We start from the raw sequence: 72,089 nt of genomic DNA, 5'->3' as shown, positions 1-72,089 counted from the left end.
ACTAAAACTAATTAAGTTTTAGAAAACGTATGAGTTGCATTATTTTTTTAAAAATTGCAATGATTTCAAGAAAGTATCTTTTTATAGCTTCTAGGCTCTTAAGGAGCATAAGTTTTCCATAAAATAATGTTTTATTTTTCAAAAAGAGTTGGTTTTACTCCAAATGCCAAAAGCTAAGACATTTGAGAATGTGAAAATTCTTTTCTATTTTCATTGGCAAATAAGTTCCATTTCTGATGATATATGATCTTACAGCTTTGTAAGGTGATATGAGCCTCTATTATTGCTAACATTTATTTTGTTTTAGAGGGAAAGCCAGCAGGGAAGACTATGGGGCTTTGCAAGAGAGTAGAGAGCATTATAACTACATTAATTATACTGGCACTTCTAATATTTCTTCAAATAAATTTGTCTTAGTGTTACAGCTCCATTACAGTTAGATGCCAGTCAACTTTTCAGTGTTCTAACATGGGTTTTAGGATTTAGAATGGCGTCATATGAAATTGTTTCTAAGCCCACTGTGTTTTTCTTCAGTGAAGCTCATTGTTTAGATAATTGTTTATTTGTCTACTTGTCTGTTCTTAATCATTTGCCTTCAATTTAAAAAAACATCCAGCCCATTAATTGAACTAACGATGTTTGCTCAACTGACATGTAACTTCAGTAGTTCTTTTTAGATGTACAGATCCTTGAGAATGACATAGTGGCAACATTTAGGTGCACTGTTGTTTCACACAGCCGAAGGTCACCCATGTGCAGTTCAATCCATTTGTGCAACACGTTGTTTCAGTGTGTGCTTCCTCCCTCCTCCCCTTGCCTATGCCCACAATAAATGGAGGGCTCTTGGTCATGCACTAACAGTGACTATGGAGGAGTTTTTTGCAGGTGCATTTGCCCTCTTTGACCACCTGACCTTTATGGTCATAGAGAGCAAATTCCACCTCGGAAAGCTAAGGATCTAGAAGAGCAAAGCTATGAATAAATTAGCAAGGCCACACACACAAAAAAAGGAGACAAAACCTAGAGCTCAGCTCTTTGAAATTTATTCCATAGATTCCAGCAAAATCAGTCTTTCATACTGATTCAAAAGGGACCAAGACAAAGCTCTGAGTTTGCAGAAGTCTGCATCCTTCTGAAGTAAACAATTCTGCCTGTCTCCAAATCTCTTCCCTATTGTCCTGCCCTATGACCAGTTGTCCCCTCGCTCCTCCTGCTCCCCCTCTATTCCTTCAGTAAGTCCTGTGATTTTGCACAGGTCCTTGTCTCTCCAGGCCTGTTCATGCCCTTCCCAGCAAGAGGGAAAGAGCATTTTGAGAGAGAAAAAAATGTGTACATGTGCTATAATAGGCAAGCCTGGTCATAAGGAAGCCATTCCGTAACTTGTTATGTACAGAATTTAATTGCAGATTCAAACCCTAGGTTAGAGGAGAACCCCAGTAGTTTGACAAAGCATGCATGACTTGAGGCACAAGTAAACAAATCCCACACTTGCTAGTTTTATTATCCTTCCTCTGTACACTGCTCTGTGAATCAGTGAATAAAGATGTGAAAGTCAGCTAAGTGACTCAGAAAATAAGCTTCCAGAGATATGAAGGCTTCAGAATTAGCCTGGATATATCCATGGCTTCAAAGAGTGCTCTCAAATTCACTTTTCACAGTTTGTCCACAAGCAGTCCAGAAGCCACTATGCAGTCAGACTTGGGTCTGGCACAGCCCAACTGACTTGCTTTGCACTGAGAAGTGAGATTTTATCCAGAACTCGTGAAACTCCATACCAGGAGTGTGCATGCCACATATACCAATCTAGCTACACTCTTAGCCTTCCCTGACACTTCTGTTTCAGGTGTGTCCACCCAGTGTGACTAGACTTAGATGATAATATATCTGGGCAAGCCCAGTGCCTCTTCTGGAAGGCAGTAAGTGAGAAATAGCCTGGTTCTTTTCTCTTTTCATCTGGGAGTCCACAGCCCATCACAATGCCCATCAGAGTGTTTCTAAATACTGCATAGCAGCACATCTGTTCCAAGGCTCAGTTCTGGGTAACAACTTTCAGCTTTTATATGTAATAAGCCAGGTTTTTATTATTTTTCTCAAGAGTTACATATTCTTCTAGGCTTGTCATAGTGTGTACCATAGTTTAAAGAATGCTTGGTTACCTTATAGGCATGCTGTCTTGCCTAATCCTTTGTGTTTACTCCCCCAAGACCAGCTGAGGTTCAAGGTTCTCAGTCCACCCAGGCTGGAAGAAGGACACCAGGACAGATTGGGATCCCAGTGGGAAGGTGCTACAGCAAGTACAAGAGGTTACCAAATTTAGGGGTGCCCAAGACAGGATTTGTCCAGAGTGACAAAACCAACCAAGAACAGCAGATGTAACACAGGACACATAAGCCTTGATGGAAAGCACAGAAGAGGCTGCAAAAGAACTGAACAGGCCTTTGGCTAATTGGTGCCTCCTGTGTCCATTCCTTATAGTCCATATGGTAGAGAACCAATACAGGCTTGCTAGCTGGCTAGTTAAAAAAACCCCAAAAACAACAAAACCACAACACAAAACAAACAAACAACAACCCCCCCAAAACACCAACAACACAAAAAGATGTAAATCCCAAACACCCATGTAGTTGACTGCTACATGTGCAGTAGCTTTGGCCAGTCAAGGATACAGTTGTAAAATATGTAATAAAATTATGTGCTTATAGAGAAATGATTAAGATTTCAGGTTATTTTAATTTTATTTCATTTCACTTCTTTTATGAAATTGTTTGAGTCACATGGCATGAACTATATTTAAATAATTTCTGGAAAGAAACCCATAAATACAGAAAACTGTGATGAAGCACTACATACTTCTTATCACACAATAAACCTGGGTTCTCACAAGAGTCTACTCATGCTTAAATAGTTACAGTCTTTAGTGCCACTGAAATCTCATAAATTCTTAATCAAACAATCTGAAAGCCTTTGATTGCAGTCAGGAGATATCAAAACCAGCACTTTCACTGTAGTTTACATACAGATTAAAGACAAACTTACAGTTCTTCATTGCATGTGACAGCTCATGACCTTCTGGGTTTCCTTTCATGCAGAGAAACATGGACAGCTTATAGTCGTCCTAACAATCCATTTCATTTAGGCCAAGGAAATCTTTTTATTCTGTGCAGAAAATACAAGCTTCAAACTTCAGATGTGTCCCATTTTTCCAGCTACACAGACATCTTGGGAGTGATCAGGATAGATCTGAACTAGGCTTCTATGCCATTTTATATGACCTAGGTTATCCAAGATACCTGCACTGGTGTGGCAGGTATGATAAGGACTTACAGGAGATCTAAGCCCTTTTCCAGTAGCAGCCAGAGACTGCTCAGGATCAAAGAAAACACTAGATGCTCTTAATTAGGCAAGAGAACCTCAGTGGTTCAGCAGCGGGTGTTCAGGAAGGAGTCTCTCTTTCCTTGAATTGGCCAGAATCTGAACTATTAAATCTGGAACATTACTCCTGAACTTTGAATACATCCTTCTCAATTCTAAGTTTTTGCCAGCTACAATCTTATTGGGTGGACAACTTGAAATAGAGGGCACAGAAGGTAAGATGCAGCCACAGTCAACCCTTTGTTATACTTCTTTATTATTTTTTTCACTCATGAACATTCATTTTGCCTGTACAGTCTACATACCTATTCTAAAGTGCTGAATTCCCTGAGTGCAAACACTTACCAAACAGTCTGGGTGTATGAGGGGTGGGGGGAATGCTGCAGACATCTGTTGTTGTGATGGAAGGATTTAAGTACTTTGCTCTGACTTCAGTTTCCTGATGACAGGACTGGAAAACAATTACCATTTTTCCAACTGAATTCTAAGTTTATTGTCTTGGGAACATTCCTTGCAGATGACAGAAAGAGAAGAAATTATTCTACCAGATGTACTTCTAGCTATTCCACTACTTATCTCTCCTGCCACTTGGAAGTCTGTTTATTTGGTTTATTTAATATTACAGCTTACTGTTTAAAATACCATACAGCAGGACTGGAAGAACTACTATGTTATCCTCTTTTGTTCAGCTCTTATCTAACAAGGTCATTATTTAATGAGTGTAGGCACATATAACCTTCAAGACACAATATGGCAATAAACTGTTCTCTTTTTACTATGAGCTTTAAAATCTGCAGGATGACTGACAATTATGAACATCTTAGGAAGTGGTGTATGAGATCCTTTTTAATACTAAATTCTGATATCTATATTCTGTGTTGGAGGTATGGTCTCTCTGCCAGGAGGTCAGTTAAGCAAATAAAAAGGAACGGATGAAATATTTCAATTTTAAGGCTCAGTTGCATCTTCTTGCTAAAGGATACTCACCATTAATAACTTCCCCCCTCCCCTTCTGTTTCTGCATCAGACAGAAGAAGCTAATTATTGTCTTTGAGATATCTGGGCAGCTAGAGGACTTCTTAAGCACTTTACAATAAAGTACAAACTCTCACCCCTGTGATTCCTAGACGGCACACACAATTGAGTGAGGAATGTATCTTTCACAGGACCTTACATTGTGTATTGGTCTGTACTTTAATAATATATGTGCTAAAAATATTTAAATAGGTTCACTGCGTTTGGTTTTTACTGTTGCTTTAATGAGACAAAACATTACATTGATTAAAGCCCTTGCCATGATCTGTGTATGACACAATTCAGAATACAAGTGCACACTTCTGAATTAGCTCAGATTGCCTTTGTCCTGACGAGAATGAGTGCAGTGATCCAGGACAGAAGTGAGAAATGCATGGAAGGAGGCATCACAGTCATTGTCTAGGATAGGTACTCACAAGTTGTGGTAGTCAGGCACAAGGGAGTTCCTGCCTCCACTGCAATTTGCACATCCAGAGGCAGCCAAGGAATGCAAACTCTAGGGCGGGGGGAGGGGAAGGTAGGCATATCATTAAATTGATAGGAAAGGTCATGCATATCTGTCATTCCATCTAAGCAAAGTAAATACAGGTTTTCCTGAATTTTGACATCATTAACAAGACTAGAAATATATAGCTGGAAGGGATTTCCTGGTATCATTTACTCCATTCCCCAGCAACAGCACAGAGTGACACCTGTCATGCTATTCCTGACAGATGCTTATTTTTTGACAGCTTCCAATTAGGGTGATTCCATGATGACCACAAGCAGCATCCCCTCATGCTACTTCATTGCCCTTCTAATTAGATTTTTTTTTTCTAATTGCTAATCCAAATCACTCTTGTTACAAACTATGGTAATTAATTCTCAACCTTGTAGCTGCACTGGACATAGCCAACTGTTGAATCAGCTTCACAACAACTGAAAACATACTCAGCAGACTGCTATATTTCCTCTTCCCTCAGTTTCCTTTTTTTCCCCAGCCTAAATTCCTTCTATCCTTTCTCACAGCTCAGGATTTCTGAAGTGTCTGTCAACTTTTCTCTCAGCTGTCTCTAGTTTTTCATTCTTTTAAAAACACAGTCTCCAAAATGGGACTGTCTATTCCAGCTGTGGAAGAAAAATAGGGTGCCAAACAGACCCCAAAAAAATATCTTCTTTGGCTTATGTGTGGTCCTGTTATTAAAACTTCCCAGAACATCGTTTGTCTGTTTTGCAATCCAATGTGACTCATGCTCAGCTTGTGACCTGTGTAACCCAGGGTGCTTCACTGCAGAGAGGACTGTGACAAGCCCGGCTAAAGGGTCTTGAGCTGACTCTGGGGGACAGATGGGAGTAGATCACAGGGTAGATCATGTCATGTTGTGACAGCTGTGAGGAAAGAGGGCCTCAGGGCCTGTATCCACAACCAGACTAGACACAGCTCAAGTATAATGATGTCAAATAGTTTGCACAGGGACCTGGGTGCAATCAGCCCCAGAGGAACACTTGTTTCTGCCGTTGGTTTTCTGAGTAGATCCTTGCATTGCACTGCATTTGTCAGATGATTTAATACGATAAAAATGGACTGAAACAAATGTAAATGGAGTCCACAGGCAGAGGGCAGTGGGGAACAGAGATGTTAAGCACATGCAGGTCAGTTTATATAATTACTGGCCATGAGTCTCAAGACTGTCATGCCTATTACTTTTGCCCTCAGTGTGCTGAAAGAAGACCAGAGAAGGGAGTTCACTTCACTAATGGTGTGCTTTTCTTCAGGTGTCTTCTTCTCACTTTGCTTCTACCTCCATCTTAGTCGAGGATTTGTCCCATCTAACTGATCTAAAACTGGTGTCATGTCTAAGCCCCTTTAAATCTCCTCTGGAGTCTAGGAAAAGAAACCTACCTTCTGAGCCCTGGATTCACCCCATTCCAAAACAAATGTTTTAGAGACAAAGTATGAATCGTCTTCTGAATGTGTTGCCTCTCTCCATTGACCAACAAGGGAGTAACTAGGTCAGCCTTAGGCCAGGTGTGAAATTAATTGATAGCCACAATTATTTCCTTAATGGTGGGCCAGACTCTAGTCCAGCTGATTACTTTTCCAGAAAAGCCCTCATAATCTGTTCCATGCATAACAAATTCACTGTATGTATGAGAATCCATAAAGTTTAGTTTAAATGCTGAATATCCTCTCTGTTCTCTGTCTTAGACACATCCTCTCCCTCTAGTTCTGGTTATCTATAGCAGATTGTCTTTTCCCAGCCATTCCTGGCAATACCTCAATAACCAGCAGCTGGGTCACATTCATGGAGTCACAAGAACAGGACAAAGCTATCAGTTAAAAATTGTATCTCCTCTCCCTGGCTTTCATTTGACTTGGCGTAAACTGACAAAGGGATGTCATTTTTTTTTGCCTGCTCACATTTCTCATAGCACGTAGAAGGAAGTGTATTTTGCTATCACAGCATTTTTTCACTTTCATACTTGGCTAGCCACACTATACATTTCACACAGATCTTTTCACTCAGTTGCTGCAAGTAATGGTCCCGAGGCACCAGAAATCAGAGACTATGCTGTCTCAGCTTTGTTAGAAGCCTTAGAATTATATGCCAGAACAATACACACCTTACTCTCGATGGAAGGGTATGGACAGATTGCTCCAGGATCAATATGATCAGGCAAATGTCGGATTTATTAGGAGAAAGACAGATTATATAGTGCTCATGACGCTCAGCTTCTTGTTCACACAACATTGGTTACATAAGGAAAACATGCTCTGCTGTTCCCTGCTAATTGGACCACAACAGGTGGTCATAGGAGATGAGAAAACTTTATTCACCTCCCAAAACTCCTCCTTGGCATCTTGGCACAAGGCCTGCAGCCATATTAGTGGCGCAGCATTTTTTACTATCAGCACCCAGCCATGCCAGGGGAGAAATCACAGAAATGCAACAGAAACTGTTCACACAATTTCTGTCCTGCGACACCTTACTGACCTTATTAAAACAAATATATTGGTAGCAAACTCATGAAATGCAAACTGTTGACAGAAAGGTTTTGCCGGTAGATTTTTGCCGAGTAGAACATGTAATAATACATGCATATAAAAGTGGGTTTGGTTCTGTTTCTGCCAAACTTCATGCAGTAACTGGAAGAGCAACATCAATCCATAGAAAGAGGGATAATCAGCAGCTAACTGTGGAATGCAAAGGGCTGCTCTTATGGCTAAGTGAGAAGCTGCCACTAATCTAGAACAGGAGCAGAAAATAACTTTCTCCATCCAGACTGTGCTTGAAGATTTATCTAGCATCATACTTGTTTCCATGAAAAGTACGGTGCATTTGCCACTAATGGACACACAGATGTCCATTTCTAACACTGAACTGATCTACTAGTTCCAGTGTAACATCATGGGAGAGACAAGGGATTGGAAATCACGAGAATAGAAAGTCTTTTCTATATCCTGGTCTGCTACATTTGTATTTTGTAACTGGAAAAACATAATTGTGTGAAATTAATTAGGTGATGGTTCAGTGCACCATTTGTTTATATTATGCCTGAAACATATTTGCAGTAATGTTCTGTACCCAGTGGTGTAGAGTTGGTCTACATTTTCGAACACTAGATGGTGCCAAGGGTCCACACATAGAGAAAAGCTGACAAAAAATATTCTATTTACTGGCAGTACTGGCATAGTTTGGTCTCTCTGTAGTTCTGTGAATTAGTTCAAAATCTATTGTTAAAATGTCTCATTACCTAGGAAGTGACAGGAAAAAAAATTGTACAAGATGATACTAACCCAAGTAACCCAAGTCACACGTGAATTAGTGTTGGAGTCCCCAAAGACAACAGCAAGTCAGAAATGAAGTTTCAATACAGGGATGTTATCAGCATGGTCAGGTCCAGATTCATCTAGTTCAAAACCTTTTCTCTTACAGTGACTGGTACAAAGTGCTTCAAAGAAACTTGGTTGTGATGCCTACACAGTGCTGTCTCTGTTTCTTTTGTGTCAGTATCACGTATATAAACAAATTAAGTTATTTCTAGATGACTGGCCTGCAAGACTACAGGTGCCTCATCCCAATAGGCTTACAGGTTCACAGAGTGAGGCCCAGTCCACAGGACTTAGAAACTAAGTGCTGTAGCACACCACAAAGCTGACTGAGCAAACAGAAGGCACCGTGTCTCTGTTATTTGTACATCTTGCATTTACCAGAACTATGCTGCCTCAACAAACTTGTGTGCAGAAGCCGTGGTGGGAGGGTGCATAGGACAGACAAACATACCCAGCGTAAACAACAGCATATCTATGCCCAACATATGACGATGTTTAGAGATACAACAAAGCTTAAGGAGTTGTGAAGAGTGAAGACAGATCAATAATACAGAATAATCTGGGTGGCATGGTCAACTAGACACAAACAGAAAATGTAATCAAATATAAGGTCGTACATCTAGGATGAAAGCATACCCCTCATATTTAAGACAACCGGTGAAGGCTGAACAATCTGTCCTGTGAAGATGTGACATTGGAAAGGATTTGGCAGTGAGTAATGTGGATTGTCTACTGAGCATTCAGCTTCTGCTCTGATTCTGTAACCAACAGTGCTAATGCAATCCATAAATGTATTTATAAATCAAAAGTGAAGGGGCCTATTTGACATTAGTATGATTGATCTCCACTAATTTCGATGTGGACACTGAGAAGTTTCAGAGAAGACTCACAATTGCAGTTAAAAATTGCAGTTTGTAGTGAAATATTTCGGGATTTAGCTTTGCTTTGCTTATGAAACAAATATAAGTTTATAACTTCCTGTGCAGTTACTCAGAGAAGCCCTGAGTACACAGGCAAGTCCTACTGACACATGACTACAATTCATGTGATCTGGGAATGAGCACAAGCTGGAGAGCATTACTGCATTTGTGGGCCAAACACAGCCTTGTTGCCCAGATGCTGAGCAGTCCTGCCCTTAAGCACTTCTTCACAGCCAGAGTCTTGTTTCCTAACAATGTCATAGTAGATCATCTGCCACAGACTGAAAAGCTTTAAAAGGCTAACTTCAATTTCTAAGTGTCCTTGCAAAACCACGTACACAGCATTAAACTCAAATCCAAAGCGAGAAGTCTTTAAACTAAATGATCCTTCTGCAGTGCCCAATAAGCAAAACTTTCCCACTAGCAAGCAAAACATCAAATAAGTGGTTTTAATTTAACCCTTTTTTTTAGGAGGCAAGAAAAAAGGAAAAATAAAAACAGATCCACTATATGGATATGCCTGAATAGTACCTAATGCTAGGTCAATCCCATCACTCCCAGTATGAGGTTAGAAATAGATCCACCATACTTCTTCTCCAAAAGCTATCGAGAACGGATGAGATAAACAGCTACTGCTCATAGATTGATGTTCAGGGTCAAAAGAATGTTCATTCTCTAGACTTGGCAAGATGCTTACAGAAATAAAGACATTTTATGGTACAGACATTAGTATTTTCAACCTACAATACAGTGCTATTATAGATCTGTAAAATGGCCATGGGTGTCAGAACTGTGTTTCCTAACTCTCTAACTTAAATTTAAACTGGCTGTGTGATACAGACCATGTCAGAATTTTCACCTCCGGAAGTGTGTTTTACATACATGTTCACCTAAGAAACTTGGTTTGTGTACCAAGTAATTAGAAGTCAAGCTCAGGCTAAGGAATAAAGAGATATTTAACCAGATCACAGCTCATCTACCAGTTTATAACCATTAACAAATTTTATAAGCTATCCATATCTGAATTTTCCATTTCAAAAGAAGTCTTAGTATTTACATGCTTCATAGTGAATTTACAGGGTCTAATCTATGAAACTGTAAAGTATAATGAGGTCCTCAGCTAGAAGATGTTAGGAAAAATAAGATTTATTTGAAAGTACAGAAAGTGGTCTGAACAATTAATAGGAGGAAAATACACTCTGTTTCACTCTATTAGGATGAATGGCATTTTGCCTGGAATATGAGTCATGGAGAACATTATATTCTGAGTGTAAAACATGGCTAGGCCAGAAGGAAAGTGGAATACTAATCTGGAGGATAGATTTCAGGAAGAAATAATTAGGAATACATTGAGGTGATAATATTACTGCATTAATAACTACTTTAAAAGTAGTTATTAAAGATAAATTTTATCTTATCACTTTGACAGCCATTCAAGTTAAAAGGCCCAAGGATTCTACTGAGAGAATGAATCAGATCTCAAAGCCTGGCAATACAGTGAGTGAGAGCTTAGGACAAAACATTCTCAATCTGGGAGACCTGGCTCTGAAAGAATTTTATGTAGAGGTTAGATGAATCACGTTCTGAGCTTTCATGAGTCATTGCAAAATCTTCATTAACACTTGCAGACCTGAATAAACATTTGCAATAGTAACTGAAACTCCCAGCTTTCCCACAGAACAATGAAGCATTAGCAGAAACAGCCTGGTCCAAAACAAAGCTTTGAAGAAAGTGAAATGTGAGTGAGAAAAACCAGACACTCAAAGTTGAAACATTATTCATTGCTTCTATAAAGAATCCCCAGAATTATTGGTGGCATACTCATCTTCTCTGGTCACATGTAGACATTTTATGGGTACTTAGACATTTTGGCAAAATGACTAGCAATGCTGGCACCTATCACCACGCACAGTAGTATCTCAGTTTGTGGTGGCAGCAGTTTCCATTTGCTCTTTTTTTTTGTGGACTAGGGTCACTCAGACCACATCTACACTGGAACCATATGGTACTGTTGTTATCATCACCATTAGCTCTGTTCAAAAGGAAGGACACCAGAAACAAAAAACATGTCAGGACTGAGATGAGGAAAGCTGTGGGCATATCTGAATAACAGCAGGACACAGCAGACAAACTGCCAGTGCACAATCCATACATTTTATCTGTACTGTTTGCCAAATGCAGCCCTATGCAGTGTCATTAACAGAATTCAGTCTTAATAAATGTAATTTCTGTAGAGTTTTTGCAAGCCCTGATTTGACACATCTGTTACTGACATTACACAAGTCCTGCTTTGAGTCATTTTTGATTGAATGTGGTAATAGAGACTGCATCCAGAGCTGCTGATGTTATTTCCATAGAACTCTCAGAAAAATATTTCTTGCAGCAGCAACCTGGACAAAAGATGCATCTATTATTTTTTACATATTATATATCTTAAAGATACATTTGATAATTTAAATTTGATTTACTGCTATGTTCAAATCTATTAATTTATGCTTTCAGCATCAAAGTAACTCTCCCAGGCACTTAGATGCACTTTGGCTAGATTTTTTTGTATTGCTGTGCACATGCCCTTTGAATTTTGGCTTGGCAATGTATGAAGCTTACTACCTCTTACCTCTTTCCAAGGCTATCAGTTTTATTTAGATTACATTCAGATTTTAAATTTATGGCTTTGATTTATCTGGCTTGATTCAATGCCCAGTGCAGTGAATGGAAGGTTCCTTTTGACCTAAAAAAAAAAGTTGATTGAGGCACTTTTGTGTGCCTGGTTAGATTTGACATCAAGGTTCTTTATTCCACTAGGTTGCCCAAATTTAAAATGCATTAGGAATTGTCACGAAGTACTGAACTTTTTCTGAATGCAGAGATGTGACTAAAGAACATTACTATGAGGGTCTGTCCTAGCTCTCATTGAAATCAGCAGAAGCTGTTTCATTTACTGTGGTGGAAGCTGAGCTAGAGCTGAAAATCAGAACTAGATTTATTCCAGGATTTATTCCAGAAGGTGAAAACCTAATATAAAACCCAGATGATGTTTTTGCCCTTTCTGGGTCTTTATTGAGTTGGAGAGAAGGTAGCATCCTGATGCTGGTCCCAATTGCATGAATTTCATTAGATGAAATCTCTTGATTTAAATTTCCAGAGTTCTCCGAAACACTCCACTTCCATCTTAAATTAAAAAAAAAAAAAAAAAAAAAAAAAAAAAAAAAAAAAAGTAGGCTAATTGCTTTTAAAACTACAGAAATAGGTAGAAAACCATAAATCCTAAGAGGTCAAAAATAAGAAGGCCAAGTCCCCCCTCCCAGAATGAGCTGTGGTAAAATGCTATGATTTTTAAATCAGCTTCACAGTTTGGAGATCTGATTCACTTTACAATACTGAGTATTGTTAATGCCTCTGTCTCACTATGCTGGATAATTATTCTCTGCACCATGACATTTCTCTCAACAGTCAGCACTCCCATCAGACCAGAGGGTGTCCAAAAAGTCGAAATTTAAAATGGGGAAAAGTCATGTAAGAATGTCAGCAAAATTAATTTTACCATGAACTGATATGCAAATGGATTAAATATGCTGTTTAAACTACAACATTATAGTCTGCCTTGTTCCTTGTATAAAACCAAAGTGGAAGAGCTTTTAGAAGACCTTCTGCAAAAATATCTAAGAATGCACCAAGTAATGTTTTTTCTAGAGGGAAACCCATGTCATATACAGAATGTAATATATCTTTGGTAAACATTTATATATGCAAATACATATGCATACATGGATAGCTGTTTGAAATTCCGAGACACTCTTACTGGTACAAAAATGATTACTGACAGCCCCATCTAATTCTGTATGTGATCTGCTGCTCATCCACTGTACCCTGATTTCTTCAACACAGAAACTATTGCAAAAGCAACTACCTCATATACTGCCCATAAAATGTCTAAGAAATTTATTAGCTCTGCATACATCATTATCTTATGCTACTCTGCTGTTCATAAGAAAACTGCTTGCTGTTTTCACAGGAATGAATTTGTGGTATCACCTGTGAATTTCCAGCACATTCTAATCCATAAGGGCCATGCAGACTCTCCCACCAAATCAGGGAATTTCTTTTGTGTTATTTATATAATTCTTTATCTGTATGATTAACACCTTAATCTGCAAGTCCTAAGACAATATTTTAGGTTGATCTTTGCTGGAAAACCTTGATGCAACCCTAGTAGAAAAAGGAACTTTTGTTTATGGCATGTAGCCTGTTTTGTGACTGGGAGGTTTTCATTAATATTTTCAGCTCTGGAGTCAAAACAGGCAATAGTCAATGTACTACAAGTGCGCTCCTACAGCCCACTGCCAGCTGATTTCACTGTCTGGCCACTGACACATGCATGAAGTACGGCAGCACTATCTAAATATTCATCCACAACTTACTTTCATTTTCTGTACATCTCTCCCTGCCATCTGCAGTCTAAAAAGCATCTGGTTTTATTTCTCAAGCCAGACAGGGTATGAGAAGGGAATATGAGCTAAATTCACGAAGGTGTAAAATTTCAGTTTGAATGTTCCCCAGAAACCACAAGATCCTTGTTTCAGTCTGCAGTCAGTGTCTGAGTTTCAGCCACTGGCCATGCACTGAGCCACCTCCTTGAACCAGTTACAAGGGCACACACACTCTGTGTTTCCAACCTGCAGAGTCATGCAAGGGGAAGATGTGTAAGATGCACATCTAAGATGGGATGAATCACAACCTGGAAATATATATTTCTCTCCACTGATGGTAAGGAGGGTACAAGGTGATTAGCTCAGAGTGGGCACAAAACTTCCAGGTGATGTGTGATGAATCACTGTGTTGGGTTTGAATGGCAAAGTGTGAGGGGGATGGGCTACAAGGGTGGCTTCTGCAAGAAGCTGCTGGAAGCTTTTCTTTGTGTCTGAAGAGCCAGTGCTGGAGAGCTGCCACCGGCCAAGGCTGAGTCCATCAGCAATGCTTGGTGGCACCTCTGGGATAACATAGTTAAGAAGTGGGGGAAAAACCTGCACAACTGCAGCCAGAGATAGAAGTGAGAATATGTGAAAGAAACAAGTCTGCAGGCACCCAGGTCAGTGGAGAAGGAGGAAAAGGAGGTACTCCAGCCACTGGAGCAGAGATTTCCCTGCAGCCCGTGGTGAGGCAGGATGTGCCCCTGCAGCCCATGGAAGTCTGCAGTGGGGCAGGGATCCACCTGCAGCCTGTGGAGGACCCCATGCCAGAGTAGGTAGCTGCTCTGAAGGAGGCTGTGACCCTGTGGGAAGTTCTGTGCTGAAGCAGGTTTTCTGGCAGGACTTGTGACCCCCTGGGGGACACATGCTGGAGCAGTCTATTTCTGAAGGACTGCACCCCATGGAAGAGATCCGTGCTGTAGCAGTTCATGAAGAATGGCAGCCCATGGGAAGGACCCATGCTGAAGAAGATTGTGAAGGACTGTCTCCCATGGGAGGGACTCCACACTGAAGCAGGGGAAGAGTGTGAGGTAGAAGATGTGGCAGGGACAACATGTGATGAACTGGCTACAGCCTCCATTCCCCATTCCCCTGCACTGCCAGGATGGGAGGAGGCAGAGCATTTGAGAGTAAAATTAAGACTGGGAACAAGGGAGGGACTGGGGAAAGGTGTTTTTTAAGATTTTCTTTTATTTCTCATTACCCTTCTCTGATTTGACTGTCAATAAATTAAACTAATTTCCCAAAGTTGAGTCTGTTTTGCCCACAACAGTAACTGTTGGGTGATCTCTCCCTGCCCTTGTCTTGACCCATGAGCCTTTTGTTTGTATTTGCTCTCCCCCTATCCAACTGATGAGGGGAGCAACAGAGTGGCTTTGGTGGACACCTGGCATCCAGCCAGGGTCAACTCACCACTACCACCACAAAGGAAAAGGAAAAGAGACAGTAGTGCAGCGGTCTATTGAATGTATAGGAAGACTAGGTTAGATAATTCATATGCATACCCCTTTTGACACTTAAGATGTTGACATCCATAGTTACTCAGATGCATCCCAACTCTCTAAACAGTCAAAACTTCTTCCAGCTGACTGTCCAGTCTGTGACTCTGAGCAAAGGCTCTTGTCTTAGCTGGATTTCTGCCTGGAGGTGAATTTTTGCCTCTCAGAGCAGCTTCCCTCTCTTGAACAAGGCTTCTCCATGTTCAGTTTCCAGGCTTCACAAACCTGTCAGAGTGGCAAGGTTTATGTCAACAGTTTTTTATGTAGGCTCAGGACTTTACACAGCCTCTGCAGGTGTGCAATGGATCCAGCTCTTCATGTGACTTTTGCAACTCCTCTCATTTCTGAGTTTGGGAACACCCACACCTCCGCTAAATTCTGTGACCTATGCCTCTACTAGAGTTGGGATTTTAGTAGAAATAGTAATAGGTAAGCAAGAAAACTTTTCTAAAACAAACCAGTACTGGTAATCCACATTCATAAGGCCAAAATCCCCAGGTTAGAAAGCCTAGTAGGTCATGCTTACTTTAACAGCTAGACACGAGTTCTTCATGGATTGCTCTTCTCCTTGTGGGCTGTCAGGTTCTCTCCATCTGTCTTTCCAACTGCTCTGCTGTAAGCACTTTCTTACATTTTTATTCAGAAGGTGAAGCCCAGCTGGAGGTGGCAACCAGGCCCTTTTAAAATACAATACAGGGAGCTTTAATGTGCTGGTCTGATGAAAGTAAAAGAGGCATTCCTACACAAGTACCCTTCACCTCATGTGAGTGCAGTAAGGAGGAAGCTCTTGGGCTGTTGGGAAGGGGTCCTGATGTAGCCTGATCTTCCTGTAGGGCTGAAGGTGTTTGCAGTTAGTTGATGAGGCGTTTGGGTTTGCTGTGAAAGCTGGTGGAAGTTTTGTACTGTGGAATAACACTTTTGTTGTTTGTATGTTTTATGAGACAGGAAAATTCTCTGTACCCAGCTCTAATCATATAAGGTTGGATCAAAGGCTGTAGGGAAACTTTGGGAAAATTAGAACAATTTTGTTTTCCATAGCATGCCAACCAATTAAATTAGACCTTTGCAAAAACATTGTTAATAGTATTATGCTAGCTAAATGATGATAAAGCCAAGGAAAAAAAAAAGAGTTATACAGATTAAGACTATAATATAAAGATCTGTATGTGTACACATCCATACCAGAAAATATAAGCAAAAAACCATAAATACATTTCTTACTTAGATAACCACCCTAGGTATATACACTTCACCTTTTACAGTGTGTACTACTTGCCATGACACTGGCTTTTGTGATCTGCAGCATTAATTCTTGACTACTCTCCAGATAATTCTGCAGACAGATGTACTATATAGACATAATTGTTACAGACAGTGCACAAACACAATGGTGACATACTCTGCCTCAAAGAGTGTTCTGTCTAAAAGATGTTCTAGAACAGAATTAATGAAATGTATGACTGCAGAGCCAGAAAGGACTTCAGGAGATAGTATAGTCCAACTCCATGTATTAAAGCCAGCTAAAGTGGTTTTAGACCAACCACAACAGTATTTTTACATTTTCTTGAAAAGCTTTAATGAAAGCAATTATACAGCACTCTGATACATATATATTTTTCATATATGCAATATATATATATATATATGTGCAATTGCAGATTATCTACTGGTTGATCCAGAACAGCCACTGCTATGTGTAAATCAATATTTTTAAACATAAACATTTATATAATCAAATTCTGAAAATAAAGCAGCAAGGAAGATATGTTTAACATATGAAATACATTATTGTTGTAAGGATGGAGAAGAGATGAGCACTACATTTTTATAAGATCTATTCACACATGGGAAAATTGTTAAAATCTCTACTTGTAACCTTTTCTTTTTTAAGTGAAAAAATTAATTCCTTGAGCTTTGCTTTAATTTGTGTTTTCTAACATCTGCCAATAGGACAAAATTTTCAAACTGAGTCTTTAAAGGGATCAAATAGAGCAGAATAATTACTTCCCTTTTTTAAAATATAACAGGCCTGCTCATTCATCCCAGAATGACACTATTTAATTGACTCATCTGTAGTTTGTAAACTATTTATGTTCTCACACACTTTTCTGCTGCATTGCTACATAGGTGGTTATTTTCTATCTATACATCTACAATTTGTTCCTCCTTTGATAGGCTAGTTATCCTCTTAAAGAAGAAAATTAGATTTGTTCATGTAACGACAGACTGGGGGCAGGGAGGGGGCAGGTTGTGGGTGGACACTTATCAGTGTTTTATCTCAGCCCTCACACATTCATTCTCTGGTGTTTTATGGCAAAATTCTCAAGGGCATGAAGTTAGACTGATGAGTCTGTCATCTCTGACTTCTCTTTGGAGCTGAATGCATACTACTTTTCTTTTCCAGTCCTTGTAAATATCTATGAGATGATTGCCAATGGTTTAGAGATTAATTTCAGCTAACTGCTTGAGTAGGAGGAAGATCAATAATGCCATAGTTCAGTGGAATGCCAAAATCAGAGAGCATTTTCAGATTTTCTTCTGTTTGATTCAGAACAGCCACTGCTGTACATAGAATCATAGAATGGTTTGGGTTGGAAGGAACTTTAAGATCATCTAGTTCCAACCCTCCTGCCACAAGCAGGGGCACCTTCCACTAGATCAGGTTGCTCAAAGCCCCATCCAACCTGGCCTTGAACCCTGCCCTTCAGGGATGGGGCATCCACAACTTCTCTGGGTAACCTGTTCCAGTGACTCACTATCCTCACAGTAAAGAATTTCTTCCATATATCTAACCTAAATTTCTCCTCTTTCAGTTTGAACACATTGTTCCTTGCTCTATCACTACAGTTCTTGATGAATAGTCCCTTTCTGGGTTCCCTGTAGGTCCCCCAACCTTCCAAATACTAGAAGGTTGCTATGAAGTCTCCAAACAACCTTCTCTTCTCAGCTGCAGACAGGCCCACCTGGCTGAAACCTCCGCTGCTTTTCAGTCTCCCACTTGTGATTAAGTATTCTTCCCCTAGATTTCCCTCTTCCTAATTTCTTCATCCTATACTGTATTGAAAGAAAATATTACCTGTAATGGCAAATTAGTCATTGAGATCAAAGGTGTTTGGATTTTCCTTGCTCAAATAGCTGCAAATAAATGGAGCCAGGTTTCACTCAATAAGGTCTGCACCTTCTGATGGAAAGTTCTGAGAGCCTTGTATAGACAGCCTTTCCCCAAAAGAGAAATTTCAATACCAGTGAACTAGGAGAAAGTTGTGATAATAGGATTCTTTTCTGCCTGCTCCCTTGCTAGTCAAGTTGCTGTAAACAAGAGTAATTTTCCCTGTCAAAAGGTCCTAAACCTAAGGACATCTTGTTCTATCAGGGCTGTGGAGGAAGGCTCTTAGGGCCTCCTCTTGTATTGGTTTCAGTGTCAGATGCAAAAAGGAGTGAGCCACCTGAGGCTGCTGGTGCCACCATCTTGAAGACTCCCCAGGGCTCAGCAGGACATTCAGACCAGTTTTATCCTCATCCTGCAATTGGGGCAGGAAGGCCCCTGGACAGCCATTGTAACTTCCTAGATATGAACCTCTTCAAGACTTTCTCCACCCATTGTCTCCTGCAATATGTGAAATACGCCCTACAGGCCTGAGCTGTAAGATTTTGTCATGTATCTCCTAAAGCTGGGAAAACCAGACATTCCTGAGACAAAGCATACAGCCAGAGGCTGGCTGCCTTCCTCTTTTCTGAACAGCACCATATTACCACTTCTTGAGAAATCATTTTTATTTAATAGATATCCTCTTGCTATAATGGCCTATTAAAACTCATGGGTCTGCCACATCAGATGTATAAAGAATCTTTTTAATGGAAAAAAAGTTTCTCTTTTAAAAGGTCCTGCTTCCAAAAGTAGGAGGGGTTTTATATTTTTATGAATCCCTGAGCTTTTATTTCCTTTTCTCCATTTTTAATAACACGGATGATGAACAATCTACCTTTATTCCCACGGATTATATTTGTATGCTTTAAAATCTTCATTTTTCTTTGGAAACACATTGCACACATTAGTTCTACCACTGCACTGCTATTTTTTTTCTAATTCTGAATACTCACGTAGCAGTAGGTTAGAAAATTCTCCTATTATTTATTTTGTTTAAAGTATGTCAAGGATAAGCCTTTCAGTAGAGGGCCTTTATAAGTCAGTATTTAAAGACCAATTAAAAAAGCTATCACCATGCAAAGAGAAAAATCAGCTAGTAGTTACAAACATATTGGTCATTAATTAAAAGAAAATAAGAACAAACACCAGTGTACACATTTTTTTTTATCCTCTGTTCTGACAATCTATTCCACAGCCACCTTTTAAGATGCTTCTCCTTCAATTACACATGACAATTCAAAACCAAAACCAAAGGCCAGATCTTGAAAGTGTTTACATGGAGGTATTATCTCTCTTTAGATGGAATTTGCCTGGGCTAACATGATTAAAGTGATGGTGGTGCCAAAGTGTTCACTGAACCAGGTTACATACCAGGTCAGAAAGAACACATGGACAGGGATCTTAAGTCCAAAAAAAGATCTAGGAACAGTTAGAAAAAAACGAACATTTACTGTGTGATGAGAAGAGAGATTTGCAGAGCTCATCCTTTGTACTTAGTCTGACTGTGCTTCCGCTTTCTTTTGTTAATGTCTTCTGGCATTTACCTCTATTTTTCCCCTGGCAAGATGTTCATTTCTTTGGCCAGTTTAAGGCTATGATAATACTGTAACTTTGCTAATAATTGGTAAAAGCATTTTTAGGGAGTACTGCAGCAATTACTTAAGGGAAGGACTTTAATGACAAAAATGGGAGACAAGATGAAGGGGAAAAATACATACAAAAGAAAGGTACATTATGGAAAATGTAAAAACTGCTTTAATCAAAAAATCTCCTCCAATAAATTATGTCTTCTTCTGCTTAATTTCTCTAATACTGGAAAATTTCTGTCTTTTTTATCACTGCTTTCTGGGCTGCACCCTTTTATTTGTGAAACTGAAAATAATGATTTATCCAGTGCTTTCGCTGTGACTCCCATTTCATTTGGGGATCATGGCCTCTATGTGTCAACTTGATTTTGCTCTCATTGTAATTCAAATGCTTGGGAAGAGGTTTTTCTACTGCTGCCCTGTGCATGGGAGAGCTATTTTCTCATCCCCTCACCTCAGCACACTCACTACTTGTAAACTTGGCATAGTTTGATATTTGAGAATTTATTTTATTTTTTTTTTTCTATATAATAAATCCATGTCATTTTTTTTCTATATTTTGAGTGTATTCTAAGTACTCTAAGACTTCATATTTAGAAGGGCCTGTCACTGTGCCTTGATTTGCAACCAGTAGAACAAACGGTTAGACAAACCAAGCTTAGTCCTGGATATGTATCACATTGTGACTGGGACTGAAATCACCCAGAACTCAAATTCATGAAATCTCAGCAACATTCAGATCAGGTGCAAGGATGAAGACCGGAAAGGTACTGGATGGGAAAAGGAAAGAGCAGGTCTAGGTGCAGACCCCCACTTTCTCTTAGAACAACTGTGTCTTCAGAGTAACTCCACAGGTTAACTGGAGGTTTCTTCATTAAGGCCATTTTCAAGGGCTGGAATGTACACCTGTATTTCCCATTTGGCAAATTTCTCTTTGGCTCTTTGGGCTTTATGACTCACTTGTTGCATTACAACTGTAAATCACTTTAGAGCAGAGTTTTCTGCTCTAAAGTCAGATATTTCCTTTCCAGTAAAAGCTCATCTCTGTCCTTCTATGTACATGTAGTGATGCTGCCTTGATGAAGATCATGATGAGATGATGACCATAGGTTGTCCCTTTATAAATATCACTTACTACCCTTCGTTAGTTATCCTCCAGCTGTTTATGGAAAAAACCTGGTTTTCAGAGTCTTAGATGCTGTGTTGAATAAAAGGAAATAAAAATGGAGATAATAGTAAAGATAATAAAGGAGGAAAATATTGCTGTGAGTTCTTACAGTCCAGCGAGGTAAACCAGAATAGAAAATACTCATCCTTAAAGGGATATTTGAAACAGTAGCTTCTTAAGAAGGTGGTTGGGGGAGATGAAATGTGAAAGTAGTTGTATCTGTGGCATAAAGAAGTCCAGAGCTGGTCACTCTAGATATCCACCAAGAGTGACAGAGCTACATTTATTTCTGTAGCTAGATAGCTGAAAGTTGATGGCCTTGTAAGGGGTAAAGCAGCTGCTCTCCTTTAGGCATTCATAATTCCCACTGAATTTAATTACCATAGTGCAAGTATTGCTCATGCAAACACTATGCAAGCTACATCAAGGAAGTATCTCTTCCTGGAGTCACAAAAATTTAATCCAAGTTTTACATTTACTGGTTTAATCTTGAGATCCTTCCACAACTGAAACTCCTGGAGATCCTTCCACAACTGAAACTCCTGCTGCATTTATTTGCTAGAATGACATTTAAGCTAAAAATTATTTTTTTCTATCCAGTAGAACTTCCTTTTTTTTTTCCTTCAGCCATACACTTTTTCTATAGACAGGCTGCTTAGCTAAAGCCTTCTCTGTTCATGGCCCCAGTACTTAACTCCATGTGAATTCTTTACAGCTTGAATGATTTGGAATGTGCAAAAATATACCTTCCTGCCTTCCTCCTTACCAAAAATCCACACATAAACCATGTCTGAAAATAGACTGATTAATAATTTTAATTATGTTTCAATTATGAAATGTCTGATTTGAATAGTTTATCATTTTCCATTTCCATGTTTTTGTTACTTCACAAAAAAAGTTGGATTCTCATTGATTGGCAATGTAGTGTTCATTTGCAGCAGCACATAGCCTCTACATTAACTTAGGTCTTCTTTTTGATTATCAGTAAGATACATTCTCTACATATGCAATCACTTAATTGGCATGTATTTATTCAGATTTCTAATGTTTATATTTTATGATGTTAGAAAAAAGTAGCTGATATTAAGAGTTGATTTATTTTTTATTCCTGATTAGTGTTAAGCCATGCTTACATGCAAATTAAAATTCAAATATATGAAAAACATTTGGAATACGAAGGTAGTGTTTTACTAGCTGAATAAAATCAGGTAAAATACCCAGCTATATGAATAAAAAGGCTTGTCAAAACAAAAATTCCATTTAAAATGTCACCTTGACTTCATGAACTGGATGATTGTTCCCTGGGCATGCCATCCTTCATAATGTTGAAGGTAATTTTATTCTGATATTGGAGAAAATGAAGTTTCTTAGCTCCTTAGCATCAGTACCTCTACATGTACACTGTTTACCTGTACAACTACTATGCTTTGTTTCAGATGCAGTTCTGAATTTCCTACTGGTACTTCTAGGAAGACATGCAAGTTTGTAGACCACAGTTTAGGAGCTCAGTGTTTACAGTGTCTGTTTCATGCTACAGAAATCCTATCTTTTGTGACAGCACTTCCGAATTGGACTTCTTGAAAGCTTGCACACAAAACACTTGCTGTCATCTACAAGCAGAAAGAGATTGGCAAGAGGGTGTTCTCTGTGAGAGGTACTTAATTGAGAAGCTGGCACTTCACCCTGAACTGAAATAGCTTCATGGGCATGCTGCAAATATTTTCCTATTGCCCAGACTTCTCAGTGGGCAGGGACTTGGCAGGAAGATCAGGCCTGTATGAAGGGTAGATCTATCTACGATGTCTACATATTTTACTGGCAGCTGCTGATGGCCCTGCTGGTCATCTGCTGTATTTGCCAGATTAGTTTTGTAAGCAAATCAAGGATACCTGTAACTTTCAGACTGGTGCCTCTTTCTGGGTAGAAAAAGAAGATTGCTCACAACAGAGGAACTCGCCTTTCTGTTGAAGGGCCTGAGGCTATCAAATAATGAGCATACTCCCTACACTTGAAAAAATGGTCCATATACCCCAAAGCCAAAAATAACATTTGCCAGTGACCTGACTATATTCCTACTCTAACCACAACAAATGCACTGTGATATTGGAGGTTGCTTTATGATTGTGATAACAAGGTTGATAATGCATTGGAAATAGATCACACTGGTAAAGCAAGATCTTTTTGTTTTGGCTGACAGATATGTCACAGAAAAAGCAGAGGTTTTCATATGCTTACTTTAGGAGATTGTAACAACATTTATAAACTACATGTATTAAAATCAGTCGGTGCTGGTATAACTCTGGCCTCATAAAAACTGGTCTAGAGGGGAGGAGCAAATGGGTTCAACCATTTGCTGGGCTGCAGAATGTGAGGCATATATTTCACTAATTAAGCTAATGGGACTGGGAGCCTTCTTTGAATGCACTCCCAGAACTGAGAAACTTAACTACATATTCCCAAAGACACACAGGCATTACCTAAATTTCAGTAAGAGCTGGATGATCACACATCTTTGAGGACTCATACCCCTAAGCCTTGCTCTTGAGGATTCTGCCCCATTTCAAAGGATTCTAAGGGATACTTTCTAAAAGATGCCTTGATCAAAAAAAAAAAAACAAAACAGGTCTCCTCAGACAGCCTATGAACAGCCAGAAGATACAAGATTGATGTAATCTGCTTCTCCACTGTCCTCTATCCTTTCTGGCTGGCAGAATTAGGGTGCAAGCTAAAACTCCCAGTGGGTATGGCAAGACAAACATGCCACAGTGCTTCAGAAACAGCTGCCCTTTGAAATTTATGGCCCACTTGGAAAACAGTGAGGACATTATGTGCACATATCTAAAAGTCAGTAGCAGAAATTTGGTTAAATGGACCTCAATGAAATATGGATATGTGGTTGTGGAGAGCCATTCTCCTTCAGAACTACCCCTTTCCTCTACACAAATGCTTCTACATCCTGAAATCAGAACTCTCTAATACATAGAAATATTACGGGACCTCCTGCAGGATCAAAAGAAGAGGACAAACTTGTACTTATTTAGCCCTCAAAAATATTTTTAATCCTTTTCCTTAACCTAAAGCAATTTTCTAAGACAAACTGGAAAAGTGTTGAATGATATACTGTATCATGCAATGAAACACCATGCAATGTATATCAGTACTGCACTATCAGCCTGTTTCAACATATTGAAAATGTTCAGTTGTCAGTTCACACACTGCCTCATTCCTCCAGTGAAGGCAATTTATTTATCACTAGCTAGAAAGTCCAGCTCAGAAGTCTCGTTTGCCTCTTTTTGAAGGGAACACACAACCAACAAAGTAACATGATGCTGTTTCTTAAGATCTCTGGGACCAATCTCTTTCCAGATCCTTATGCATAGGGAAAAAATTAGCTGCTGTTGTATCAGTATATACCCACTAGCAGCAAGCTGAATTTTTATTAAAGCTTTATTGGAAATAAACCTGCAGTAATGGTAAATCAGATAGTGATGTATATAAAAAATGCTACTTGTTCTGATATGTCACATTTTGTACCTTATTCATGCTGTGCAGTACCTTATTACACAGCTTGTAGTGAGCACCCACTCTCAATGAAATAAATTCATTGGGAATTAGGTCCCTAACTACCTTTAGATATTTGCACCTCTAAACCAAAGGAGGAGCAATACTGGGAGAAAAAGATACCATTCTACATCAAGAAGCGTGACAAAATCTGACTGTTGATCTGAATTTGAATAAAAATTTTATCTTCTATAGATGTTTGATTTTTTCCGATCGGACTATTGATTTATTTGAATACCTGCTTTTTCTTCTGTATTCTTAGTTTGACCAGTTTTATAAATATAACATTTTTCACATGCAAATGTACTTTTAGATACAGTTGTTCTTCAATGCATTGTAATTCTGTTGACCCATCTTCTTGAGAAAATGCCTTAATATTTGGCATAATTGAGATAAGATATCATAACCCATAGGTGTCCAAATAAGAACAAATCGAACTGATAGTTTTATGTATGAAATATTCAATAAATATCAAATTTCCTAAGTTTAATCAATGCTGAAAGCTGACCATTATACAGAGAAAGTGTTTACACAAATAAATCAGCTGTATAGCCCAAAGTATTAAGTACTGGTGATGAAACCTATAACATAAAATGTTATGGAAAACTGTTTGAATGGACCTCCAGGGGAAAAAATCCCATAAGAAAACTATGCTCTATTTGTTTTTCAAACTAACTTCACTAAAGCAAATTCTTGTGTCAGACTCCTGTCTTAATCTGCGCTGATCATCCAGGTATCAAAAGTACTGCACGCACAAAAGACACAGAGACAAGCCATCTCCTAGCAATCTGCAGTTTTTCTTACTGAGTTCTAACCCCAATCGGACACCAACCTCCTCAGCAGCCTTGGACAAATCAGCTGAGCAGCTCCTATTTATCTGCCTTTTGCGGGATTGTAAGGGAAAGTTAATGCTTATCGAGTGTTCAGTGACAGAAGTGTGCACTTGTGCTCCACACAGTTTTACTGTTCCTAGTCCTACCATTTCCTTCCTCAATCCAAGCACTGATTTTTTTCATTACCAATATAAAGGCAGGAATAAAGCCAGAACATAGGGCACTTTATGGTAGAGCAGTGCTTATAAAATTGCATTTCACAGCTTGCGTGTGACAAGCACACTTGTCAAAACCTGGCTAACCTATATATTCACCTCCAAACAATCTTCATGACCTTGCCATGCATAGTCATATACTGGAAAGGATTTAAATTTTTAATTATTTGCTTAAGTAAACTTAAAAATTGTCCATGGCCCCTAGCTGTTTCTGAAAAAAACTCAACCCAAACCAAACCAGCAAAATCTTCAGATATATTTTATAGAATAAAAAAGCATGGAGATTGCAAACTGGTTTATATCCTTAATATTTGCATGATCATTTGTTTTTAATTTAGCTAAGATAAAATAATTTTAAAAGTTTTCTCTTTTATTATGAATGTATGTGACAGTCTTTAAAAACTGGCAGTTTTTCCTTCATGCATCATAATACCCAATTGTCTGTTTTTGTCTCAGTGCAACTATCAATGTTGCACTTACCCAAAGTTCCCCAATAACATATGCTTGTATGTTAGGCAGGTGCAGAGAATTAATTATAACAGGAAATCTGGATAAAACAGAAAAAAAAAGAAAGGGTGTGAATATTACTAGCAAAAACTTAAGAAATGCATTTGCTGTTCTCTACACAGTTTTCCTAGAAGCTTCAAAGATTCACTCACGCAGTTCACTATGTGTAATGTTTTAGAATCTGTCAGAGACACTAAATTTGAATACTTTGACTCCTGAATTCTGCTGCCTTCACTAGCAGATACTTTTTTTCTTACCTACCACCAGGATGGGTACATGGAGCTTCTCTGCTCAGTCTCCACCACAGCACTGCAGGATGCTACACGGAGTGAGTGCATGAAACCCCCCCTTCAGGCTCGCTTCAAATTCAGGCTGACAACACTGTATATACAAAATATGCCCAATATTTTAAAGATTTCTTTGAAAGCCTCATAACAAACAAATGAAAACAAATCTGAAGATTGGTAGAATAACTGTTGCCTTCTATCACTTTTGCTTACTTCCCATCCTTTAGGAAAACAATGCTTTTGGAAGTCATAAAATGAAAGCTATTCCTCACTGAAATGTCATGGCATCACATTTTCAAAAGCCTCCCATAGAAAGAGAGAGATTTAAGACAACAAAGTCTTTGCTTAATCTAATTAGCATTTAAATATTTTAATCAATAAAAGATGACAATTGGACTGGGCTAGATGCCAACTCCCTGAGAGCCATGCCTTTTGTCACACATATTTGCACTGCTGTGTTACTGAACAGTAGTAAATATACCAGAACAGTGAATGTCCATGACACAATCTGGGAGCTGTATCAACTTAAAATCTTTACCTTCTATGGCAGCAAAAGGAGTAGCAGAAAATTAAGAGCAAGTAATGATTTCCTGGACTGTGCTGATTATGATAAAATTAAGATGCATGTGATGAGACCCATTAGCCAGTAGAAAATGGCAACTGTGAGTTCTGTCTGTTTGCATGGGACCTGAAACAGTTAACAGTACTGGTATTTAATCATCATAACCACGATGAGGCAGGAAAAAACCCTCCTCAACGTTTGTTTTCCCAATGGCACTTGGCAGATGAGCATATAGCAAGTGCATCTGCTGGAAGCGCTTACGCTTAATGAGTCACTAACATTGGTAAGTTCAGTTCACATCTTGTAGTGCAAAAGAGAGAGACAGAAAGGAAGGAGTAGTTTTTAGAAGTTTTCTACTAGAAAGCCAGTTTGAAAATGTCTGCTTAATTAGGTAGTTCTTTGCTCACCAGTTGAGCAGTGCCTGAAAAATCTACTTGCTATTTTTCACAAACGAATGGTATCAAGGCAAAAAAAAAAAAGTGTCAGTAGTGTCTTTGTGAACCATGTAACAAAGTAATCTTTACTAGCAATACCCACATGGAGAACACTTCACTCAGATCTTTCTTCGGTTGCTTGGCAAGATTTCAAATTCTTCCAGGTTCCTTCAACACAGCTGTTCCTGTTGCCCTTGAGTGGGCAAAGTAAGCACTCTTTGTCAACAGTGACCTCACACTTTCTGCAGGCATTAGCCAGGTATGATGAATTCATGTATACCTCATGCAAGTTCTGCAAAGTGAACTATGTCCCCCATCCATAAAGGCTGATGAAAAATCAGTTTCTGATGAATTTCAGATGACAGCTTCCTCCATAAAAGCACATTTGGAAGGAAGACAAAAGGTTCAAAACCAACTGGTCTTCACATGAGGCACATCTATAATCCTCACTAAAAGAAACATTTGGTTCTGTTATTTGTAAGAGCTGTCATCATGCCTGCTCAGATTGTTCAACCAGTCCTGCTTACTGGGAAAGCAAAAATATTTTTGCTTAATAGCAACCTCAGTTGTGATGCAGCAATGTGTTCATTCTCTCATGATATTCAGGATGAAGTTTCCTGCCACCAGTATTCCATTTTGCACCTGGCCACCTTTTTTTTCTAAACCAGTGATCTGGTAAGAAACCCCAAGCAAAAGAGATACGTTCATGATTCCATGCTGAGCCAGTGTTCAGAGTAGACAGTTCTAGGAAGCAACTGGTAGGTCAGTGCCTGGGCAGCAACATCCCAAAAACCACTCTTGGATTCTCCAGCATCCAAGGCAAAGGACAGAAAGGGGCCCATCTTTGGGCCATACATACTTACAGGAGATCAGGAAGCCCAGTTTCAATCCAAGGAAAGCAATGGCTTGTCTGAGGGGGTTTTAAAAGACTTTATTAGCTCCAGAATCTTTATTCTCAGCATAGAGGCTCTATCATAAACCAAATTTTGTCATTCCAGATGTAAAAAGCCACAACTTGGGCTCTTGGCTTACTGTCTTTCAATGAATAATGAATCTCTCCTGCTGGGAAATCTTTCTGTGTTTGGGAAACTTGCAACTTTGTATTAGGAAAATAAGCAACATGGTTCATTGTACTACTTTGAGCAGCTGCTTAAGTGTTTTTTAGTTTTTGCACATACCTCTTATGTCCACTAATAATACAAAGGCCTCAATCACTCTTGCCCACAATTATGATGGTGAGACTGGCAGAGGGTCCTGGCTTAAGCACCTCTGGGTGGAGCAATGTTCAGCTAGTACAGAACTGGAAGATTTGTGCAATCTCAGGCAGTGCAGAGAGATGTGCTGATGATAGGAGTGATAACAGAACAAGCATGTAGGTGTAACAGACTTAGAATTTGAAGCTTGTGTATCTCTTGTTTTGCTAAATGGTTGTGGTGCAAGACTGGGTCATATTCAAGAAAAACTGAATGCAAAGAGGTTCAGTGACATCCCTGACATATAAGACAAAGTCTTTCTTGTTATTCTTCTGATAATGAAGGAACAGAATAAACAAGTAAACAATTAAAATAGTCCTAATGCTTTGGAACCATATTGCCAAATGCCTGTCTTTGGATGGTCCTGACTCCAGCTTCTGCAGCAGGAAGAGTAGGATTAACAAAACAACGTAGGGAAGAATGTGAGAACACCCTGACACAAGATCAATAGTTCCTGTTCAGTTTTCATCTGATTGGTTGCTACAGGCACAGCAACATTTTTGTAGCTAACCTGTTATTTTCTCTCCATAATCTGCACCAAAATGTTGCTTATACTTAGCTCAGTAATAGCTCTGACCAACGAATATGCAGGAACAGCAAGGACAGTATAGGAATTCAGCAGTACTGAGGAAAATTCTAATCCTACTAAATTTGGCAGCACAAATCTCTTATGTAACCTGTGATTTAGAGGACAGGCTGATCATCTGGGAATATTACTGTGTTCTTTTCAGTACATTAAACAAAACTGGCAATTTTCCATTACAAATTTTCTTTTGTTTTTCACTGCACAATATCTCAGGAAAGGCATCCCATGCTTACAAAACATTTTCAGTATCAACAATATGCTTTTATATGACAATTCAATTATAAGGAGGGCGTATATAATTTTAAAAGCTACCTTTAAGTGCTTCTTTGCCAAGACTGCCTTGAACAGTGGTACATCTCAGACGTTCAGGAGATGGCTTGTGATTTAAATTTAAAGCAATGAGACTCCAAAGCAATGCTTGGAAAATGAGTTTCTCTGAAAATTGACTGTTACATCAGCACATTTTATAGATCTCAGGAACTGAAACTCTCACAAGGCTAAGAAGCTTTGAGGGCTACAGATGGAAGATCCTGAGCATGTACAAATCCCTAGAAAAACAAAACACTCTTTGTACCCACCATTAAAAAAAAAGCCCACCAAAACAAACCCCATCCTCCTTTTACAACAAAAATACATTCTAACATGCAAAAGCAGCTGCCCAGTAATAGAGTACAGGCGCTTAAAAGCTGGATTCACAAAATAATTATAAACAAAGTATATTATTTAAATCCCTGTTTTTCTTAAATCAGTTACAAAATGAGGTAAGAGTTCATTCAGTGCCAATATTTACAGAGTGCAATAAACATTCAATTCATACCATGTATTAAAGAATTACAATGTCATGCTTTTGAAGTAGAGATACTGGCCAGTTTCAAGAAGACAAGAAAAGAAGTTTTATTCACAGAATAGCAAAAATCAGTCAATTCTACAGCACACACCCATAAAGGGTGAAGAATTCAGAGAATATCGGAGAATCTGCCACCTGCAATTGTCATACACTCCTTACAAGCACTTGCTGCAAAGCTCGAAGCCAATTATAGACATTTTCTTTTCCCCCATACAAAGGATGTGTCATAGAGATATACACAAATATTGGAATTCCTTGATGTGTTTGGAAACAAGTGGCCAGCACCAAGATATCACCAGCTAGCTAATCCACGTACCTCCATTCAATTGTTGCAATAAATGAAGCTTTTTAAGTGAAAAGCAGCAGCATTCCTCTCTTCTTTTGGAAAACTCAGCCAACTCCACTATCCTGACAAAGCTTCTTAGTAAATATAAAATGCTGAAAAGAATGACCCCTGTAGCAACTGCAGGAAGCTAACACATTTGGAAGAAATGTAGGTGACAAATGCTTAATAATGCATAATTAAGGGTGATAGGAAATGTTAAACACCCCCCTTTAGAGGGCTACTCACAGTGCAACTACAGGGTGGTTTAACTATATGCACAACATTCTTCTTTTGGTCCCGTAGAAAGAACAGCAATTTTTCAGTATCCAGTAGTCATGCAGTTTTCTCAGTAAAAATATGAGAACAAAAGGAAACCTAAAACATATTCACAGGGAAATTCCCATTGATAGTTTTTCTGTTAAGAGTTGAAAGGAAATTGCAAAAGCACGAGACTGCCAAGAGAAGGTTGCTGGGAGGAGTAAACACTTAAATAGGTCTAGTTGAAACGGCACCATGAATTAAGGAGTGCCATTCTTTCCCCTTAAAATGCATGCAAAGTGAACACTTACTATGCTCCATAACAGAACTTGCTTTCTTGTGTAGAAACTAAGCAAAGGACAAGAGAACTGCAGAATTGTATGTAGCCTCTCATGCTCAGAGATGCTCACTTCAAGTCTTGTATCAAACCAGTGCTGAAGACAAGGCAGCCTGCTTTCAGCTTTCAAATTTGACACGTATATAAGCAGTTATATCATCAAATTCAAGGGTAAGTTTCAAACTAGGTATCTAAAAGCCAGGCCAAATTAGGAAATGATGAGACTGAGACACTTAGAAATTGATGCTCATTATTTTATTGCCTTGGGCCACCAGATGCCACACATAAAGCCTCCCTGGAGGCTAATGAGGGGATAGATGATCTGCCTGTGCTGGGTTTGGCTGGGGTAGAGTTAGTTTTCTTTGCAGTGGCTGGAATGGGGCTGTGTTTTGGATCTGTGCTGATCACAGGGTTGAAAACATAAAGATGTTTCTGTTATTGCTGAGCAGGGCTTATACAGAGCCAAGGCCTTTCCTGCCTGCAAGGAGACTGGGGGTGCATGGGAGGTTGGGAGGAGACACAACTGGGCCAGCTGACCCCAGCTGACCAAAGGGATATTCCAGACCCTATGACATCACGCTCAGTATGTAAAGTGTGGGATGTTTGGAGTGATGGTGTTTTGTCTTCCCAAGTAACTGTTACACGTGATGGGGCCCTGGTCTCCTGGAGATGGCTGAACACCTGCCTACCCATGGGAAGTAGTGAATGAATTCCTTGTTTTGCTTCGCTTGTGTGCGTGCCTTTTGCTTTCCCTATTAAACTGTCCTTATCCCATGAGTTTTCTAGCTTTTATCCTTCCAACTCTCTCCCCAGTCCTGCTGGTGGGGGAGAGAGTGGTTCCATGGGCGTGGTTGCTGGCTGGAGCTAAACCACAACAATGACAAAGAAAGAACTGGCAGGGCAACTCAGTAGACTTCAGCAGTTTAACAGTTTGTGATATAACCAACTGTACTGTAGGCAGAAACAAAATTCAACAGGACAATTGCATTAAGATCTGAAGAGCATGGACATAATAGTTTGGGCTGAGAGTAGTTATAAAAACTTATAGGTATAAAACTGAATGAAGATATTTTAATGAGGTGATAACAAGCTCATATTTTATACATCTATAAAATATAACTATGAAACAAGCAGAAGACTAGTGATAGGCCAAAAGAATAAAAGTGTTAATCTCAAAAATCTCTCTTATGATGGTAACATAGTTTCAACCTATCTACCAGGATCTTCTCATTCCCTTTGAACTTTATCAGTTGCTGCAAACCATTAGCTTTCAATATCAGCTAACATTAATGCTAAAACAAGAATCAGATATTATGTACATTCTTAGGCAAACCATCAGGCTGTCTTTACCTATCATCTCATTCCAAGTAACTGCATTATCTTCCAAAAAGTATTATTCACAAATTATTTTAGGGAAAAGTTACTGTACAAGGACACAGAAGTTAAAGTTCATAAAAAGACTACTCGATACAATTAGACTGAAGTTTGCTTGTAGTTCTTTGTATCCAAGACCTTCTTGCCACACATTGAGCAGATGCCTATAAGCACACAAAAGGTGTGTAAATTATTTTAAAATTATTAAAGTCTTCTTCAAAAACACATTTGCTATGTTTTGGTAAAGATTATTTTTTTAAAAATTGTTCAAATGAGCTCTTATTGACATTCCGTGCATTTTCTCAAAAGATACTGCAAAATTAGAAGTCATATTATGACTTCTAATACATATCAGTAGTTGCAGCATATGTGTAATACTGCCACTCAAGAAAGTGTAATATGTGTAATACTGCCACTCAAGAAAGTAAGCTCTATTTTGAGAGCATTATGATTCACAACACTGCCCGAAGCCTCTGTAATTTGCTGGAATTCTGGAAGAGCCAGGAAAGGCTCACATCCAGCAAACAGGTAAAATTGGTGTACTGTTAATCCTTTTAAGTTCTGTAGCCAAACCAAGGCCTGAGATGGACAGAAAGTAGCAGGGCGAAGAAAATACAGAAATTTCCTTTTTTCTCTTTTATTCCCTAGGTATTCTACTTTTTAAACTAGCCCACTGCTTTACCAAGATTAAAAGTTGGTTGTTCTGTGGGAGTTTTTTTTGGGAGGTGGATGAGTGTGGAGTGTTTTGTTTCTGGTTTAGGGGTAGTTTTTGTTTGGGTTTTCGGTTTGGGATTTGTTTGTTGTTTTGTTTGGGGTTTTTTTTTTTGAGAACACTATTTAGAGTTTTAGATTCAGTTATTATAAAAAGGGGAGAGGGGAGAAGGGAACAGAAAAGGGACTGCAACAATCAAATGAGTTTTACAAAATCTAATTTTTTTTAACCTGAGAAAAATCAAACTTGCTAGATGACAGTTTCCTATGCAACTGCCAAGATTAAGCTTAGAGTTATTCTTCAAATCTACTGGTTCTGATACCAGAAACATTTTAGAAGAATCAGAATCACAGAATTACACAGGTTGAAAGGAATCTCCAGCAGTCTTTAGTCCTGCCCCACTCAAAACACAACCAATTTGGATGAGGTTGGCTCAAGTCATCCTCTGAATATACCTCCTTGTAGAGATTCCACAACCTCTGGTGGTGCCTGTTGGTACAGTATTTGATCACTCTCACACTGAAAAATTGCTTTCCTTGTATGTAATTAGGAGTTTCCACATTCTAACCTGTGTACATTGTTTTTCATTCTGTTACTGTGCACCTCAGAAGAGTCTTTGTGTCCTCTGTGCCTTCCTATTAGTAGTCAAAGACAGCAATTAAATCTGATAATCTCATTTTAGCCTTCTGTTTGTAAGGCAAAACAAATTCAAGTGTTCCCCTTCCTACCTAGTTTCTAACCAAACTGGGGTATTTTGGTACTCAGTGAAACTCACCCTTTTTATAGGCACATCCTTGACAATAGTGAGACCCTGGCTGATGGACAGAACTCTTACAGATCCGACATATTGCAAACTTGTTCTTTCCATAAGGATCAAATCTGGGAAAAAAAAGAAAAGTATTTGATTTATACACCTTGAAATTAAGTGTTTCTTCTGCCTCATCCTAAAAAGTTTAAGCCAGAGGACATAGTCAGAAACTCCAGCAAAACCTTTAATTTGGAAAAACGTTATACAAGGATTAATTGTAATAGGCTGCACAGAGTATGCAGAAAAGCTCCCACTTTCCCTACTAAGAGAAATTTCTTGCATTACAGACATAAACTTAACAAAAGCAGAATTAAAAATGTGTATTTTTATTAAAATACCACATGACTTTGAACTTAAACACCTTCCAGCAGCATCTTGCTCCCTTGCACAATAGGAAGTCCCTTGGAGCCTAAGGAAATGCTCAAGAGATTATACCAGCAATCTAGCACAGAAAATAAGCCTTCCCAGCTTCTCTCCTACAAAAGCATCAAACTCCAGCAATTCCAGTGAGAACCGCAGTAAAATATTCATCCACACTCTATGACTGAGCAGAAAGCCCTCATGAAATATATATTGACATATTTTTACCAACTAATAAAATATCACAATCCCCACAACTGGGGTTTTTTAAAGTGTATTTTGGACAAGTTTTGAGTAGTTGCCCAGATGTGCAGGAAACAGGCCTCAGTTAGTTTGTTAATGGATGTTTGTAGCCAAAATCAGTATTAAATACTAACCTTGCCTTCTTTGAGGTCAATGCCTTGTTTTCATTTAATTTGCGGCCACCGCTTTCTACAGAAAGAATAAAACCATAAATGAATTAATTTCCCAGTTCCAAGCATACTTTAAAAAGCTTAGTTTACAGCTTTTACACTTGTGCAAAACAAGTCACAGAGATAAAACATACAGCATAGCACTAGGGAGCAGGACAATGGAACACTTTTATACTCTGTTTAAATACTCTGTCTATCACCATTCCATACAGAAAAAAAACCCAAACAGACAAATTCAATACTGAAGAGTTCCAGGTAATAAATTGCCAATGCATTGAATCAGCATGGGAGGGAAACTATGTGAGTTAAGATTTAATCTGATTAGTAATGTAACATTTTAGCCTTAATATGATAAGATAGCTCAGGTGCCTGACTGGTTTTATAATACCTCAAAAACAAGTGTTAAACCTCCCCGGGGTTACCTGTAGTGTTTCTTGCACCATCTTTCCATGTGTCGGGAGTGATCACTGTACCAAGCTTCTTCTCGCCTATGTAAGGAGATATTACAAAGCAAAAAAAAATTCAGAATCACAGAATCAATTGGGCTGGAAGAGACTTCTGAGATCATGGAGTCCAACCTATGACCTAATACCACCCTGTCAACCAGACCATGGCACTATGTGTCATGTCCTGTCTTCCCTAAAACACCTCCAGTGACAGTGACTCCATCACATCCTAGGTGGCCCATTCCAATGTCTAATCACCTTTCCTGTGAAGATATTCTTCCTAACATCCAACCTAAACCTCCCCTGGCGCAGATTAATATTATGTCCTCTTGTTCTGTCACTAGTCGCCTGGTAGAAAAGGCTGACCCCCACCTGGCTACACCCTCCTTTCAGGTAGCTGTAGAGTGATGAGGTCTCCCCTGAGCCTCCTTTGCCCCAGGCTAAAAAATCCCAGCTCCCTCAGCCGCTCCTCGTAGGACTTGTGCTCCAGACCCTTCATCACCTTCGTGGCTCTTCTTTGGGCCCACTCCAGCGCCTCAATATCCCTCCTGAACTGAGAGGCCCAGAACTGGACACAGCACTCGAGGTGCGGCCTCACCAGTGCCGAGTACAGACGGACGATCACCTCCCTGGTCCTGCTGGCTACACTATTCCTGATACAGACCAGAATCATCTAAACTATGCTGCGCTAATACGTGCCACAGGCACTGCCCGTGGAATGACAGCTCACACAGGGCCCTTCCCGGAACCGCCGCCGCCCAGAGTCCAACCCGAACAACCCGGGACCCGCAGCTGCTGCTCCGCTCGGGGGCCGGCCGGGACCCCCGCAGGAAAGGAAAGGAAAGGCAAGGAAAGGAAAGGCAAGGAAAGGCAGGGCAGGGCAAAACCCCGCGCACCCCCCGTCCCCCGCACTCACACTTCTCGCACACCATCTCTGCCACCCCCCGTCCCCCGCACTCACACTTCTCGCACACCATCTCTGCCCCACCACAACAAGCCGCCGCTTCCGACACCGCCCCGGATCTGGCGTCGGGTCCCGCCGCCTTCCGCTGCCGGGCGGCCCCGGGCGATCCCGGTCGGAAAGGCGGCGACGGCGCCACCACCCCTCACCCCTCAGGGCCTGGGGCTGCCGCTCCCAGGGGCTGCCCTTGATTTTTTTAAAGTGACTGACGTTCTTCTGACCCCAAAGCCAGGCTCAGGGCTCTGCCTGGTGTATCGCGACTAGGAAAGATGTTGCCCTGTGGCGCTGCCGCCGCCTTTCCGTAGCGGGTTAACTCGGTGTCCTGCGGGTGGTCCCTTCCCGGGGAACACGATGAAAGAGGCAGAAATCAGGAGGCTCCTGGCTGCCAACCTCCTCTGTGCGCTGTCGATTGTCCTGACGGCGGTTGTTCCGTCTTTCTTCCTGGAGGGATTCACGGTGCTGGGAACGCACCTCACGTGGCTGTGTGTTTGTTCTGTCTGTGTCGGTGCCCTTAATGTAAGCTTGCACTTAGTCCTTAAACCAAGTCAGTCTCCTAAGAGAAGTTCGTTTGCTCAAAAGGTAAGATTTGTTTTTATTCTTAAGTTGCTACAAGACAATACAGAGGGGAATCAAATTCTCTGAGATAATCCAGTGAGAAAAGACACTTTTTGGTGGTGAATTCTCATTTTCCATGAATGAGCTGGGTGTAGCACTTTTTGAAACGACTTTTTCAATATTTTCATTATGTTAAACTTTTTCTATCATCTGTTCATAACCTGTTTGGGTGAGTGAGTCTGTGCTTTCCTTATTCCTGTCAGTGCATTGCTGTTTGTAGTCCCAACAATTTGCATGGTGGCAAAATGTGACAAAATTGAACGGGCACAGAACTCCTTTCCTAGTCCAGGCCTCGCTACTCTTCTTGATTAGTGGGTGTGCCAAAAAGACATGTCATCACACGCTTCTTGTGTGTAGTTGTAAGTTTGTCATGACTTTAAAGGAAGAAAAAATACTTTTTAGAATCTGAGACATAAAAGAGACAGTAGCTCATTACAATTTAAACAAAGTTGGCCAATTTAAAAAAAGTTACGTGGAAAAATGTTAAAATGGCTACATTTCCTTGAATGATGAAAATTTCATACAGAAAAATCTAAATTTGGGAGACATTATCTGTAATCACAGTTTGCAACAGGGAACGTTAAAGGTACAAATCCCAGTGAAGTAAGTTTGAACGTCAGGAATCTGGAGCAGCACACAACTTGCTCAGGAGTGGGGGAATACAGCGATCAGAGTTTTGAAGTCAGGTGCATAGTCTCACACCTGACTTGCTGAGTCAGACAAGATGTAGTGCTCTGATGTGGTGTTTCTTAAACATTTAAGCAAGCATCTCAGAAAGCAGTATCTTTGTATGCAAAGCTTCTGTGTAGTTTTGCTGGCTGAGGAGGATGTGAAATGCACAAAACCATTACGGAAAACACGTATTTTAACAATCGGTGATATAAAAATGAAGCATGCTTCATGTTCTAGGGGAGGTTTTGTCTTAGACTAGCATAAGGAGTAAATATACAAAAAAGAAAGAGTTAAAGGGAAATTATGGAATTGCACTGGTGACCTGATCAGAACAGACCTAATCAGAACTATTTATCAAGTGTGTATGCTTCTGTATGATATACTGAGTACTCAGAAACTGTTGTTCATAGAAAGTTATGTGTTTTGCAGATTTATAGAAAGTCTGGATATTTCCCAAATGTATTTGGAATTTAAGATGCCAAGTTCAAAGTGTAGTGTTCTTTATTTAATGCCATTTTGATTCTGAATGTTGCATATTTTTTTATATTGCATCTTTTCTTGCTTTTAAATATTTTTTCACTTTCTGTGAGAGTTGCCTTTTAACGAATGGACATGACAGTCAGATGTAAAACAGAAATGTAAGAATATCCAATAAAATTATTTCTGTTTATCCTGTCATTTCTGGTTATATTTTTTGTACTTTTGCCTTATTCTAAAGGGTTGCATGAAAAAAGTTTTAGATGGAGTGTGATCATTTTTAATTATTTAAACATATGGAAAAAATTTTAAATATGCCATGCTATTATACTGTGTTGTAGCTGAAATTAAAGAAGCAATTAGAGTACTGTGCTCTTGATAAGATGTAGACTGTGTTACTTATGTTACTTATGTTCTTCTTTGAAACGTTATTCTGATATTTTATTGCTCTTTTTTAGATATCCAGATTTCTAAAATGCTGTATATACTTTTTCATGTCTTGCATACTGTTTCATGCGATTATTGTTCTTTATGGAGCACCTCTCATAGAGTAAGTCAGAAGACCCTCTCTTTCTCTAAACATTCTAAGGGCCAGTTCTCCTTGCAGATATTGGTATAAGTACTTGTATGTTTTCTGGTACACTGAAAGTTAAAGGATAAAGCTCCTGGCTGGGGGAAGAAGGGTGGCTGCTTGGGTTTTGGTTGGTTGGTTTAATTTAGTTTTGTTGTTGTGGGTTTTTTGTTTGCTTGTTTGTTTTCTTAGAAGCTAGCTCTTACAAGTTTTATTTTGAGAAATCTTGTTTACAAACAACTTTTTTTACTTCAATGTTTACCTTAAACATACAGGCACGCACATTTTTCAGAGTTTCATTTAGTCATTTTCCCCATGAGATTCTAAATCACACATCTTGCATGTCTTTTGTCCTTTTGACATTAGTATTTTAACTTTTAGAAAAGTTTTATAAAAAGAAAAAAGTAGAAGTATGAAGCAATCTGATTTTTGAGAGATACACTAATTACTGACTACTAATAGCATCATGTAGTTTCATTTCATGGCTACTTTCACAACACCAAACTAGAAAAATAAATGGAATAATTAAGTAAATGTGCAAGTATACTTCAAGTTAGAACTAATGCTATATATGAGATACATCTGTGGTATTTCAAAAATGTTACAGATATTGGGCATTTAAAATAATTACTGCATTTCAGTCTTGAAATAACAGCAGAACTCTCTCCAATTTTCTTTACTATTCTACAAAGCAAGAAGAAAATATTTTATTCTTCTACATGAGGTTAAGAAAGCACTTGTACTTTCACAAGTTGACTTAGAGGTTTTGGGTTTTTTTTCCTAAATCTTGGAACTCTTAGGAAATTAATAACCTACCTCACTTAATTTTGTAATATTCTTTCTTCGTAGGTCAGTTACTGAGACATTTTTGTTTGCAGTTCTCCTGTCTACCTTTACTACTTTACAGTGCTTGTGTATTCTGGGACCAAACATACAAGCATGGATACGGGTATTTAGTAAAAATGGGTAAGTGCTAATCTAAAGTTTCTGATTTAAACCCTAATAGAAACAGACTGAATTGATGTAAACAATATTTCACAGAAATTTCACAGAATATTCTGAGTTGGAAGGGACTCACAAGGATCAAGTCCACCTCTTAAGTGAATGGCCCCTACAGGGACTGAATCCACAATCTTGGTGTTATTAGCCCCATGCTCCAACCAACTGAGCCAATTACAGGCTTATGAAAACTTTTCTGACAAAGAAAATTATTATTTATTTTGAAGACACTGATTTGGAAAGCCAGCTTTTTATTTTTGGTGTCCAGACACTAAGTCTCACTTTATATGTGTTTGAAGGAAGTGAAGTGTCCAACACACATTTTACTGGACTGCACATTGTATGTGCAGTCCTGTATGATGGTTGTCAGTAAAGAGGAGACCTTACACTGAGCTGAGGGAGAATATTGCACATGATCCAATAGTATCTTTGTAAAAACAACTTTTAAAGCAGGAATAGCAAGCCAAAACAAACACTTGTTTTAAACTTGAATGTAATGGTGGAAGTTATATAGAATATACAGAGGTCTGAAGTATGTAATCTTTACCCATGCTCTTCAAATTTCAAAAGGAGCTTTTTTAGTGTCAGAGTTTTCAAGCATTAATTTTTTCAAGAGTATGTTTAAAGTAAAATGAGCCTTTTAACCGCATTTTCACCTCAGTGACAGCCGTGGCATTAGCATATATCGAGGATAAACTGTTTTTCAGAAGTATTCTATCTCTTCTGCCTTTTTTCATTCAAAAAATAATAGGATTGTTGAAAGACTGGGACACTGAAGCATAAAGAGGCTCCACATATGCTTGAGATTTAATAAGATATTAGTATTCATCCCCTTTTAATAGTTCATAAGAGTGAAGTCTGATCTCAAAAGAAAGTGAATGTGTTATGGTGCTGACCTACGGAGTTACTTTTGGTTTGCACTCCTGTAGAGGACAAAACTAGACCTTTCACAGTACTTTCAGGTATTGACTTTTGGTTTATCTCAGTTCTCAACTTACTGAAAAATATCTTGGATCCTTATTCAAGTCATTTATGCTTGTTTATTTGCAGTGGACGGGTTGAATAGACTCTAATAAAAGCATGGAGTTGTTTAGCTAAAACAAATCACTGCTGATTCACTTAGTCATCTTTGGAGGTTTTGCAACTGGAAATAATAGTTGAATTGAAGGAACAGATGTTTGACAACATCAGTCTGTCTTTGTGCCAGGTTAGATTTTGAATGCCTGTCATTTTCTTTCTTTCCTACTCTAGATATTAAGTATTATTCAGTACAAGTATTGCATTGGAAACAATTGTCTTGTTTTGACATTTTTGCTGTGATGACTTGTACATACTTCTTACTAGTGACCCATGTGACATTAGCTGAGTAAAATGTCTATTATTTTTTATGTTTGTTTACTCCAGCCTTTGAATGAAAATAGACTACAAAGGAATATTGTAGCAATTTTTTATGGATTGTAGCAAGCTGCTCTTTTAAAAATAATCCCATGTTTTTTCATTTGACCTCATAAATGAGTTGGAACTTCTTGTGTCTAGGCACGAAATGAGTGTAGATGTGATATATTAAAAGATTGTCGCTAACTTAACGACGTGGAATGAGGTGGGACTGGTTAAATGGAGGAAAAAGATGGTTAGGTAAGATCAACACAGCTGCTTGCCTTGAAAATAGAACTTAGGGAATTGAATTGCTCTGGAAGAGCAAGCTTGAAAGACTGATTAAGTGTATAGCTTAGTATAAAAAATTAATGTATTTTAAAAATACCTGAATGCAGTTTAGACTTAAGTAACCACTGGCATTTATTTTTGTTACTCTTATTTACCTGTGCAATATTTTTAAGATCAAAATGTGCTTGTGCTATTGTCTTTGGAAAAAGACAGAAAAAGATGTAGAAAAAGAAGGTTTATCTTGATATACCAAGTGTAAATAAGTAACAGACACTAATTACCTAGTGCTGTTGCTCTGGATGGCTTTGTGCTATGTTTAAGGTGGTTTAGTGTGAAAATATTGATGCTCCTAATGGCTTATCACAGGACTATTCATAAAGTTAAATTCAAGTAACTTGTATGCAACCTATTACATCATAATGACTACGGTGTAACCAAGTCAGTCTGACTTAAATATTCTGTGAATAATCTTGCAAAGTGGGGTTTTTTTTCTGTAGACATGCTTAGCTTTTTCTGTTTCTACTTGTAGAACTTGAATGTGAGTCACTAGTAGTAAAATCACTTCCAATAAGGTTACTACAAGATTAGTCTTAAAAGTGCCCTTATCTCTAGGAGCTGGATTACATGTGCTGTCTCATGATAACATGCAGTCTGTGATACTGCAGGTTTATTATTTGTATTCTAATAGTTTGGGTGGTTGGTGGGTTGGAGGGGAGGTGTTGCTTGGGTGAGGTTTTGTTTTGTATACATGAAACACAGCTGTAGCTCAGCCAGAAGACTGCACACACTCCACATTTTTCAAACTAAATATACTTTGGAATTGTCCAAAAATGAACAAAATAGTTTTTTTCTAAAAAATACTTTATTTAAAGAAATTCAAACAAATTGTCTTACCCTCACATTTATGTGCACATAAAATATAGTGAGAAAAGTAAATCTGTGTATTCTGTATCATAAAACCTTCCATTCTTATTAGGCTGTAAATAGGGCTCTTCTCACTAATTTTGCATTTGGGAAGGGGTGGGGCCATGCCAGCATCTCTGGACTCCTTATTCTGTCATCTAGTGTTGTGACTGATGTCAGTGTCATGGCATTGATCATATCCAGTCATGTGCTGCTGTAAGCAGTTAGAGGGAAGTAAAAGCTTCAGAAAGGTTATTGCTGATTTTTGGGGGGCTTCTTTTGGGGACTGTTTATTTCAAATCACTGGTTTGAGAAATTTTGTTGAAATTCGTGGTATAATAGCAATTATAAGATGTTACGTCGTTAGGAAATAGATTTTAAATTGGAGATCACCAAAAATATTATAAACCTATGACTTTAGGGCTCCTTACAGTTTTCATTACCCCTATTTTATCACAGACTTGAAATGTCCTGTGTAAAGGTAGGCATCATCACACATCAGAGGCTGCAGTCAATTCCAAATCTTGTCTATGCAGAAGGTGTCTTAGAAAATTATTTTATGTTAGCTAACCTCTTAATTCAAACATTATTTAAAGCTGCACTTAATGTATTGTGTTATTTAAAGGGGTTAAATAATTACTCTATGCTTCAAAAGACCTTTCTGACACTAGTGTTCATTTATTATCTTAAATATTGCTAGCTTTGCCTGCGGGTTATCTTAGTTGTAGTTTATTCATGGTTGAAAAATAAACCTGTAAAATACAAAGTTTATAAACATTGCTGCAGTTGTTAGCCTCATGCAAAGAAGTTTATATGAGAGGTTTATGTGGTAGGCTAAAGAATACCTGCAAAAATCCCAATAGGTGTCATTCCATGCAGAAAAGGCAGTAATCGAAACACTGTTCCTTCGGGATAATTCTGGAGGACAAGTCAGGTTGTCTTTAAGTGTCCCTCCTTGCTACAGAGTGGTTGAATTAGCAGCTGAAATAGTTGCCAAACTACCAGTGGCTGTTTTCCACTTGGGCACTGTGCCTTGCTAATTGTGTTGTTTTGTTTTTGGACTCAGTCTGGTATCTCCATATGGTACAGCAGTATCTGGTTAATCTGCTACAGACATAAGTTGTCTTGTGGGGGATAAATGTACCTCGGTCAGTCCTAGGTATGTTCTGCTGGCTCTTTTGCTCCTTTTAGGCTGTAGTGAATGTTCTCTTCCCCATTCTGCCTGACAGCTCTCTGCTCAATTATTCAGCTTCTGAAAATAATTCATAATAATTTTCTATATGCAGATTCCTAAACAGCTTTACAGTTACATCAGGACCTTTCCCTTTAAGAAAAAAATGTCAGGCTGGTAGTATTGTGGAGTGTTGTAAGTTAAAGGGATGGGTTTGTAGAAGAAACAGTTTTGCTTAAAATGTCAACCTTGCACTCTCAGTATTTTAGTCTATTAGACGTTTATTTTGGAAACAATAAAGAATGTTTGCTTTACACTTGTGAGCTGTTTGGTCAATAGCAGATGCAGCAGTGAGTTAGGTGTACTCAGAAGTAAAAAGAAATTTAAGAATCTTCAAAACAAGGTGTTCCTGTTACACAACCTAAACAGCATATGCAAAGTTCAGAGTTTACTATGCATCCAGTCTTTGAGCCATAAAAATGCACATCTTTTTTCATCTGTTAGCTAAAGCTAGGCATGTGTTTATAATCTGAGATGTAGCAAACTTACGATTCAGATTGCTTACTGTACTGATTTGGAGCAGGGATTTCAGCTGGTTCTCCTGTCTCAGAACTGTGCCCTACTGTGTTCTGAACTTCTGTTGCTCCTGTTTTTTAATTGGCACCAAGCACTCAAATGTTCATGGCTTGAGCAAAGAAGTCATTTGATAGACTGATGACAGTAAGTGCTCATCTGTTAAACAGAAATCCAACTTCTCCAAAACTTCTGAAGTCAGTAGGAGTAGAAGGCTATAAACTGAGAACTGAAGTCACTTAACATCTCTTACGATATATGTGCCATGACTGGGAATTCAAGGGTTCTTTAGTGTGCAATAAATTTATCCTGCAGCCAGTGTACTTGAACTTGGATGCACTGTTGCTGAAGAGCTGCAATGTGCAGGTTACACTTATTTGCAGTGTTTCTTTTCAGCTGATGGATATTTGCTTTGGAATATTCTCATAGTGGACTTCTATTTTAAATTTCAAATTGTAGTCACTGAATAATATGTCTACACCATACAGTACTTTGTGACTGTGCTTGTGCTTTTCTGTACAATCCCATATTATCCTTTCACGTATGCCTCTCCCTGCAGTGCACACACTGTCATTGAGATATATTTATTTGCTCAGCCAAGCAGTGTTTCAAGCTCAGTATTTCCAGGTAAAATAAATTAGCTTTTGCAGTAAACATCTCAAGAAGAAAAAAATAATCTCCTGAATGTGTGGTATAGAAAGATTGTAATTACAGCTAAAAATGTGCAGCTTAAATTTTAAATATAATTTGTGTGTCTTAGGAGAAACCTGCATGCTACGTTATCAAATATATGAATTTTTATATCTATTTTTAGTCTCAAAAATCTTGGGAGAAATCAGATCTAACATTCTGACATGGTAACTTCAGCTGCTGTTGAAAACTTGTAATATGCTGTTTTTACAGAGCTATGTCCATCTGGGAAAGCAGTCTACAGATTACTACTGTGTGCAGTATACTTGGAGCTTGGTTTGGAGCATTTCCTATTCCTCTTGATTGGGATCGGCCTTGGCAGGTTAGTGTGTGCACCCTTGTAATAAATATTAAAAAAATATTAATATTCTGGATTTGCACACTACACAAAATTGCTCTGAAGCTTTACAGGTATATTGGATTTACTCAGAAACTGTTCCTACAGAATTATGCCAGACATTTAAAAAGTCATTGGAAGCATTTGTGCTTACAGTGTAAGGAATTAAAATGCAATATTTTTACCTCTTGTTTGTTACAGATTTATGAGTGTCTGTTGCATGCAAATTTTATCATGAAATAGATCTCATCCAATAAGGATTTTGATAAAAAGAAGCTAGGCAAGCAGGAGGAGAAATGTGAAGTGATGAAGATGGCTCAAGTTTGCCTTCAGTCTGGTAGCTTTTATTGTTCCTGGGTAGGGAAGGAAAGATACTTTCCTAGTGTTTTAGCTCCCCTCTGTCTTCCATAAAAGCACTTAACAGAATGCATTTTAAATGGATTTGGATTGACTTGTGTGAAGTGTGTGTCCCAAGCACTGTACTAAACACTTCTGATTTCAAAGGAAGACAAACATTAAACTTTGTAGTTGGACAAGAAAAAATGTGAAGCTGGCATTGCAGATTGTGTCTTTATAAATTCAAATGTTTGCGCTATTTTCTTAATACGTTTTTTGGCATGGAGAAAGGATTAAATTATACATAATTGAAGTCTGCAACTGCCATAAAATAATAGCACTAGTAACAATTCTTCCTAAATGTTCTCAGTGGATACATTCTTTCCTCTGGTTACCAAACTGGTACACTCTTAGCTGAGGAGTACCTACCAGGCCTCTTCTTAAGCAGATGGTTTCAGAAATCAGTGTAAGAGGCAGAGGCACTTTCCTCTGTGATATTGTAGAGATGTTGTGGCTCACAGCTGCAGTGGAAATCTGTCTTCCATAAGTAGCTAACAGCCTGCTTTTATGCCACCAGGCTTTCATTGCAGTAGCATAATGAGACATTAAAATTTGTATTTCAGAAATAATAGAGGAGTGGTTTAATACTTTAAGTAAAAATATCAGGTTTTCTTCCCTAAAAACACCTGGTTTTACTCTTGCAAGATTTTTTGCTATCAATCTGACATAGCTGTGTGTTGGCACTAGTTAATTGTTGACGGACATGAATGTAACCAAAAAATAAAGGGATTCATTGAAATGCAATCTTGTTTCTTCTTGCGAAGTCTTATTCACTTTCCTGTTCTGATGAGAGGCAAGCACTTTTTCCTTGCTCAGCTAGGACTTTAAAATAGCATGTCACATCTGGCAGGTTTTATTTCATTCCGAAAATGTCAGACTTCACCGTATATAAAAATTTCACCTTTTATGCACCAATGATATAAGGAAAACTTGGTTACTAAGTCAGGGGGCTCTGTTTAACAAAACAAAGACACTAATAGTTGAAGACAGGTATCTTAGGTACAGTTAAATTTTTACTTTTTGTCCATTCCCCCATCTTCCCATAGTGGGAGAGACAAGTTTGGCAATGGTCTGGCAACTTTTTCTGTTTAAAAACTCTTCCAAGTCAATAAAGGCCAAACACGACTGATGAAAGTTTAGCTCTTAATCTATACTTAAGACATCTAAAAAGATATGATCTGACTCCTCAGAACAGCAAAGCACCTGCAGAAACCAAACTTGTCACTAGCTGTTTCTGGGCGTGAATGCTCCCCAGAGACTTCAAGCAGCAGCAGAACTCTGTGTCTGCATTTCCCTTTTCCTTCACCATCTCCCTCATTTCCACTCTCATTTCTGACATACTCCTGATACCAAAGTTAGCAGGGGAGAGTTTCTGACTCTTAAGTACTGCATCAAAGCAATTTTGTTCTGCCTAGATCTAGAGCACTTGCTGCTGTGTTCTTTCCCTTAAGTTCCCCTCATTTTTCCCCATCCTCACTTCTCCATCTTTCACCTTGTAGAGTTTTAAACAGTGGGGTGGGTGAAGTAATCTTGTGTTCCATTTTGGGTCTGACCTGCTTGATCACTACGTTAATCATCATGTGAGCAGTTTGAGAGCAGCCATAGAGAAGTTTGCTTATCAGTCCTGCAGGCTGCTGCTCCAGCAGTCTTTGAAAACTGCAGTTTTAAGTGCTAATTTTTAAAGATCCGCTTTATTAGGGAAGATGAAAGAAGTTCTTGTTAAATTTAATGTAGTTTTTAAAAGTCCAGTTGTCTCAGAAAGCAACACAGTGAAGCACCAAAATGGTAACATCTTCAAGACAGAAACAAGCTGAGCTACATTGTGAATCACTTTCCTTGGGAAAACCCCGAACTTAAGGCAACAGCTGATGTCTTTTGTCTTTCTACCCCCACTTAGTGGTATGGATTCAACAACCCAGGTATTGCATGTAGTAGCTGCATTGCTGTCTCAGAAATCTTCAGAGCCAAGAGACATTTCTGTTGTTCTTCAGAAGTTCACCAGGCAGTAGCAAAAAGCCCCTTTTTGCAAGACTGTTCCTTTTTCTACCTGATGCCAAGTGATTATAGAAACTCTAATAGTAAATTCTTTCACTGTAACAACAAAAGAGGAGAGGTGCTTTCTGTGTTGTCTTCAGCCTAAGACAGGGGAAAGAAAAATGGTTCTCATAACGGATTCTGCTGTTGTTGCAGATCTGTTTAGTTTGGGAGAATATTTTTAATGCAGATTGCCCATCCCCTGAGTGATCTAACTTCTGACTTACTGAACATAAAAATACCTGTACATATAATTATATATGTACAAATACCTATACATATAAAAATACCTGCAGGAAGTAGTTATTATTTAAATAATAATTTTTAAAATCTCCCCAAAATACAAGAATTGATAGCACTTAATCCAGCTGGATATGCTTAAGGGAACACCTACAGATTAGGTCTCAGGCAAGGTCTGAAAAAAATCATGTAGATCTTAATGTAGGTTGAAAAGTAATCAAAACCCAGTCAAAACCAAATTACTTCTAGGCATCTGCATGAGTAAAGCATTAAGCTGTCATGCTTCTGACATCAGCTGTTTCTCTTATTAGCGTAAAAGCAGAGAGCTTGAGGATTGCAATTTTGCATTTACCCTTCTCCTATCCAAAAAGAGACTCAAATGGAACAGCTTAGTCTTTGGACTCAAGACCAGCTTTTGAAATAAGAACAAGTTTCATAAGTGATTATTTTCCTTTTTGTGTTTTAGACTTTGTGTTGTAAACTTCCTTTTTTTTTTTTTTTAATCTGTAGTGGAAATGGTTCTGCTCTAAAGCAGAAAATGTGGTTTAAATCTTATTACATGAGCAAGACTAAAGTGGTATTATCATTTTAGAGAGCAGTGTTAAGGCCATTAAGCCTGTTTATTGCAAAACCTGGTTCTGATGTTTGTATTGGTTATGGTTAGAATTTCTGGTGTAACATGATGGAAACAGCGTTTGTACTTTTAGCTTCAGACAATTCATTATTGGAGGAGTGTTGCAGACAAGGTGAAATTAGTACTACAAGAATTTGATGGATCAGCAATAATTGAGAAATATCACATGATAAAGCAAACCAAAGGGTTGCTGCTGCCACCCTTGTGCTTTGTAGCCCTAAAATGCCAAAAGTTGTCAAAACCATGTAATATCCAGCAGGTACAGAAATGTGCTGTGATTTTGGGATGAAAAGTGCTATTGCTATTGATTTAGCTCTGTTAGAACAAAAAGTTAAGCACTGTGTCTTGAATTGGTATATTTTTTCACTTAATCAGGATTTAGCACTTGATCAAATCTAGTGTCTACACTTCACATTGTAAACTGTCTACACTTTAAACCATTACTTTAAAACTCAACTTTTAAATTAATGTAGTCCAGCTCAGATAGTGGAGTATGTAAAGCCACTTCTGTTAAGTCTGTTTTGTTCATAGAAATGGCTTCAAATGAAAATGGCCTGTAGTCACTCACCCAAAGCAAACAAGAGGCTGAAGGGAGTACTGAGAAGGTGGGAATTTCAATAGAGTATTGAATAAAGCTGATTGCACTGTTCTGTAAGGCAGCGTTGTCTGAATTGCCACACTGATATATGTTGCAGTTCTTCTGCTGTCACTTCGTGTCCTTCAAAGAAAAAGCAACATTTTTCACTACTCTCTTTCCCTGTCCCTGGCTGGCTGTACTGGGACTAGCATCTTTTCCTGTAATCTTAATAGAAAAACTGAAAAATTCTGTGGTAGTCATTCCTTTACATCACAGTTGAGACATATCAGTGGAAGCTGAGAAGACTGTTGTACTACTACCTATATCTTACCTGATCATAAAATCAGATGTCAATGCCTTCTGTATCTTTCACTAGAATTTCTTTTTACTGCCAAGTACTTCAGAGTTCTGTGGAGTAAACCTGATGATGAATTTCATACTAAGAGTTCCAATTCATGTGCTAATGGCTAAAACCCAAATAGTACTTCATGCTGACTTATTGATAAACCAAAGAAAACATACCTGTTCTTTACGCACACCTCTTGTGACATGCAACAAAACCGAGATAAATACAGATGTCTCAGAAAATCTTCACTTTATTTTTCCATGTTATGTTTGAAAAATAACGCATACAGGGGATATTCAGATTAGTGGGCCTGTCTACATTTAAAAATAATAATAATGTAAAATGCATTTTTTTAGCGTATAACAACTTTTATGCTAAGTAAATATTGCTTATTAGGAACAGAGTATTGTTTTGGAAATAAAATAACACCAGTTATCCGAATAATGTTTCAGAATGGACATGAAAAATATATTAAGCATTTCTGTTAGAAGTATAAAATATATTGCTGAAAGCCAGTTGATATCTTGATGACTCATTGTTTTTTATTATTCTGTTGTTGTTCTTAAAGCAACTTTTCAACATAATCTGGCCATGCATATTGCTCCTCTGCTAGTTTTAAGAAAAATTTATTTTGCAACTGCAAAACAGTTGGTCAGGGAGGCCTAGTCTATGGTTGTTCCTGGTTATAGGTCTGCAGAATTCAGCCTATCTCAGACAAAGGTAAAGATAATTGCTTTACAGGAATGCAGGTTAGTCCTCCAGTAGTTACATTTCTGTATTAAATAAAAAAAAAAAAACAAAACAACTTTTTGAGACTTACTCTGCCAGACATGTTTCAGTTAGACTGGGAGAATAGTTTTGCCAGTGTTTTTTAAACAATTTTTAAAATAGTTTGCAACACCTAATTATGATCATTTAAATAAGGCTATTCTAGACAGTGTTCAACTTTTGAAGAGTTGTACATCTCTCTCTAATTGCCTCTATCCCCCTGATGCACAGCAGGTATGTAAGGGTTACAGTTAGTTTGGAGAGTTCTAGAAAAGAAATAGAAAATAACTTCCCTTGTTACAGTTGCTCAGTTTTTTCAGATTGCCTATTTCAAGTTGATGGTGTACTTTTAATAACCACGTGTGATTAGGATCCTGGCTTCCTGTGTCACCTGAGGATTGGAACCTTAAAGGACACCACCACTGAAACAGAAGGGGGTGATTTAGGTGTTACTAGACGCATCCTTTCTCTACTCAGCCTGAGGTAATTTAGTTGCAGAAGAAGATGGTATAGTTAAAGACCAAAACTTTATTAGCACGTTCTGTATGTGGTGGAACCGATATTCCAGACATGGCATTCATCATTGATAACTGGATTTTGCATACTGTGGAGTTCCTGGGTTTATGGCATGTTTTGATATCAAACCTTTAAAACATGTCTCTGTGTTTGTTGTACGCATGCCCACCCAGCTGTTTTTTACAGCATAATTTTTATCTGCAGTACTTGTTACTAATGATAAAAAGTGACTTCAAAACAGTGACTTCTGCCTACAGTGTTATCATTGGGTAGAAGTAAAATTGCTATACTCCCACTTTATACTGGATACTGCAAACATAATAGGTAGTGCTGATATAACTCACTAGAGCTGACTGACTGACCTGTAATTTAGCCAATATGACTGTAAATATTAGCCTTGGATACCTCTCAGACATTCGTACCCTGAAAAATAATCTGCAGAATCTTGGGTACAGTTCTTGGTGCTTACTCAAGTAAGCTGAAAGAGGACTATAAGCTTTCACACTACTTTGGTTCTTCTTAACACCGCTCTGAGAGTTTCCTTCTTGTATTTCTTTTTGGATTTACTACCTACTGGGAAAGTTGTGTTGTAAAAGAAGTTGCTTAATGTGAGAAGAAGGGATAATATGCAGTTGGAGTTGTTTTAAACAGAGGTAGAAGTAGAAGCTTGTTCCACTTTAGTGTGGTTATCATTGTTTATTTAATAATGTGTTTTCTCAGTGTAAACCTTAATGGTGAGATCAAAGGCAGTTATGCTTGCTATAACTTTAGAACACAAATCCATGAAACCAACTTCTAGTTACAAATGCCAGCCTGAAAAAAACCTCACACTTTCTTCTCAGTGTGTTCTTGTCAACACACACATTCTGTACAATGTGATAAGACACTTTTAGTTAACATGTGCATGCAACCAAAATAGATTAAAGGCATGTACTGATTTAAGACAGTACAGACTAAACAATCAGGAATTTAAGGCATGTTAGAAACAGGGAGGGAAAGTAATTGTGCTCATTTATTCAGTTTTAAAATGAAACAAAGATTATTACATAGCTTTCTAAATGACAGTCAGAAATTAGTCTTTTGAAACAGTAAGCATACAAAAAATCAAGTTTAGGAATATGAGAAAAGCACTCTAAGTTTACTAAAAAGAAAAGTAAGTACAGTAGATTGCCCCACTGTATTTGCATATGTATAATGAAAGTTCCAGCAGTCAGCTGCTTACTTTATAGTATCTTTAAAAACTTTAATAGGGTGTTGTTCCTCTGGTCTACAAGAATCTGGCCTTTACGTCCTTATCAATGCCTGTGTAATTCCCCTTGCATGGGATGCAAGTTACAGACTTGTAAGAGATGACAAAATTGTCATGCAGTCAGAATTCTGGTTTAACTCACTACATGCACAGTGCAGCAGAGCTAGATACCGTGCTGGGATCTGCAACATGCTCTGCTTTCCATGCAATATGCTAAGCATTCTCACATCATAGAATCTTAGGTGTTCTAAAGAGCGCTGAGGAAACTAGCTCGTTTGTGTCCTGAAGGGTAGGTAATTCCTATTTTGAGTCCTTATTCTTAAAATGAGTTCTAATATATACTAAAAACCTTGCAGTTCTGCAGTGTCTATTTAGCCAGCCTAAAGAAATCACTGTGAAGTCCTAGCACTGCTGTCAGATGAAAAGGCAAAAAGAAAAACAAATAGCAGAAGTCAAAATCATTTTGCATTAACTCTCACGCTCTGTCCCTTAAAATGCATTTTTTGTTCTTGTTGAGATTTGGTTTTGCCAAGCTGTTGTTCAGATTCCTAGTAATCATTACAGGTTGTTAAAATTGCCCTTTTCATCATGCCTTTGATATGTAAACTGACTTTTCTTGTATTGGGCTGTGAGAATGGTAGATGATGCTTCCCAGCTGCTGGGACAGACAAGGCATTTCATGACAGTTTCATGAAAAATATTCTGTCCTGTCTCTTGCAATCCCCACACTTTTCTCTCCAGCCTTCTCCCCCCTCAAAAAAAGTGCAGCTAGGTCATGTTGCCTAACATCTTATTCCCCTGCTGCTGACCCAGCCTAGACACGGCATTAGTACTGGGGTAGGATATGCCAGCTTCCTCAGGGCAGAAGGGAGCATGAAATAGGAGAAATTGAGCTGAAAAGTTCTCAGGGGATGAGGGGGGTGTATTACAAGTTGCATACTTTGAACAAGTGGAGTGGAATCTCTTGGAACATGCACACAGGTATTAGCTGCTTAGATTTCTATCACTTACAGGCAGTTCATACCAAGTCAGGGAAGTTAAATCAAGTTTGAGATAATGTGAAAGATAGGGCAAAAGCAGACCGATCAAGTAAGTCAAAGTCATTTAAAAAGGTCCAGCAGAAAGTGATTGGGTCTCAAAAAATGAGGCCAGCAGCTAATACAAAATAAAGCAACCCACTTTCATAGAAAAAAGCAACCCACTTTCTTAGGCAGACAAAAAGCATATGCAAGGGCTGTTATTTTAGTGCAGCTGATGTGCTCAAGAGCCATATCTTCATCTGTCTTTGATAACTTGCTGCTTTAGATATACTCATGGGTGCCTCTGGCTATATGTAGCCTAAAGGCCAGCAGTCAAGAATAAAAGGTGCAAAACTAGTATTATTACCTGTTTGTTAGGAGGTTTTGCACTGTCTTTAGAATTAGAGAAAATAGCATGAGGACAGCAATGCTCTTAAGTCCAAGCTTTTAATTCAAAAGGACAATCAAACTGCCTTCAGAACTGGTTTGGGCCATCTGAGCAGCAGACTAAGAACAAGTACCTGGCCCAGTACCCCACTGTTCTATGCCACTGGAAGAGATGAGGTGGTGTTATTTTTTCTGTCTTATTCTTAGACAGGGAGATGGAGTGTTTTATGGTTTCTTCTCTTTGTCCCCCGTCTTTGCCACCTGCCATTGGTGAGGGTTCAGAGGTCAGAGACTCACATGTTAAGTGAGACAGCCTGAAACTTCTGTAAGGTAACTATGACTTTTAAAAAGCAAAGAAAAAATTGAATGTCTTAGAAGAAAGACAGAGGCATAATTAATATTAAAAATCACATAACTATTGAAAAATCATGTCCCAAGTTGCAGTTCAGTCAGGTAAAAGAAGTTACAACAATCATCAGAGATTCTTTTAATCGTACCAATAATCACCCGCTATACACAAAATACCAAAATATACAGGGTCAATGGGTCATCAGGGATACTGACTTTTTAGTTAAGGGAACATGGTCAATTCAAAGTCCATTACCTACCTATACTTGTGAAAAGCAAACAGGCAACTATAAATTCACCTAATGTAGGTAAAAATTTAATGAAGGATCGTTGATCACTCAGAGAATTTGATGTAAAAAGACCACCAAGTTAAGAAGCCTCTCTCCATAGTTCTGTGGATATTAGAGTGGTGTTTGACTTCATCAGTGGATAAGTAAGTATGAGTCGTGTTCCAACTGAATGTTACTGAGTGAGCAGCTGGGGTTGCAGGGACTTTATTGTTTTGTCCTGTAGATGTGTGTAATATGCAAAATGCTAGAAATAATTACATTTCATTTAGAAGTTGAAAAGATCCACCTGAAGTGTAAGTTTAGCCAAGGCCACAAACTTAGGTGAGTTTCAAATACACATAGTATCTTACCATGCCAAAGCATCTCAAGGCTTTTTATAGATGATCTACAATACACAATACCACTGTTAAATGAATGAAAACAAGCAAATCTTTGGTTTGAGAGGCAATAGCCGAAATACTCAGCAACAAAAACAAGTAGCAGAGACAGAATGTCTGAAAATGGAAGAATGAAACAAGGTCAATAAAGAGTACCTAAGGCACCTTGTTTAATAGTCATCTTTGCTACACTCCTTAAGACCTCCAAATAACATATAAAACTGTAAATGCTAAGGAATGTGAAGATGAAACAGCTGAGGAGACTGAAGATGAAAGAACAGAGGACAAAATACATTACTCTTATTCATAGTTAAAATTCCTATGATCAGAAGTTTTGAATAAATATATTCTTTTACATGATAATGAAGTAAAGAATCAGAGCTAGAAAAATGAAAGGAGGAACCAACAGCGTTAATGTCAAACTTCATTTGACATTCATGAATTGCAAGTTAAAGTGAAGTAGAAAAAAAGTCTGGACTCAGAGATTGGGATATTTTCTCTAATGTGTAATGCATTTCTCAGTCTCAAGTACTACAGAAGGGGGAAATATCCCCCTTAATTTAAAAAAATAAAAGAATGGGAGAGTCCAGTCTGTTCTTAGTTCAGGAATATGCACTGTACAGCAGGAATTTCAAAACTGTCCTTACAAAATAAAAAGAAGTATGCAAAGGAGAATTTTGAAGAGGGACGGGAATTTATTTATTCTACAATAAATATTTTTAATCACTTACTTAGTTGAGACTTTCAGATGCAGTATGCAGTGGACTAGTAATATAAGCTAGATCTGAGGACAGAATGGTTACATCTAGGTTTGGCCACTCCTCCCTGCAAATCAATACCAATAGAAAAAAAAAAGGGCAGGGGGAGAATTCCATTACTACTCTGCCTCAGTACAAGATGGTTTGTGAAAGTGAGTCAGCTTTATTGAGTCAGCTCCCTGTTCTTATACTAGAAAATAGAGCTTATAATTAAAGCTCTCTTTAACATAACCAGTTTATTACATGTTTGCTGAACGGGGTGCAGGATGCTCAGTTTCCAAATTCAGAGCCAGAGGGAAATTCATCAAGAAAAAAAAAGCCAACAAACCTCTATCCATTTCAGTCTCTGCCCTTGTTTGAATACTAGTTCATTTATACACACCTCTAAAAATTTCAAAACACTGTGAGAGGTGTAGGTTTCCAAATGTATGCAGCAGAACAGGAAGTTAGGTTAGTTGAACACTTCAGGGGATATAAATACTTCTAAGGTTTTTTTTTCCACAGAATTTCAGGACTATCAAACTAAGTCTGCAAGAGCCAGAAGCCTTCTTACATTTTAATGCATCTTAATTAAAAACTGTACAACAGCATGTAGTGTTCATGAAGATGATTGTTAAGCTTTTGGCATTTTTAGGAAAGCACATCAAGCTTTAAAGTAGAATAAGACTACTGTCTTTCAGTACCTAGATTTTGTGCTCACAAAGTACAAAAAAACCACAGACATTTTCACCATTGTCTGCTTTTACCTTGTGTTCTCCCCTCAGGTATGGCCCATTTCCTGTTCCCTCGGAGCTACCTTTGGCTATATGGCTGGTCTGATTATTGCACCTCTGTGGATACACTGGAACCGGAAGCAGCTTACATACAAAAGCAGATAACTGGAGCAAAGAGAGACAAGGTATTTCTTTGTGCAGATTCCATACAGACTGTGCAAAAGTTGTTTTTTTTAAGATAGATATATATATATATAGTCAAAGCAGAAGACTGTCCAAATTCAGTTAGAGTATTTCAGGCCAAGCATCTCCACTCATTAAAATCACATAGATGCCGTTTCAGCATGGTGCAGTTTTTGCTTCCTCTAGACTATGTAACCCTGAGAGATTGTACCTTCCAGTCTGAATAAAATATTTGTAACGGGTGTGGTGGCTTCTTATTACAAGTTTGTTGACTTTGATTTTATTCCTCTGGATTTCACTGGTTGTAGAAGGCAGAATCGTAGGTTCAGCTTTCAAACCTGTAACAAGTTTGCTATGTACTTAATGCATTGTATTTAAAATCAGTAGAATTTCACAGTAAGCCTGGCCATTGTCAAATGTTTCTCACGTGATCAAACAGCAGTTTATGCATCTTGAGCCTATTCTCTTCTTCACTGTGTGTTTCTTTGGAGTTAGAATGGCTATAATAGCTTCATCAAAAACGGTCTTCAGTCCTTTCTGTGTTAAAGCTGAACACTCCACATAGCAGTAGGCTCCTATCTGTCAAGAAAATAAGTTAATTCAATAGCAATATATCTCAGCTGTTCACTTCCATCTGTGCACTTCTGCTTTTTTCCCCCCTCTACGGTGACATTACAATGTTTGGCTGCAACCTAGAAAAGTTATCTGCATAACTGATGTGCATGCCCGTGTAGGAGAAAATAAGATCTGTCTTTTGACCAGAGATCTGGAAGGTATTTAAATTGGTTGGTTTATAAAGGAAACATATTAAATAAACTCTTTAGATTGGCAGTGGGGTCCTAAGGTATGTTTGATAATTAAACAGCAAAAAAGAATTACATGACCAATTTGTGTTTCAGAAATAAGACTCTATAAGTAAGTGTCCTGATAAGCATTATCCACATAGTAGTTAAAATGGTAGTATAATATTCTCAAATAATTTTTAAAAGATGCTTACAACATTTTGCTTGAGCAGAAGAGGTCCCTTCTGACCTCAAACCAGTCTGTGATTTTAATCATCTTATATAGCTTTTACAGGTGTCTATGCAGAAAATCAGAACTATTACTAACAGGAAAGTGCAATTACACAGGTCTGCTTGTTACCTCTATTCAGCAATGTAAGTAAATATTGTCAACTGGTAACCAGTCACAAGGTTTCGTACATGGACTGGTAAAAGAAATGGGCAAAGTGGCAAAAGGAGTCACGTGGAAATAGGGGGTTTTTTTCTTTGTTATTTGGTTTCATTTAGGAATATCCAGTTTACCTCTTTTGCTAACTTCTGTCCTTGCTCCACAGATATGGGCTTCTCTTTCATATCATTCAGTCTTGCCAGAGTTTTTGGGTCATCACGAAGATCAATCTGGCAAGAAAGATCGCAGTCATATTGGAATACTTTTTTTTAAACAAAAGTCAGCAGACAATATGATACCCTCTTTTTAAAAGATAATTATTTAAAGGAGTATTACGCCTATTACAAGGGAGTCATATCGTGTTTAAGATCATGGACCATTCCTGATCTAAAAGCCCTAAATTTAAGCTGTGAATGACTACCTTTAATCCAGAAGGAACTAACATTTATTCTGTGATTCAGCTCTTCAATTAGATGTGATCATCTCAGAATACCAAAATGTGTATCCAGCAGCAGCAGAAAGATTAACCCAAACAGGATACCAACATGTGGGTCACTTCGTAGACGAAGCTCAGTCCACTGCCCACAAGAAGCAAGAAGAAATTGTTTCACTTCTCCCCTTGCTCCTTTACTTCAGCAAATATTGCATATGATTAATAGTTGTGGACCCAAGTATTTCCAGTAACATGGGCATGGGCAGACAATTTTGTTCCGTAAGTCCCATGACTTTTTAGAAAGTCAGATGGAGATATGCAGCCAATCTTGCCACCCTGTTTACAATGGGTATAACGAGTTTTTTTTAAACAAAATAGAGGTAGCTCATTAGAGAACAACACAGATCTAGGTTTCTCTGCCACCTGTAAAGGTTGTTGCTCCAAAGGCAGAAGGAGGTGCTGCTCAAGTCCTGTTGGGCCTGAACTTTCAGCCCGAAAAATAGCACCATACAACGATCCTAATTGTTTAAATAAAGTAGAACAGAACCAGATATACCTGTGTTCCTACTAGTAAAAAGGGAACATTAGGTGCATATTCCTTCAACTCCGGTACCCACTCTTCCTTCACATTTTGAAATGAAGCAGGGTTTACCACTGAGAAGCAGATAAGGAAGACATCGGTCATAGGGTAAGATAAAGGTCTCAGACGATCATAGTCTTCCTAAGGAAGAAAAATTCTGTTATCTGCAATATTAAATTGTTGCCTGTATTTTGTTAATTTTAAAAGTTATATTCAGAAACTGTAATCATATTTCACAAATGCTGTTGAGGGAAACTTTCTGAATGATTACAACTTTTCCAGATTAGTTAGTGTGGCTGTTATAGCAAAATCTGCATTTAAGTATTCTGGAAAGTGTATTAATACTGATGGAAATTTACTTCTGTATGAGAATATACAGAAGACTACCCTTTAAAAAGTTTATACTTGAAAAAAAAAAGGCTTATGGTTCAAACACACTTGCAGATCAAAGGTTGGTTATCTGTAGAGAAATAAGCAGATGTGACCGCTGTAGAGCCATCCAGGAGAGGTTATACAAACGTAGGCTAGATTAAGGGTATTTAATGCACTTGAATGTTCTATTTTGGATCAGATGTAGAGGTGATATTTAAGGCCCTCCTTGAATTTTATTTCTTAGAAGCTTTACAGTCCTGTTGCTAGAGATCAGTGCAGTAGGATCTTTTGTCTAGACTGTGCTTTCTGTAAGCAAACCCAGCAAAGGGTCAGAAGGAGCAGAAATCCAGGATCAAGGCTATCAGGTGAATATTAATGCCTTTTGTTTGGGGAGGGGTTAGTGTGAAAAGATTATTATTTGGGTCATTTAGGGCCACAGCATTTAGAGCCACCAGTCATACTGCCAGGGCATACAATACTGTGGCAAGACAGGCATCTAGGAGCATCATCCCTATTGTAATCATCCCCATTCTAGCAAGAGAGAAAGTGGATTTTTGCCATGTATTTTAGCTAACATCAGAAGGGAACATGCCCCAGCTTCTCTCTGCAAGGCTTCCTTTGGTTTTTGGCAATGAACCAATGCCTTACCATTTCTACCTTAGGTTTTGGGGTTGCTTTTAACACAGATAACTAAGACTGAGCCCAGGCATTGCAGAGACAGTGTCAAATGCTGGATTTATGCCTTTTCTTCCACAGTAAACATCAGTTTGTTATGGCTGCTGCAGCCTCCCTCTTGCCCATGTAAGCTCCCCATCTTAATTAAATCTCACAAATATTGGAACGATTTGTTCATTAAATGTAGAGACAGAAATGTAATTCGACTCCATGTTTGAAATGAGCCAGAAAATTAGATTTTTGTTTCCTTGGCAACAGTCACATTACCAGATTATTAACCTATAGTCACACCCCTAAAAAAAGCCTTCATTGATTGTTATGTTTTAAACATGGTCACTAGAATTTCAGAAAACACGTAAGAACTTCTTCAGAATCATTTCTGCTAGGCCCATCTTTCCATTTGGAAGTCAACAGCTATGAGAAGAGGGCTGTTATTCTCATCATGAACTGGAGAAAAGACAAGCACAGGCAGAGATTCTGCACTAGCAAGGAGGTGACCATTGATCAGTATTCTTCAGTGCCTATTTTACAGTGTTCTGAATTGTAATCAGTATTCTCATGTGCCATTTTGACTATAGGCTCTACTGTCAGTTTTGTATACAGGTTTGTCAATAAAATAGAGCATGCTTAGTTGTTAACATGGGTTCCCAATTTCACAACCACAGTAACTGGCACCACTGTGAAACTACAACATTTGACAGGCCTTTTCCCTGCTAGTGTCAGGCTCCTGCCCTGATTCAAAAGAAAAAAAACAGTAACCCTGTCTTTTCCACATCTGTGGACGTTCATCATAGAAAGCAGAAATAACTTCAAGAACACCACAGCAAGCTGAAACTCTTTAACATTCAATTCTTTTTTAAGCATGTATTTTACGTTTTACTTTTACTACTGAATATAGTTAGATCCTGCTCATGGTTGTTCATGTTTTTCTGGGGTGGAGATCAAAATCCTAAAAGAAGCTTCCCAACTGCAAATTACACTGGTCCCTGGAGTACAAAATCTGCATGCAAGGACACACAGGAAGATCTGTCAGTTGCTCTCAAATTCAGCTTTACTAAATCATATGTGGAGTGTATTACTGAATATGTTTCTTTAAAAGAAAATATCTAGTTTAAAGCCATAATTTGTTCCTACCACCAAAGAGCTGCCATCACTACACTCAACATTTTCTAAAAATCTCACATCTGGATTACAATAACTAGAATACCATCTGCACTGAATGCTGGAATGCAGAAAGCATTTAGCTGTCACCAGAAATTATGTTAGTCCATTAACCTTAAAATACCTCTTTAGTTAATCCATTTCAAATTACAGATGGACCTTTTATTCATAGTAAATATTAATCATTTTCTTAAAGCTGATCTTGGATCTGAACTCCTTTCCTGCTCCTGCATCTGTTTATGTGCCTTTTCATTTATACCCTGTCCCATCTGCACTGGGCAAGCTGTGGGTCCCTCCAGTGTAATTAAGAAGTTAACCTGAAGGCAAGTGCAATGTGATTGGATACATCATGTACCACGGCTAACGCAACAGTGACTTCACTACATTTATGCTTTCTTAAATAATCAGAGAATTTGGCTATACCCACCAGTCCTGCTGCTTGAAACCCGTCAGTGCTGTCAGGCTCTCCTTTCAACCTTGCCTGTAGCTCTGATCATTAGATTCATATTGATATTAATAGTGGCAGGTAGTTCTAACAAAGCCTTCCACCACATGCTTAGACTGATCCTGGGTCCTCCTGAGAGAGACCCTGCTTAAATGTTACCAACATCTAGTAGGCCATTTGTGCCTAAAGACTCCTTCTGCCCCCCAACGACCCCTCAGAGATAGCAATCAAACCTGTAAACTTTCTGTGATGTATTGGGCCTACATAACTGCTGGACTGGGTAGAAGAATTTGAAATACCAAATTAATTTAGACTTAATGTTAGAGAAGCCTGGAAAAATCTTATTGCTTCAACTATAATTTATTTCCTGAATCTAGTGTAAGGGAAATAAATGTGGTTTATTCTAAAATTAAATGCAATGGCAAAATTAATTATACTAGCCAGTCAAGTTAAACTGCAATTTGAGTGCATGTACACACCCTGCTGTATGGCAGTTAGACTAATTAGACAATCTAATTGGAGGAGACACTGCATATATATTTAGGCATTAAAAATAAATTTAAAGAATTTAACTGGAATATTTTAAGAATGTGAATAAGGTGGGCAAGAAAGCCACTAAGGATCAAAATAATCAGTTATATGTCTCAAAAACTCCAGGCTATAATAGTGAAAAGGCATGTTCTCCAACATACTCTGAACTTTAAACAAAAAATGCTTGCTGTTTGCTGAAGCAGGTGAATACAGATAGAAAAATATGCTGAAAATACGACGGATGTAATAAGTTTAAACAAAATTGGACACAAGTATGTTGACTTAACTAACATGATATGATATGATCCCTATAAAACATGACACTGCAGCAGGACTGTTCATCATTTACCTAGTATGCCTGTATAAACCCAGAAGAGCTGCCAATACCCAGTACACATGAAAAAGGAGATGACATGGAGAAAGTGAGGACTCGACTTGGCTTCTCAACTACAAACTGGGCTTTTTGTTTTGTTTTTAAGAGTGGAGAATGGAAATTCATACAATGAAAATTCATATTTTTAAATTATCACGTCACCCTACTTTTGATATGCTGCAGGTATGTCTAGCCCCAGTTTTGATATTCTGCAGGTATATCTAGCATTGCCTTTATCTTACCTCCTTAAAATCTGACCTTTAAGTCTCTTTTTCCATGTTACAGTACCTGATAATCTGCCTGAGATTTTCTCTTCCTTGTCCTTGAATACTGAATCACTGATTTTCATTGTATTTTGAATGTTGAAGTGGATTTGCTCTCACATGTTCAAAAACAGGTCTTGAGAAACTTTTTGTATGCAGACTGAAGAATGATATTGCAATTCTGCAGCATTATATTCTTCCTCATTTCAAGAGTTTGTTCAGACTAAAAGCTGAATGCATTTCAAGTCATACATTTGATTCTGAACTAACACTTGTGCACAATTCCATGCATATCAGCTGAGAGACACATTTAAAACCACACAAACTATATTCCTAACTCTGCCACTGACACAATATGTAGTCCTGAGCAAATCATTATCTCTCTATTTGCATCTTCCCATCTGTAGAGGTTTGCTAGCTTCATAATGCATTAGTCTTTGCAAAACGTTCCTTTGAGCTACACACCTTATGTGCAGTGGAATATTTTTTAAAAAATAAACTAAGAGAAAGTGGAGTATTATTATTTCTGAATAACCTTCTTGACACACAGAAAGCATTATTTCCTTATATTTATTAGAAAACTGAAGTGAGAGGTGCAGGCATACAGGAATTCTGTCATACTAGAGACTCTGTAGCTCCACTGTTTCATGGTTATCATGCTCTTCCCGGCCCAAGTTGAAGTGATGGGGACAGAGACAGAGGTCCTTACCCCTCTGTCAATAATGTGAGACCATAGGCCTTCTCATCTGGAATGGTATCAAGGTCTCTATCCAATTTGGAAAGATGAATGGCTATTAGACCTTTGCAATCAATACCTTCCCACATCTTGATCAAGACATTTGAGGAAATGCACACCTCTCAGATCTGTCGTCACAGGTAGTAAAGACAATGTTAAGCTGGATCTGTCCGTTTGATTTTTATTTCCTTGCTAATATGGGGGCTAGTGTCTTTAAGCAAATAGGAAAAAACAAGTTCTGCTATGTCAGTAACACTGAGGCAGGGGCCCAAGGTGTTTTAATCCACACTAGGTGTTTTGTACTCTGATGAAACAAAAGTAATGAATAATTTTATGTGTTTTGCAGCTTAGGAATGAAATTTTAACAATGCACCTCCAGTTCTACTGACATATGCTTATAAACAAAAGCATAATACTATTTCTTTTCTATTCCAAGAGGCATAAAGTCGATGGGAGAGAACAAAATAAAGCTTGCACCACTGGAAGAAAATCTGGAGCTCAAAAACTCTGGGTTTGTGATCTCTGTGTTAGCAACCATCTGTTGCTTTCACAGCGTACAACAGCAATCGTAAGAGGAGGTTCTCACTCCCAACCATCTGTTTTTAGAGGGGAAGCCAAAAATAGGCATCAGGCAGAGTTGCTAGAGGAATCCAACCTCTAGCAGCAAAGGGTAATCACTACTGCTGCTCAGAGGGGCACAGTGAGGCAGAGTTTTGCAGAGCAAAATCCCAGCTAAAAGCCCAGGTTTTAACCGATTTCATAGTAGGGCTTGGTAATAACAGGCAGAAGTCCTCTCTCAATATGAATTGCCATACTTTAATTTTTGAAGTGCATTTCAAAGCTTCCTTCATTTTTCAGTTTCCCTCCCTGAAAATAAATATCTGTTTCAGCAGGTCCCTGTAATATTCTGGGAAACTTTAGAAATGAACCATAATGACTGCTGTACATAACATGTACCCCAGGGACTTAGTAACAGCTCATAGTTACCCCTGGACACATCTCGCCATCTCTCCCAAATTGTTTGGATATAAAGGCTGATCTGCAGCTTTGCCATAAGCACCAGGCAAAGCCTCTGAAAGCAACTGCCTACTCCAAAAGCACACCAGGAAACGGACTTCACCCCGCTGAATCACCCTGTGGTTTTTGATTCTAGGAGATGCTCGGTGGGGGAGGAGAGAGAGGGAAGTGGCCTGTACTGCCCCATGCCAAGCACAAATTGCTTCCTTGGCTAAAAAGCACTCTCCATTTTTTTTTCAGTCTGGGCTGTATAACTGTAACCCTTTGCAAGGAAGGAGGGTGGAGCGTCCCCCAGGATGCTGGTTTCCTGGCACTGCAGCTCACAAGAAGGCACCACTAATGCAGGACCATTTGGCAGAAAGTTGCTATTTGGGCTGACACAGCATTGCCATAAAATGTCTGCTTGTCCAGCCCTGCAACCCAAGCTCTGTTACACTGATCACTGCATTTCATTTTGTATCTGTGGCCACTGGCTTTTGAGCACACAAAACGAGATGCAGTGATTATTTCCTGGCTGCAGGGGAAAAGTGCACTACAGACCCTCTGTCTCTTCTCAGGCTTTTGAGGATACAGCTTGCATTGCTAAAGAAAGCAGAATTGTCCTGTTGTGGCTTGCTCACACAGGTTTCCCAGGGAGTGCAAAAAGCTGCTGATTTGGGCCCAGCATCTATTTTTAATTTATAGAAAAGGCTTCAAGAATGCAGGGTAAGTGCTCTTCCATTGTATTCTAAAAATGAAGTAAGCTGATCTAAATCCATTTCTGAATTCCTGTGAGGAGGACTGTTCAAAGGACATATGAATTATACATTGAAAAAGCCCAGGGTTTGTGAATTAGGATTTTTATTTTTTTTTTACAAAACTTTCCTTCTGGCATATTTGAGAACTGTGCAACTGCTTACATGTCTGAAAAGCTTTTCTGTATAGAGAGAAATAGCTGGAAGATGGAGCCTAGTGAGATGGATTTTAGAGCATCAGAGACAGGAAGGACAGAATATTTCTTTAATTATACACAAAATTGCCTTTAAGTGTTCAGATTTGATCCTAGTATGTATGTATGTAAGTAATGTATGATTCAATACTGTCCAAATCCTACATCTTGCCATGTGGTAATGCTAAACTATTTCCTAGATGGTCTAAACAGCACTCTCCCTCCCTCCTCTCCATCACCACAAGAACTTCAACTTGCTGGCTTCTTCATGGTTTTCTAGAAGTGGAAGTTCCTGCATTTTCTCCATAAGGCTTATTATTTTAGCATCTGTAACAACAGAACATGGATTCAACTGACTGCAAGCAGTATTGGCAAGCACAGTTTCACTTAAACACCTTCAATTAAACCAGTTGCTCGTGGCAGAGTAACTGCCATGGACAGACCCTTTCACTCCTTGCCCATGAGAAATATCAACACTGCAGTGTGTTCCTGTGCCAGTTCCCTTCTCACTGGCAGTGAGTTTATGAACAGCACTCTTTCCACACAGGGTTTCCATTTTCCCCAGGAAAGGAATTCACCCCAGTTGTGGTGACTGCAGCCATGAACAATCAGGATTTCCCATTCTTTCAGATACAGGCAGTCAAAGGAAAAAAATAAAATTCACCCTGACACAGGAGATGTGGTCAGATCATCTGCTGAACCTGCTCTTCGGAAAGATGGGCTCTTTCACTTTATTTTCAAAGAATATGTCCTGTTCTCCCAGGCAAAACTGCCTATAGATTATTGCAGTTGGTTTAATACAATTATCCATATCATATATGTCTTTTAATTACTACCTATATAAATCCTGATCAGACAAGAAACACTGATCAGTGAGGTATCCCATTCCCTTTCACTTTTTACAAATAAACCGCAAAAGCACATTCTTCAGTCCAGAGATGAGCAACAGCTTTGTAAGAAGACTACAGCTTCACACTGACTCCTCCAGATTAATTCCACATCGCACAATTTCTCAGGAGAGTACCAGTGTCAGAGTACCGGTGCCATCATGTGCACATCGAATAAACACATCATGGTGAAAGAGTTTCTGGAATTACAGAAGTTGCTAAGACTCTTCTGTACCTCATTTTATGTCAAGTCCCAATTTGTCAGGGCTAACAGCTTCCATTGAAGAATGTGGTAAAACACTTGATGATTTCACTGCAGCAGATGTTGAAAAACTGCCTACGGTTTTTCTTTCTCGATTGAGGAATTTGTAAGCCATCTCACTGCCTGTGGCTGGGCTATCTGTTGGTCCTAACTAAAGTTGCATCCCAGGTCACACCTGGCATCGCTCCCTTACTGACTCTGACATTGAATCCAAGTGGAACTCAGACCAACAAGGAACCAGCATTAAGTCCTACTGATTGTCTTTAAGCATTCACGACTACATCTAATTTAGAGCGCAACCTGCCTGAGGCACTCTCAGTCTGTGTTTTATTCATCTGAAGCAATATACACACCTAGGATGCTGACAGATGTTCCTTTGCCCTGGAGAATAATGCTGCCACCTGCATTTTTATGCGCACACCAGCGAGTGCCAGCCATAGCAAAGAATTATTGCACACGTGCCACAGCACGGATGCAGCACAGAGCAGGATTAAAACAGACTGGGGACAGTAGCTGCTAACGTGTCAAATGACACAACCTCTCCAGAACTGCTGAAAGTCTCATGGAGCATTCAGCCACATTTTTCTTAACACAACTTATCTAGTCACCAACCCAAACCAACAGACTGCTTATAAAACTACAGAACAGAGCAGTAAAAAGATACAGTTCCCGTCTGCCCTCTTTTTGCATTTTTTTCTCATTAAAGGAGGGGCAGTTTTGTTACAAATTTAACTGCTAATTTGGAGGTTTAAAAAAAGTCCTGAAGTCCTGAAAAGCCAGATTAGGTAAGGCCTGGTCTAGTGGGAGGTGTCCCTGTGGAGCTTGGAACTAGATGACCTTTAAGGTCCATTGCAATTCCTTAACATTCTGTGATTCTGTCCCAAAGCATCCATTTTAGTGATGTTGGAGTTTATAATTCACAATAAAACTGCAGTATTTGGAATCAGTGTGCTTTATATTATTTCTTAAAGCCCAGTTTCCTGGAGTCTTGTGAAGAAAAATCACATCCTTTTCACCTTTTAAATGAAAGATAAATTTCTAGTACCCCACAGATACAGAGAAAACTTGAATACATGAAGCCCAAAGGTTTAAAGAAAACCCACATGCAGCAAAGGGCAAAAACCATTATGATTTCCTAGGTTTTTTTAGATAGCAGTGTCTGCAGATAGGAATAGCTGACTCATCATTTTGAATGCCTGGGACTGACAAAACCTTGGTATTGCTGGAGTGAGTTTTATGTCTGCTTTGTCCATGTGTTCTCGATAAAGGAACTGGAACAAAGCTTATTGAAATCAGCAATCAGGGTGCCTGCTAGCACAGAGCTCTGGATCACACCCTAACAGACTATAAGCCCTTTTACACTGCAGGTCAGTGCTGTGGAGGCAGTATTCTAGTCAAATTATAAATTTAGTTTGTTTTAAGATGTAGTTTGGAAGCTGAATCAGGAGTTAGGCTATGAATGAAAACTATGCATTTTTATACTTACGAAAATATGAAGAGCTCTTTGCAAAGGAAACAGATTTCAATCAAGAAGTCTGACTGTGAACCTGATGAAAATTCCCAGGGTCTTATACATTCTTTATCAGAAAATCTCCATCAGCTCATGCCACCTGACCCAGTTGTCCCATTCCATCACTTCTGCCTCCTGCAGTACAGCTGTGGATTATATGATACTGAACTGACTGCAGGTGCACACACCAACTTAAAATGAAGTCAGGAAGTAAGAGTAACATTGTGCTGGAAGAGCAATAACAATTGCTTGTGTTCAGTGTTGCCTTTTTAGCTGGTGATGTTTGGACAGCATCAAAACATGCCACGCCTCAGAGGAATATAAATGAGTACAATTCAGGCAGAACTCTGCCACAGACTAAAGGATATCCACTGACTCTTAACCCAGGAAAAAGGGCTTTTTACTTGGCCACATAAGCAATGTTTAGCAAGAGTCTTTCCAGGTCAGTACGCTTCCTGGAAATGTGCTTTTAACATATCAAAAACTGAAGTTTCAGAGAACCTCTCAAATTTGGTTTGCTTTGGGTTCTTTATTTTGGCCTGCCATTAATTTGCTGTCAATGTGGAAGAGATATTTTGGATCTACATTTTCAAATGCATCCCTTACCTTTGATTTTAACACAATTAGGCGTCGCTATTCAGAAAAGCTGTGGGGCTTTTGGCACTCTGCAAATTAAACATGAATGTCTTGAGTTTCTAACATCTATCCAGTGGATGCTTCTGGGAACTCAGAGCAACATCTCCCATCCTGCGACTCCCCATCTGGCGATAGCAGAACTTACCTATCCTTCTAGGAAAGCTGTGATGCTTTCAAAGCGTGAGTCACAGCTCACAAGGAGGCGTTTCAATGCAAGCTTCACACTGGGATTATTATTGTTGCAAGGCCATTTTTAAAAGCAAATCTGAAAGTACAAGTCCCCTTCCTTTTAAAGGGAAAATCTGTCTTTGCTTAAACCCTTGTCTAGAGAACTCTTGACAGATATTGTAAGCTCAGGTACTTTACCTCCTCTTACAATGAAAAACCTTAATTCCAAAGGGAGCATCTAGGCATGTTTTTATTTTATCTGCATACATCCAGTTGTTAAATCTACGTGGCTGGCAACATCCTGAGGCACAGAGCAGCTTCAGCGGAGGCTGAGCTATTCATAGGCCAGCACGCCAGCCGGGAGTGAGCTCATGAGCTCACAGCTTCCCAGCACCAGCTGCCAGCTCGGCTGGGACATGCAAAGGGAGTGAGGGAAAATGCATGTGGGAGGAGGGAGGCGCAAGGGGGAACAGAAAGGGGACAGGATCTTAATTGCTTATATCTCATGTCAGGATCTGCCGAAATCACGTTAGAGGTCTCGGTGTTTACAACTCTGCAGTAAAGGATGGTAGGCTTTGCATTGTGTGAGACTGCTTTGCTCCAGGCTGGCATTTGGTGCTAGGACTGCCTGGTAGGGGCAACTTTGAAGGAGCAGTGTGCTCTGAGAAGGAGCATTTCTGTTTCACAACAGACTAGCCAAAATGATCAGCAGCTGCCTCTCCTCTCAGTAGGATACCAGCGTGGTACCTGCTAGCCCAGGGCTACCTACCAAAGCCAAGACAAACAGCCAGCAAGGAGTCTAAAGATTACCGCTATTTATTTATAGCAACTGCTGCAAGTTTGGTGACCATCCATTTAACAACCACACCTCACACACGGGCACATTCACAGTTATAACCATTTGTTTTTACACATCACCTTAATGCAGATCTTCCTAATATCTGAGTTAGCTTTACACACTTCAGCAGCCTGAACAACTTTTAAAAAAATTGCTTTTAACATCAGGGCTTCCATTACAAACAAAAAATCAGTGTACCTGAATTAAGATGGCTGTGGCTGCAACCAGACTGATCATCGGTACCTGAACTGAGAAGTACCAAGAAGTAGATTGTTGTACTCCTGTGCTTAGCGTGTTTTGTGGCACTATTTTGGTGACAGTTAAGAAGGCACTGAGAGCTTTGTTGTATCATAGAATCATAGAATCAGCTGGGTTGGAAGGAACCTTCGAGATCATCAAGTCCAACCCTTGATCCACTACTGCTGCGGTTACTAGACCATGGCACTAAGTGCCACATCCAGTCTCCTTTTAAAAATCTCCAGGGATGGAGAATCCACTACTTCCCTGGGCAGCCCATTCCAATGTCTGACCACCCTCTCTGTAAAGAAATTCTTTCCAATATCTAACCTAAACTTCCCCTGGCACAACTTGAGACCATGCCTTGACCACATATTAAGGCCTTTAAGGCAGAGATATAAAAGTGAAAAGACAAGGAACACAGTTTACCTCAGCTTTGTCCAACCAGGCCACACTAGTATCACAACGGTAAGTGATGCTGAAGGATATAAATGTTATTAGGAGGCACTGCACCATAGTAAGATTCCCCATACCCCTCTCTGCACTGCCCAGATGCTGGCCTGGTGCCAAACAAGCACCAAACAGCCATGCTATACCTCAGCATCTCTCCTCCCACAGGAACAGGAGCAACACAGGCTCTGCTACTGCAGCCTCCCTATCTTCCCTCTAGGTCCCAACCATCCTTCACAGCAGCAGAGCAAGACTTCCACCTGTATGTGGTCAGCACCTACTGGAGGAAAGGGACACCATGAATGAAAACTGACAGCAAAAGGGGCTAGCAGGAGGAGAGACCCCAACTGCCATTTTAAACAACAGCCTTCAATATAGAGTGAAATCCTCAACAGGCAACTGCTGTGTGTCCTCCCACTTATCCCAATCATTTGGGACATGGAAAGGGGACACACACCACACCTCTTTGTTAGTGCTTACAGACATTTCTCCAAAAGTGTTAATATCATGAGAGCTGGCAGTATTACTGGTATTATGGAAAATCAAAATGATAATCAGTTGTCACCAGTTCAGAAGCATTCCAACGTGGTGATCTTAACAGACCCCTCATGAAGCCATGATTCTCTTCCCAAGCTGATTATGCCACATAGCCCTGCTCAATGAAGAGCAGTACTGAGACGCAGTCTCCCAGAGCAAGACAGGCAACTACAAAGGCATCCAAGCATCAGTATCACAAGCACCTCACATTTAAACTTCAGTGCACTGATGCAGATCTTCAGTGCAGGTTGGTTCCACAGATCTCATCTTCCTGCAGAAACCAAGACCCACTCTTAAGCCCACACAGTGCAAGCAGAAGGCTAAAAGGAGCTGCTGGCTCCACCTCTGGAAGGAATTGCTGGAGGAATGGCACCAAATTCCCACATGCCTTCCTGACATGGGAAGCTGCCTCCACAGCTGCAAATCCAAACGGGCTCTGAGAGCCTCCATTGCTCAGCAGCTGTACTGGCTATTTTCTGCTGAACCAGGGCCTCAGTATTTTCAGCCAGAGAAGAACTGCCTTGAATTCACACACACCCAAGGGCCTGTATATAAAATGAACATTGTGAACCACTAGTGGCATTTTTCTCTGCTATGTATAGCTAGGAAAAATGGGATTTTAATGGATTTATTCTCAACCTACTTTAAACTCACAAAGATATGAGGCCTTATGTCATCATTATAGTTACTACATGTGATCCTGTGTGTGTTATGAAGAAGCAAGCTAGAAATGAGTACTGGATGAACTCAAAAGCTTGCAACTCCTCTGCCAAAGCAAAGTCTGTCACAAGTTGCTAAATACATAACCACTCAAGTTAAAGAAACCCACACACCAATAAGTCAGTATTTCAGGGCGATGAGACTACTGTGCACCAGCTATGAACCAAAAGGTCTTTGCTCTGCTATGGACTTCATGCATGGATTTGGAGTAGGTCACTGTTTAAACCTTCATTTACCCCCTCACTCCTCTTCCCCCTGAATTGAGATCTGTAGACTGTACCTATACTCTGTCCAGAGCCAGGAGTATAAACATGCTGAAGATTGTGAAGTGCTTAGATACCACAGTGATCATGCACTGCCAAGTTTTGATAAAATTATACTATTGGGCTAGTATTCTACAGTAAAACAATTTGGGGGTGGCAGAATTAGAAATAAAAGCACTGATGTACGCTGGCACGGAAATCCCAACTCTGGGCAGCAGGCATGTATGAGATACAGCATGCTGTTTCCCCACCACAGAGAAGGCATCATCAACTCATGTCTCTTCTGCTCTTTACTATGTATGTTTAAGCTTTAAAGGAAGCTTTCTGCTATTACGCAAAATAAGACAGGCTTTCAGCCCACTCTCTGACAAAGCGGCCTTTAGCTGAATCAAGCTGCTGGACTGGAAGCCTCAGATGTCCACCAGTTCCCCAAACATGCTGAAGTGGGATGGGCATAGTGGTAAAGATTTTATTAGCACCACAGGTCTGACTAAAAGGGGAGTTTTGCCAAGACTAGATATATCTGTTAAGTAGCCTCATTAAAAGACCCTACATGAGCTGAGGCTCCTCTGAATCAGGCCAGCAAGATCTGTTCCTAGGTACCTCAAAAATTGCTCTGTAATTCAAACTGAAGAATCCAGCTTTTCAGAAACTGAAAAAAAAGCTTACCTCAACTTTTTACACTTCTGGATATACAACTTCACACTGACAAAATTTTTTTAGTGTAACAGGAATACCTTCACTTGCTGTTTGTTGTAAACTAGCCAGTTTACCCTCCTAACTTTTGAGGAGGCCAAGGGTCACCTGGGTTTGTACTCAGCACATTCACACAGAGTGGGATACCACAAAACCACCTTAGTTAAGGTTACACAGAGCTAACAACACATACTCCCATTAATAGCAACAAGCCCAGCACAAGCAGTTTGAGACAGCATCCCCAAATACACTGTGCATATGTACAGTAGTGCTAGGGTCACTTTCACACTTTCCAATGCTCATTATTAAAAAAAAAAAAAAAGAAAATTAGTTGCATATTAACCAAATGCTTTCTTTGAGCGCTAAATACTCATTTTGTAACCTACTTAAGCAACATTTTACAAGCTGTGTTTTGAACCAATTACTATTGAAAAACAGGACTATGACAGTAATAAGAAATGCATTTAGTTGGCATAAATCTGACTAGTTTGTGTTTATGTCAGTGAAATAACAACCATGAAGTCAGTCTTTGTGGGAAGAGTCTCACCCTTCAGGGTATCAGCTTTCTGGAAATGGGGCTGTTTCCTACAGTCCTCATGGAAT

General features: G+C 39.0%; 3 protein-coding genes across 3 annotated transcripts; 1 reads left to right on the top strand and 2 right to left on the bottom strand.

Moving 5' to 3' along the window:
• Positions 1–31,925: 31,925 nt before the first annotated feature.
• CRIPT (CXXC repeat containing interactor of PDZ3 domain) lies at positions 31,926–36,072 on the bottom strand. The gene is made up of 5 exons (XM_029965136.1): positions 36,046–36,072; positions 35,106–35,171; positions 34,648–34,702; positions 33,878–33,981; positions 31,926–32,554 (listed from the first exon to the last, which is right to left on the bottom strand). Exons 1-5 carry the CDS (start codon positions 36,059–36,061, stop codon positions 32,490–32,492), a joined length of 306 nt encoding a protein of 101 aa, XP_029820996.1. The 5' UTR covers positions 36,062–36,072; the 3' UTR covers positions 31,926–32,489.
• Positions 36,073–36,233: 161 nt separating this feature from the next.
• On the top strand, positions 36,234–55,842 carry PIGF (phosphatidylinositol glycan anchor biosynthesis class F). The gene is made up of 5 exons (XM_018085074.2): positions 36,234–36,669; positions 38,313–38,404; positions 39,275–39,391; positions 44,640–44,748; positions 55,467–55,842. The coding sequence occupies exons 1-5, from the start codon at positions 36,442–36,444 to the stop codon at positions 55,578–55,580; spliced, it is 660 nt and encodes a 219-aa protein (XP_017940563.1). The 5' UTR covers positions 36,234–36,441; the 3' UTR covers positions 55,581–55,842.
• RHOQ (ras homolog family member Q) lies at positions 51,268–68,912 on the bottom strand. Its single transcript, XM_008932901.3, has 4 exons — positions 68,782–68,912; positions 57,758–57,922; positions 56,903–56,998; positions 51,268–56,177 (listed from the first exon to the last, which is right to left on the bottom strand). Exons 1-4 carry the CDS (start codon positions 68,818–68,820, stop codon positions 56,022–56,024), a joined length of 456 nt encoding a protein of 151 aa, XP_008931149.2. The 5' UTR covers positions 68,821–68,912; the 3' UTR covers positions 51,268–56,021.
• Between the last annotated feature and the right edge of the window lie 3,177 nt (positions 68,913–72,089).

Source organism: Manacus vitellinus, unplaced genomic scaffold (genome assembly GCF_001715985.3).
Source record: "Manacus vitellinus isolate BGI_N305 unplaced genomic scaffold, ASM171598v3 scaffold_8_pilon, whole genome shotgun sequence".
NCBI lineage: Eukaryota > Metazoa > Chordata > Aves > Passeriformes > Pipridae > Manacus > Manacus vitellinus.
Note: the sequence above shows the minus strand (reverse complement) of the source record. Positions and strands in the feature narration are given on the sequence as shown.

Excerpts from the sequence above, each read along its gene's own strand:
- RHOQ (XM_008932901.3), bottom strand. The coding sequence starts at position 68,820 with ATGATCAGTCTGGTTGCAGCCACAGCCATCTTAATTCAG. Across the intron at positions 57,923-68,781 it reads CCACAGCCATCTTAATTCAG|GAAGACTATGATCGTCTGAG; the intron begins GTACACTGATTT and ends TTTCTTCCTTAG. Across the intron at positions 56,178-56,902 it reads GACAGAAGTTAGCAAAAGAG|ATAGGAGCCTACTGCTATGT; the intron begins GTAAACTGGATA and ends TTTTCTTGACAG.
- PIGF (XM_018085074.2), top strand. The coding sequence starts at position 36,442 with ATGAAAGAGGCAGAAATCAGGAGGCTCCTGGCTGCCAACCTCCTCTGT. Across the intron at positions 39,392-44,639 it reads CGGGTATTTAGTAAAAATGG|AGCTATGTCCATCTGGGAAA; the intron begins GTAAGTGCTAAT and ends CTGTTTTTACAG. Across the intron at positions 44,749-55,466 it reads ATTGGGATCGGCCTTGGCAG|GTATGGCCCATTTCCTGTTC; the intron begins GTTAGTGTGTGC and ends TTCTCCCCTCAG.
- CRIPT (XM_029965136.1), bottom strand. Across the intron at positions 34,703-35,105 it reads TGGTGCAAGAAACACTACAG|AAAGCGGTGGCCGCAAATTA; the intron begins GTAACCCCGGGG and ends TTCTTTCTGTAG. Across the intron at positions 33,982-34,647 it reads TTGACCTCAAAGAAGGCAAG|ATTTGATCCTTATGGAAAGA; the intron begins GTTAGTATTTAA and ends TTTTTTTCCCAG.